Source organism: Haliotis rubra, unplaced genomic scaffold, assembly GCF_003918875.1.
Source record: "Haliotis rubra isolate DU_JTF1 unplaced genomic scaffold, ASM391887v1 Scf377, whole genome shotgun sequence".
NCBI lineage: Eukaryota > Metazoa > Mollusca > Gastropoda > Lepetellida > Haliotidae > Haliotis > Haliotis rubra.
The window spans coordinates 903,475-975,563 of NW_025767054.1; the positions used below are offsets into that span (position 1 = coordinate 903,475).

General features: G+C 40.1%; 3 protein-coding genes and 1 long non-coding RNA gene across 4 annotated transcripts in view; all 4 read left to right on the forward strand.

Annotated features, from left to right (window-relative positions):
* LOC124286172 overlaps window positions 1-5,373 on the forward strand; it is an 8,691-nt gene extending 3,318 nt beyond the window's left edge. The window contains exons 5-10 of the mRNA XM_046722521.1: window positions 34-165; window positions 1,353-1,526; window positions 2,543-2,692; window positions 4,316-4,435; window positions 4,777-4,855; window positions 5,160-5,373. Of these exons, the coding sequence (XP_046578477.1) occupies window positions 34-165; window positions 1,353-1,526; window positions 2,543-2,692; window positions 4,316-4,435; window positions 4,777-4,855; window positions 5,160-5,373 (869 nt within the window). The remainder of the gene's footprint in view (window positions 1-33; window positions 166-1,352; window positions 1,527-2,542; window positions 2,693-4,315; window positions 4,436-4,776; window positions 4,856-5,159) is intronic.
* Window positions 5,374-28,245: 22,872 nt separating this feature from the next.
* On the forward strand, window positions 28,246-28,756 carry LOC124286140. Its single transcript, XR_006900955.1, has 2 exons — window positions 28,246-28,348; window positions 28,680-28,756. It is a non-coding gene; the product is annotated as an uncharacterized LOC124286140 (long non-coding RNA).
* Window positions 28,757-42,035: 13,279 nt separating this feature from the next.
* Window positions 42,036-59,645, forward strand: LOC124286137. Its single transcript, XM_046722484.1, has 6 exons — window positions 42,036-42,270; window positions 51,273-51,458; window positions 51,701-51,842; window positions 52,410-52,536; window positions 57,902-57,977; window positions 58,262-59,645. Exons 2-6 carry the CDS (start codon window positions 51,451-51,453, stop codon window positions 58,875-58,877), a joined length of 969 nt encoding a protein of 322 aa, XP_046578440.1. The 5' UTR covers window positions 42,036-42,270; window positions 51,273-51,450; the 3' UTR covers window positions 58,878-59,645.
* Window positions 59,646-68,751: 9,106 nt separating this feature from the next.
* LOC124286138 overlaps window positions 68,752-72,089 on the forward strand; it is a 4,006-nt gene continuing 668 nt past the window's right edge. Inside the window, exons 1-4 of the mRNA XM_046722485.1 lie at window positions 68,752-68,757; window positions 69,380-69,384; window positions 70,343-70,418; window positions 71,572-72,089. The exon at window positions 71,572-72,089 is cut by the window's right edge and continues 668 nt beyond it. Of these exons, the coding sequence (XP_046578441.1) occupies window positions 71,615-72,089 (475 nt within the window). The 5' untranslated portion in view covers window positions 68,752-68,757; window positions 69,380-69,384; window positions 70,343-70,418; window positions 71,572-71,614. The remainder of the gene's footprint in view (window positions 68,758-69,379; window positions 69,385-70,342; window positions 70,419-71,571) is intronic.

Sequence of the window (72,089 nt, forward strand, 5' to 3'; positions counted from 1 at the left end):
TTTGAACTGATATTATGTCTTTACTGTTTTTAGAAAACATGATATTTAATCAAGAGGAACACACGTACTGTGCTTATGCGGATGACACGGACCTTTCCATCCATACCAGAACTTATGACGATTGCAAAAACTTCAAGGATTGTTACGCCTGCTTTACTTTATCTGGCAAGTTGCATTACGTTTCATCCAAAATAACATAAATCTCCCTTGATATTTATATCTAATTTTAAGAAACTTTAAGTTTAGTCCTAAAGATCATTGTCCTAATTACGACCACCATTAATACCTTACAATGTATTACAATTTCCACTTTCATGAAGACACGGTATGTTTTACAAATAACACTACACTGAATACAGGATATTATATACGACTAACTCTAGCATGAAGACATAACATGACTCTAAAACCTGACGACACAACAATTTCTCTTCTGCACAAGATTCCAAAACTCAGTCAATTTCATGCAAAAAGAAGAGATGCATATAGACACATTCACGGTCAATTGCCAGTCTAGGGAGATAACCTGTAATCGTTGTTATAATCAAGGACGGACTTACACAAGAAAAGAAAATGGGACAGATAAAATAAATACAATGTGGACTGTGAAAAAACCCCTGAGAATGTGTTTACATTTTTGAACTCCCCGAAATAATATCGAACAAAATTTTATTCTCGAAAACATTCGATTTTCCAAATTTGTACCCCACTTTTATTCACAACAAATATAGGGATGGCTAACAAATTTTATTGAGACGTTCGTGATAACCCCTGTGTGAAACTGAGGCATAGGACAATTAGGCAAGAAGTAAGCATGGTTGCCACATTTGATCTTCTCCTTGTTACATATAATGCGGAAAGCATACGCTGCTGCACGCGCACCACTTTAGTTTGCATAAACACGTTAACGCGTGTTTGTTGTCAGACGCTGCAGAACAGTACTTACACCTTCACGTCTAATCATGCGCCTTCAGATGATGGTTTATTATTTTATAGTTTAAGGTTTATAAAGGAGTATATTGCACACAGTCGTTAAATGCAGCGAACTAGAGACGTGTCTTCTGTCAATCCAGCAAATCTGCTCAGAGCAAAATAGTGGTGAAAATATATGAATGTATAAATGAAAGCCAGTCATGACACCAGGTGTTCGCGAAACGGGTTAGCATGGATCTGTTTGTTGGCTGACACAGCATGACTACTGTCATACCTCACAGCATCAAGGCCAGTGTTTCGGCGATATGAGGCCAGTCGGAAATGTGGTTGTAGAAAGTGTTGTCAACAAACATACGTGCCACAGTGTTGACCATGTTTTCTGTGCACGCACCTTTAACAGAGTTTCGTTCATTTTATAGGTGCAACTACAAGTATATCTTGTAGACCTCAGAAGTCATGGTTTGCTGCCCGGAATGCATGTGACTTGGTTAAACTGAATACATCTGCCCGGACCAGTCTTCTTGGAAGTAGCAGTAACACCACCACATACTGGATCGGTTTGTACAAATATCTGCACAGGAGATGGATAAACGGTAAGTAGGGTCATTTTACCATTGATTAATATCTGTTCACAGCACAGATTATATGAATACATACAAAACTTTGAGATGTTAAAATTGATATTTTAAAATAATATTGACAAATACGGGATGGTTAATTAAATTTCTGGAAGTCAAAATTTCAGAAGTCAAAATGCATTCGTGGACCTCAATTGTGATAATAACAGGAATTGCGAGATTCCAACAGCTATCAGAGTTTCGTGTCTATGTTATGGAAACCGATGACTTCGTCAATGGGTTTCGAGTTTCGAATGTGTATTACAATAATGTCTATGCGTTTTGTTGCACTATTCTTTAGTCAGGTCCACTTGGAATTTGGATTGGGAACCATTGTTGTATGTTCTTCGTTTTATATCTAACATATTGTCTCAGCTATACTCGCATATTTGATCGCTAGTTCTCTTATTCAGGTTCAGACAATACAGCGACATACTTGAGAACTGCAAAAAATATCAGGTTCATTTATGTCACGTTTTATATGTTGCATGGCTCGGTCCATACTGACTGAGTTGCATTATCGTCAAAATAATCTCAACAAGGTTTTCAGCATGGTTAATGTACATGTGAAGATCCGAATTAGATTTTGTCTTCAGCAAGCGATGCTTGTCATAAGAGGCGAGGTGGTCAGACTCAATCACCTGGTTGATACATGTCATCGTAGCTCATAATGTTAGACACTGGATTGTGTAGACCAGACTCGGTTGTCATATAGATGGAATCATTTCTGGATTACTTTTCTTTTAATGCCTTAGTCCTGACAAATAGTAATTTGTCTCCATGTATATTTATTTAAAGCGAATACTAAATGTCTCGATAGAATGGTAAATGATGACATACCTGAAACCTGAAGAACATTTCGTTTGAAAAGAGAAAATCAAGAGTACGATACTATACATTTTCACCTGTGACACTGAGTTTACAGAAAGTACAATGTATCTGAAAGGCTATGTTATAACATTTGTGTATATCCTGTTCAATGTTTTTCTTAGGGGAGACGGCTTTGAAATACGACGGGCGCCGCGGTGCTTTGTCTTCACACACTATAGCTAGGTGTCTCAGTGTGTACAAGCAGAGGAATGGAGGAAAGCGTTTATACTGGAGGCCATGTTCAGAAAACAGAAAGTTCCTTTGTGAAGATGGTATGGCTCTTAGTTCACTTCCTCACTTCAGTCATCCTGGCGCTGAAACCAGACAGGCATACAGTAGCTTGTGTCTTCCAGAAACCAGTTGAACTAATCTGTACCATTTTTGTAAATCGCAACTGAAATAAGTTCATTTCCAGACTTTTAAATAGCTATTCTTAATCATATATCTAACAAATGTAAAACAGATCGGAAAAGTAGGGCACATGTGTGACCAAGTCATTTTAGGCATCAGAATTCGCTGAGCAGAGTCGCAAAATGTTTGCAAAATATCATGATCGGAGACACGATTCACCCTGATTTGTATACTCGGTTTGTCAACACCATTATCGTGCTCTTTGGCTTTATGCTAACATGTACAATCAGATCTTAGGCTGATGCGCATTGTGTTTCTGATTAATAGTGATAAGAGCAACGTAAACCGCATCTCCCTCCCCCCTTCACATATACCGTTATACGAGCTGGGTAATGTGTTGAATCATTATATTTGACTCGAGATGTAATGTCCAGACATGGACATAAAATAAAATGCAATTCTGTTTTTTTTTCTAAGGAATCAAACATTCAAATCCTACAAACACATGATATTATAGTGTACTTATGTGTGTTTATGAAGTACATGCATTTTACATCAAAGGTCAATTTTTTACTCTCTAAATAATGTTCGTGACATCCAAAGAAATGTATAGTGAAGGTGGACGAAATTTGGTAGGGTCAAGGTCAATAAGGAAGAAGTGCATATTATTTTTCGTATGAAAGCACGCTTGTGACATGAGACGCAATGTATTCCCCTTCACAGGAAGTGATTTGAACTGATGATATTGACATTCTTACATTCTTCTAGCTGGAGACATAGGACTTACTGTTAAAAATTGTATTTAATTTGGCACATGGTGGTATGTAATGATATATGGAGTCCAGTTATATGTTTTATTTCTCAAACACATTTCAAGTTTGTGAAATAAAACATATAAATGTTTTATTCCTATCTCAATATCTCATTAACACTTCATAATACAGGACTAATTGATTCTCAGTATTTCTATATGGTTGAGAAATTGCGATGTCCCTCAGCTCACTCTTCTCATTATCGATTCTTTTATTTCCGTCAGTACTTGCTGACTCGCTGTCAACTGTTACTTGTGTTTGCGTATTATGTAAAATAGGGGACAGTGGGGTGGCTTAATTATTGTTTTGTCAAATGTTGGGGTTCGATCCTACCCTTGAAGATCCGGGTTAGACTTGGTCTTCAGCAACTCATGCTTGTCGTAAGAGGCGACTAACGGGTCGGGTGGTCAGGCTCGCTGAGCTGGTTCACTCATGTCATCGTATGGTAACTACGTTGATCGATGCTCATGATGTTGATCACTGGATTGTCTTTTCCACACTTGATTATTTACTGGCCGCCGCCATATAGCCGGAGTATTGCTGAGTTTGGCGTTATACAAGCAAACACTTGCTTTCCATCCTGCCAATGGTTAAAATACACGAATGTCAATTGTTGTATCCCTCCGCCGTAATGCATATGTAGTGATGCTAACGTCAGCTTTCATAACAACTCCCTTGAAATTATACACTGATTCGTTAAATATTAATCATTCATTGTGATCACTCCATCAGGAACACAATTACAACCGTCAGGAGATGGTGCCACAACTGACAACATCAACTTTACCGATGTTGAAACACCCATAACAGGACCGAATGATGCGATGAAACCTTCGAAAAATCCCGTGATAGGTGTGTGTCGAACACAATCATGCACGAGTTCCACCGACATCAATAATATGATATAATCGAAATTGACACATTTTAAATATTCCCTTATACGAACTGCTTAATAGAATTAAACTGACAAAATATGGAATTATATGCAGTTCTGGAAATAGATGTGTTTGAACACATTAAAATATTTCTGTTCCACTTTGACATCTAAGAACATACCAACGTCAGGATCTTCATGTGTAAAAACTTTGCCCTTCCTGCTGTTACATGTATCCTTTTTAATGTAATCTTGGTAATAACTACCAAATTTGATGATAGTACAATGTATAGTTGGTGTATACATGTTTTACTTTCAGAAGGAGGCTTCATTGGACTAGGTGTAGGATGCGTGACGCTTGTTCTGACAGTCAGCATGGCAGTGTATTTCTTATCAAGGTAAGAAAAGACACTTTTATATCCAGGATGAGTAGCTTTTCATTTTAAGGTTACGAAATATTATCATACATTTCAGGCAATCCAAACTACATTCATCTCAAATCTATCTTTGGTCTCCCCCCCAAAAACCCCAAACAAAACAAAACAACAACAAACAAACAAACAAAAACCCACAAAAAAGAAAACAAAGAAGCAAAACAAGAAAAAAAACCCAAACCTATCAGCAATAACGTCAATACACATTATTGCTGAAGGAAACGTGTTTTCAGCAAGAGTGGATTTCATGTACTCTTCGGTGTTTCAGGCAAAAGAAACTGTGTTTTGCGACCAACTGCGAGAATCAACCGGTTCACTTCAATACAGATTCAGTAAATACCTACTGCAGTTTAGCCTTCCCAACACAAACAGAAAATGGAACATATGATGTCATACCACCTCCTCGCACAACAGAAGAAGGAACGACATCCATAGTCAGGGCCAGTCCTCACAGTGACAACATCTACATCAACACCTCATAGATTAATACTGAGGATGAGAACGACGACACAATCAAGACACCGACTTACAATAACTTATCAAGACCTTGTTCCACGAAACAACCTTAGCGCTGGGTTGATCATATGCCGTACGATTTAAATTACAGACCATCAATGAGATGCTACCTCTTCACTGTAAACAGCCCTAATGTAACAGTAGACACCTCTTTATATGGGTCGGTGAGGTAGCACAGTAGTTAAAGCGTTCGCTCATTCAGGGAAAGGTCAGGGTATAATGTGTTCAGTTCTGGTGTTCCTCACTGTGATATTGCTGGAATGTTGCTAAAAACGGCGTAAAACCAAACTCTTGATAATATGTGCAAAATGTTTTCATACAAATTGAAGGGAAGTTACAATGTGGTGTAACTGAGCGATAACCGTTAACCGCATATATTCATAAGAACTGCACTTTTGGTCAAATCCCTTGTCAGAATTAAATTGTGACGTGTTCTGTGTAAATATCGAAACCTTTCGCAAGTGAATCCTGAACCGTCGCGTTTGAACAGGATATCAAATAACGGTTTCGGTAGAGGATATTATTCAGCCCTGACGTGAAACATAGGTAACGACCTCCTCCATCCCACTGGAGCCTAGGTTGTTAATGGATGAGGCACCTATACCTATACACAGCAAACTAGTAGGCTGAAGAGCACATACTCGACTGTCGGACGTGTCGAACATTTGCTTCACACATTGTACTCTTTACTAAGAATTCATCCTAAATAATTGGTGTAAATGTATCTCCGTTGGTACAACATATTGAGTGTTTCTGTTTCTTTATGATATACATGTATATGTTCCTGTAAGGTACCTTGTTATACTGTACGATCTATAATTGATAGAATATAGTTACATTTGTACAGATTCCTTTTACATTCCAATCTATCAAAAACATTTCGGTTTTATAATCATGTTTTTTATATCGAAATATGTTTCATGTTTAATTTGATATTTATCACTTAAAAACAATGTTCAGGTTGAGTTTCGAAATGAATGATCAGCTTATTTGCACAGTTCACACCTTATAGGCTTAGCAAGATGTACATAGTTACTTGTTCTTGCATGACGCTTCAGCTGAAATGCTACATATATATGAATAAAGTCATCACAAACTGTTACACGTGGTCAAGCAATGTTTCCATCAACACGCAATAATTGTTTTCTACAGTTCTCGGTGTACAGAAAGTCTTCATAGACAATGTATGGCTGTCTTGAAACGTTTTCCTTTACAACTAGTCATTTTCGGTAGCACGCCCGATTCATTTCATTTTTTATATGCAAAACACAATATCGATAAATCTGAAGTTCCAATCTCTAGTTAACACTATATTCTAAAGATTGTCATTCGACGCTTACCAAAACATTTGTGTAATCAGGGTTATAGCATTTCAGGACTAACTAAGGGTTTCAAAAGGTACTATTTAGACACCTGGATAGTATTTCCAGATTAGAAGCATCAGTAGCCACAGTGATCCCCGATGCAATTCCTTATATGTACCATATGTTCCTTAGTTAGTTCAGATGAAAATCACTCATAAATAGTGATTGATATGGTTATGATGTAGTACAATGTGATATTGTTTAAATTATTGAAATGGTTTTCTCGGTTTTATTGAAAATGCAGTGACGAGATATTATTAAGTCATCATAACATAGTTTTAGGGAACATCCCGTGGGAACTCAACAAGGAGAATTGTGTTTCGTTCTCCAACATAGTACAGGTCACGATGGCGAATTACAACGGACAATTTATTATGCCCAAACAAACTTTTGTTACATTTTCAAGCGAATCCAATCAATAATTCAGACCGAAATGTTTGTAACACTTTATCATTATTTAGGAAATACATACAAAACGATTATGTTTTCCTTTATACCGAACTGATAATATTTGAAGATGAAGGTTGTACATCCAGCTTGGCAGTCAGCGGACTTCTGTAGACTATTCGACAGAAAGTTTAAGCCAACATGATGTTCTTCGAAAAGAATACTCTGGGAGAACTATGGAAGAACTGTAACTTTCCTGTCCAAATTATGATTATTGTCATGGACATACTGTGGTATATTTGTTATCACATTAAAAACATACTTATCTCCCTTTGATCTGCATTCGCTTAGTGTTAGAGTTTTAGGCGAATTAACTTCTGGCGAGTATACTCTCCATTCGCTGGTAACAAACGCATTACATAATGTCACTATTTGAAAATAGCGCAGAATTCAAGAATTCCTTCACCATCTGTATGACATCTGTTGATATTGCATTGTACACAGTGCAGCGTCGGCCAACACTTACTTTTTGAGGTAAGTCATGTGAATGGTGAGCCCAGCTGGTAGGACAGGACGTGCTTTCCGCACCTGATGAACACCTGATCTCGTCACTGATTTTCGGAGGTCAGTTGATATAATGTCGTCAGCTTTTTTGCCCTTTACACTGAATGGAATCGGTATTTGAAAACAATCAAGACTGGGTATTTTTTTGCACTGACTTTGTATGTTTACAAACATTGAATACCGTTTTATTTATATATTGAATATATTTACAAGAAACACAGAATATTCCCATGCATAGATGAGGTGTCTCTTTTACATCCCCTGAATACACTTAAGTATGAATTAATAATACATACCCACTCGGCCCCTTATAGCCTCTGGCAATTGTTCGTCTTTACATCATTATGGTGTGATATAAAACGCAATATACCAACATTGTGTCGACCAATTCCATTTTAGCTTCTTAATACCCAACGCGAAGAGAAGTGAGTGAGATTTAATGTTGCAACAAAGATGGCGAGAGAAGCGCCCTACAATACACTTAAGTAGTGAATTGATAACACATACCCACTCGGCCCCTTATAACCTCTGGCAATTGTTCGTCTTTACATCATTATGGTGTGGTATAAAACGCAACTTTGTGTCGACCAATTCCATTTTAGCTTCTAAATACCCAACGCGAAGAGAAGTGAGTGAGATTTAATGTTGCAACAAAGATGGCGAGAGAAGCGCCCTACAATTTCTTTGTCACCGACAAGGCTTTGCGTTTCGTCATATTACAGTCCTGAATTATTTCGGTGCAATATTGTTTTAAATGGAATTCGTAGTGATTGCAGGGCAAACTGTGTGAATACAAGACCTATGTGTCCTGGCACAAACACGAAGTGAGTTGGGTAAAATCGCTGCTTTGAAAACGTATTTTAGTTATAACATGGCGTGGTTGATTAAGATGTGAGGAAAGTGAGGTTGTTGACGTTATGCACTTTGGTTACAATAACGTCCTAGAAGAGCATGGATCACAATCAATACGACGCACTTAAACCACAGGGAGACAACTCTGGTATCACGTAACACCCATCCAAACATTAATGCAGTGTTTCAGACACCTGGGCCAACCCAAGCCTTATGATGCAGATCATGTGTCAAAACGAGTCATCGATCAGCGGATCCTGGTGGGATATAACTCTGTAGAACGAACTGGTACGTCTTAAACCACCATACTTTTCTCACACTACAGTCAGCCCAAAGAACAGAAGTATGTCTAACACTGATCATGACTGAGATAAACGTGCCTCGTGTTACAGCCGTGATGCAACTGGTAGTTTGGCGGCGATACTGATTGTCCTGTCACAGGACACGTACGTTCACCAATGTGCTGTTATTGCTGATCAACACCTCCCTAGCAGAGACTGAATATGCCTACAGATGATAACCGTAAAACAAAGCACACTCACTCACTCACTCACAATTTAATTGATACAAGGATGAAACTTGGTGCATAACCACATGTACTGATTATCTTGTCACACGACACGTACGTTCACCAGTGTGCTGTTATCGCTGTTCACCGCCTCCCAAGCAGAGACTGAATATGCCTACAGATGATTACCAGGAGAACATTGGTGGCGTTATAGAATGTTCGACGTACCGATTTGTTGTCTTATTTCCCAGAACCACCCAGACAGATCACGTGTAATCACACTTCCGGCACTTAAACGGTAGACCTGTGGAACTGCAGGTCGGGGAAAACATGCATGTATGGTGTTTCCCCATCGCATACATTGTCGTCGATGTAATCGTCAGAATACAGGAACTAGTACCAATCGTCTGTGTCTAAATCCCACCTCATGGAGACGATTGTTGATTGGTTGGTCTGATATCCTCCTCAAACCAGGCACATGCCATACAGTTTCGGTGGCACCAGCATGTCCATAGTGTACATGAGAAACCCGGATGTAGCGAACTTGTATAGTTTTGGTTACACTTGTTGAACTGTTGCGAGTAATCCGATACCTTAAACGAGGTAAAGTGCTTTGGTGTACGGTGAAATAACGGGTAACTGCAGATTGGGGTTTTCCCGTCTCAAGAAGTCATATTCCGAAGTTGCGATATTGTAGCATTCAGTCTCGACATTTTACCATTTCCACTTAATGGACAAAGGTAGAACTAAATGTTGATTGACGTTACACCTGCTTTCATTTCATGTTTTTAAATGATCGTCACAACTTGCAGGTGTATTCTTTTTGTAATGTCCTTTCTATGACGTGTTCATGTAGTCTTGCCTGATAAAGCTACAAGACATATAACGGTTGCGGTTTATGCATTAAACCAGTTAACATGTACGTAATATCGTTTAAAAATATGGCATTTGTATTACATGTTTCATGAATAAACAAAGTCACCATTCTAATCATCGCCTGTGTTTTTCTGAAGAGTGTTTTCGTGTCCCTGTCTACATTGTTAGAAAACATTCAACTCTGACTGACGTCATTCGTGATGGCACAGATAGGTTTCATTCAGTTGTAAAGCTGCGTTATCATCATCTAACATTTTCCTGTGTTTTCCTGGTTTATCTTTTTTTATATCTGTTCCTGGTCAAGTCACTCCGTGTTGAGTCTTGGAAAGAAACAGCTTACATTAGCCACCTATACCGAGTCTTCCATTAAAACATTTGACAGACGGACATTAATTAATAAATTTACATCCGATGAACGCTTCCATACTTGACCAGTTTTATCCAAACAAGTAGTACATGTATATAGATCAGGGGTACGAGATCACTTTTGTCAAAGGCCTCTGTAAAGTTCTATTTCATAGATAAAGCCTTTATCAGGCCCCGATCTCTTCCACTAGTGTATATGCCACTCAACCAACTTCCTGGTCACTATGACCACGAGCCAACACTTTCCTGGTCACGTGACCCTATTGTAACGTGAAGTAAAATCAATATAGGCTTCCTCGGGCACTGTCACGGTTATGTTGATATCAGGGTAACATATACAATGTCGACTTTCGAAGTCGTTATCGTGTGCAACCTAACCTTCATCTCACTGTGTTTCGTGTGTATCGGGTGTTATATTATTAGAATTAAAAATCGCTTGTTACATTATAGGATGGTGTGCAACGACCTGCTCGAACAACTGTTGGTGGAGGGTGATAAGCGAGAGGAACTGGTGGACGACGACAAGCGAAAGAAACTGGTAGCGCTGGCGGTGGGTGGGAAGGGGAAACAATACTTTGGTGGGGACTATACCCCTGATAAAATCCAGAAACTACCCGCCGATGAGGTCGATAAGCTGTACACGAGATACGAAACCCGGCTCGGGCCGAGATGACGAAAACTATAGGGTCGACCATGACGCAGATCTACACCGGTTTGGCGTCGTACTTCCTCCCCATTCCCCCGGAACGCCGACTTGACCTGTGGGAGGATCTCGAGAAAGACCCGCTCATCGAACACGCTTTGGGCGCTGTCAGTTGCATGTTGTACCACAAATACGGTATGTTTTTAGCCCCTGTGATGGCGGCGATCATCATGGCAAAGCATTGTCAATTTAAAGAGGGGAAAAATAATAACAATAGTATTCAAGATGGATCAGCGAGTGACTCCGACCTCAGAGGAGGAGGAAACCCCGACACAAGTCATTAGTGAGTGAGTGAGTTTGGTTTTACGCCGCTTTTAGCAATATTGCAGCAATATCACGGCAGGTGACACCAGAAATGAGCTTCACACATTGTACCCATGTGGGGAATCGAACCCGGGTCTTCGGCGTGACGAGCGAACGCCTTAACCACCAGGCTACCCCATCGCCCCCACAAGTCATTAAGCAGAAGAACCCTACGATAGTCGCCGCCGGTAGAAAAGGTGGCCTAGCCAAGCACCATAAGAGTAACTATACTCTGTGGATAGCTGTAGGCGCAACTGCTGCTGCTGCTGCTCTCTCATTATTCATGCTACATCGTAAATTCCCAAAGCCAACCCCACCCCCACCCCCACAGACACGAGTAGAGGTCAACCCCCATATTATGTTATAATTAAATATATATTTCTATATCAAATATACATCATGTCTGAGGGGAAAACGTTCGTTAACGAAGCATACCACGCCACCGTGGTCGCCACCGTGGCCTAGCCGTAGTATACGCTCGGTTGACCAAGATGGTCCTCAAACAACCGACTATCAAGCTCGATTTCGGCCTGCAGGATATGGGCATGCTCATCATGAACCTGGGTATGGCGATGGCCACGAAGGACATCCTCATGAAACAAGGGATCATACCGGGGAATATTTTGAAGTAAATATAGGTATATATAGGATGGCTACGATCGCTATGATGGTTGGGGGGTTAGTCAACGCCCTGGCATTTTCTGGGAGCAATTACCTCTTCTTGAAACTACGGGAGTCGAACGCAGCGTAGAAGCGAAACGAAAACGTCACGACATAGCCGTGGAGAAACTACAAGCCCTGCAAGCCGATTACGTGAAGAAAGTATGCAGAGACTCGATTACATTAACGATCAACTTGAGTGTGAAAACCATGCCATTCGAACGTTCAAGGACATCGACGACGGCGCGAAAGAATACTACCTGCTGACCGGCAAACAGCTCGAACCCCTCCATGAACCCACTCTCTCCCAGTACTACGCACCCTCCCCCGGGGCAAAGCAATTAAACTAGGTAACCATATGAGTATACCAAAGATGAAACCTGCCCCGTATCGATGCCAGTACGTGCTTATGGGGAAAACCGAGACCTGCTGTAGGAGATGCAGGACTGAGGGGTACTGCTGTTTTCATAGGAGGTGTTTCATGAACTACACGTACTCCGTGTGCGGCATCGGAGTGAAATGCCACTACTGCCTTTGTAAAGCCCACGGGGCAAACGTAGTTCGACACCAGCTTATCTACGAGAAGGAAAAGGACTACATAAACGAACGTAGGCGATGGAAGTGTAAGGGCCCTCCCTTGCCGGAGGCCCAATTAAAAAAGTGTGTACACCTAGGTATAATGATGCCTGCGTTCGTGCGAACTACCATAACCACGAAAGGTTACCTGAGAAGCTGGCAGATGAATATAGCCGAGAGCATACCCCTCACCGCCATCAAACCTCTGATCATCGGTATATTCGAAGAGGAACTGAATGGCCTGGGGCGCCTGAGGTTCATCGACTCAGTTCAGTTCCTGCTGTCATCTCTCGACAGTTTGGTCAAGGCCAACGATACCTTCCACATCACCAACCGATACACCGACACCGAGACTCGGCCCCTGCTGATGAGGAAAGGCGTGTACCCGTACGAGTACATGGATAGCTGGGCCAAGTTCCACGAGACCCGACTGCCCCCCATTGACCGATTTTACAGCAACCTGACCGACTCGTCCATCACCCAGGACGATTCGACCACACCCATAACGCGTGGGAGAAACTGGGCTGTAAGAATCTGGGCGACTACCACGACCTGTACTTGAGAACGGACATACTCCTGCTGGCCAACGTGTTCGAGACGTTCAGGAGGCTGTGTTTCAAGCAGTATCAACTCGATCCCGCATGGTACTACACCAGCCCCGGTCTCTCTTGGGATGCCTTGCTGAAAAAGACCGGAGTCAAACTAGAACTCCTCACCGATCACGACATGCACCTGTTCATTGAGAAAGGCTTGCGAGGTGGTATTTCCATGGCCTCCAAACGCTATGCGAAAGCCAACAACGAGTACGTGAAGGGCTACGACCCTAGCAAGCCCACCAATCATCTCCTCTACCTCGACGCCAACAACCTGTACGTCTGGGCCATGAGCCAGTATCTACCCACCAGGGGGTTCGAGTGGGTGCCTGAGATAGACGTCATGAGTATACCGCCGGATTCGGGTAAGGGTTACATACTCGAAGTGGACTTGGAGTATCCAGCAGCATTACACAAGTCACACAACGGCTACCCCCTGGCTCCCGAACGTTTGACGGTGGACACGGACTGGATGTCTGACTGCCAACAGAACTTGCTGGAGGGTAATAAGCCGACCAACGTTGAAAAACTCGTACCCAACCTGATGGCCAAATCCATGTATATCGTTCACTATCGCAACCTGCAGCTGTACATGTTGCTGGGTATGAGGCTGACCAAAATTCATAGGGTGCTGGCCACCAGTGACTTCGAGAAGAACCTCTACAAGCTCATCAACAACTCGGTGCTCAGTAAGACAATGGAGAACCTGAGGAAATGCATGACCGTGAAGCTGGTCCGTTCGAAAGAGGAAGACAAGCTCAGGAGACTGATAGCCAGCCAGGCATTCAACCAGAGCAAGATATTCACCGACGATCTGGTGGCCCTGCAAATTCAACCGGCCTGTCTACGTGGGGATGAGCAGCCTCGACCTCTCCAAGCACCTGATGTACGACTTTTACTACAACGAGCTCAAGAAGCAGTATGGCAACAGGTGCGAAGTGCTGTACACGGACACGGACTCCCTGCTGATGGAGGACTCTCTCGAACCGAGGACGTGTACGAGAACATGAAGAAACACATGCACCTATACGACACCAGCGACTACCTCAAGGACCATGCCATGCACAGCACGGTTAACAAAAAGGTTCTGGGCAAGATGAAGGACGAGTGCGCCGGCACACTTATCGCCGAGTACATAGGCTTGAGGCCCAAGATGTACTCCATCCTGAAAACCGACAACGGCGAGATCCGAAAGGCGAAGGGTGTCAAGAAGTACGTGGTGAAACAACACATCAGACACGCCAGGTTCGAGGAAGCCCTGTTCAAGACCCTCACCTTTAGGCATCAGATGAACATGCCGAGAAGTGACGGACACAGGATATACGGACTGACAATAAACAAGAAGTCCCTGTCGCCAATGGACACAAAGCATTGGATAGCCATCGACGGGATCAACACGTACGCATACGGGCACGAAAAATTGAACTAAAAATAGACTTATGTATACGATGTCACGACGCCTTGAGGCCATTTACTACAGCCCGCGTGGGTACTGGAAAGGGGCTAGCGCCATACATAAGCTGCCAAAATGGTGAGAGTATCCCCGGACGAGGCCAAAGTGTGGCTTGAAAAACAAGCCCTGTGGCAGATCTACCTACTGGCACCACGCTACGTGCCTAGAAGAAAGTTCGGTGTGCCAACGCCCAATAGCGTCCACCAGGCCGACCTCCTGTTCCTACCCCACGACAGGAGGTACAAGTATGCCCTAACCGTCGTTGACGTGGCTACAATGAAGCCGAGCCCTTCACCGTGAAAGATTCGGCCCAAGTAGCATATACAAGCGTAGTCCGCTGACGTGGCCCACAGAGCTGCAAGTCGACCCTGGACGGGAGTTTATGGGTGCCGTGTCACAACTGCTAACAAAGCACAGCGTCCAAGTCAGGCACGGCGTGGCTGGGGCTCATCGCAGCCAAGCCATAGTCGAGAGATTCAATCGGACTTAGCACTTATTCGGGCATCAGTATGCGAGAGAGATGGCCAAACCGGGGAGACGATCGACGGAATGGGAAGCGCGGCTACCTCAAGTGGTGCCGGCTGCCCCATCGGGTGGGAATAAAGAAACACATACCGTGAGGTACCTCTACCAGCCGGGGGAACACGAAGGAGACACTCGGAAACGAGCCACTGACCCGACATGGTCGGTCAGGACTTACAGCATAGATAAAGTGGACATGAAGGCAGACGACCCGAACTTGTACTACTTGAAAGACGGGCCCCCGAGAGCATTCGTCAGAGAGGAGTTGATGATCGTACCCCACGGCACCATGTTGCCACCAAAAATATAAAGCATTTGCGAAGCATTGCTAAGCACTTGGTAAGCCATGGGTTGGTCGGTCTTGAGCTTAGCATGCTTCGTTTGGCTAGCTGCCTCTTCACCTGTTCCCGTTCTAGTTTGCTCATTACATCGTTCTCTCTCAAGCACTCCTCGAACGAATCCCTGTCCTTGCAGTGAAATATGGCTACCCAACGCGCCTGTTCCCTGAGGTCTTTCAACACCGAGTTGAATTTCTGCATCAGCACCCAGACGCTTTGCTTTGCGTGCCGGCCGGAGAAGTCCAGGTACGATAGCATGTCTCTCTTTTTTGTTATCTCCTTGCTGGCGCTGCAGTCGTCCAGGATGAACAGCGTAGGCTCCTCCCTTGAATTTCGTGTGATAAGCCTTCAGCCAGTCCTGTAGGCATGTGCCCGGGTTGACTTTGTGTATGTCCTGGTCCGTCGTCACCCAAGACCTCTCCGTGTATGTCTTGTTTATGCGCAGAGTAAGGCATATGATAACGATGTTATAGAACACGTCCCGGTAGTACCCCTCCAGCATATCCAGCATGAAAACGGTCTTCCCGCAGCCCGTCTGCCTGCACACTATGGCGCAGTGTGGGTCAATAGATGGCTTGCACGAATCTCCCATTGTCTATATTAACTTGCGCATCCAGAATCACGTACAGATATAATTTCAACTTGCCTGTGGGGTGAGCCTTCTTGGTGATCTGGAGAGTTATCCCCTTGCTGCCGTTGTTGACGCAGCATCCGCTGCCGTGAAGCATCATCTGTGGATCGCATGTCCAACCACAGCGTGTACTTTGTGGTCAGGTATTCCGCAATCTGCACAGAGGATAGATCCAGGTCCTTGATGACGTGTGGGTGCCGGATCGGTAGCTTCGTTATCTCATCCCACTGCTGGTATGCCCGTATACCTTGGCTGAACAGCTGATTGGGCAAGAAGATATCCTTGAATGAGATATTCCGACCCGACAACATACACCTCGTGGGATTGAGGTGCACTCCTGAGAGGTTATCAGAAAAACAGTTGGAAACTATCTTGTGATAGTAGTATAGCAATGACCAGTCGTCGCCCCAACGTCAACGTATTTTAAAGGCGACGTGTACGAGCGGGTGTCGCTGGCAGACTCTAAAGAGCCTAAGTGGTTGATCAACGTGACCCTCACCTCACCTTACATCTCTTTAAGCAAAGATGAATTCGTCCCCGAAATTAGGAACAACTGTATCTTGCTCGGGGCTTTCATTCCGGAATCTTAGAATAAGTGCTCGACTAATACCGGATCACTCGGGTAACATGTTAGTTTCAGACGTGGATTCAGATTTAAGGTACGGCGTACAAGCGTTCGTACTTTTACCCGGGTTGACAATACGCTGGAGCCTCGGCAGTGGCCAACGTTGCCGCATCGTCGTACAACTGGAACCCTCGGGGTTGTTTACTTCCCCCTTATGTATCGGTGATGTTCGTGTATCCGTAGAGTTGCCTATTAGCCTCTCACATATTTTCCTGTATGATAATCTAAGCCTTATAAGCCTCAAGTACACTGGGCAAGAGTTAAGTATCACACAATTAAAAATATCGTATAATATATAATACACAAACACAGTATGGGTCTGTACCCAGCTGTAGAAGAAGTAGCGAAGACACTGGAAACCATAGACGGATTTCGGTTGATGCAGTTATGTGACGTAGAACGCAAACTAGACCAAGATCGCGACATACGGAAAGCATTATGTAAGAAGTACTATAGGGCTTTCAATGTCATAGATGCGGTTGACACCACCCTTATGGCAACCGGCATGGGGTTAGGAGCAGTAGATGCGGGGTTGTTAACCACCATCGTAGCCGCACATATAGTGCTAGGCATTGAAATAACAGCTGGGGTGTCAGGGTTGGTGGGATTGGTGTTTAAGTTTGCATCCCGCAGATTGCATCGTAAAGCGCTGAAACACGACGAGATCAGGGTTCTGGACAAAGCAAAGCTGAACACGGTAAGTGAGCGTATTTCCACGGCACTCACTGACAGTAAAGTCTCTGAGGATGAGTTTCGTTTGGTCCTCTCTGAACTCCCCAAATACCACAAGATGAAACAAGAGATTCTGTCCAAGTGTCGTAAGAGCACTGTCATCAGCGAAGACAAGAAAAAAAGTACATAGAACAAGGGGTACAACAAGCCTGGCAAGCCTTCATTACGAAGACCAAAGAGATCATAGGCGATTCACATTAAATTGTTTCGTCGAGGTCAACATTATATAGGGCGATCACAATAGTGTCACCTGTTGGCTCGCGGTCATAGTGACCAGGAAGTTGGTTGAGTGGTATATACACTAGGGGAAGAGATCGGGGCCTGATAAAGGATAAGCTATGACAGAGAGATAGATAGATACACACTTGTACAATTTCATCTTTCAGCAATCAAACCTAATTACATGTAAACAGCACGATTCACCACACACGTTCTGAGCAACATTTGTTCCTTGTTTAGTAATATAAACGTGAATCAAGGAAGGAAAATATGATTAAAGTACGGGCTCTGGCCTTATTCTCGTGTTCATCTCACCATGGACACTTTGCCAAACACAACTGTACAGAAATTCTACATTAGATAAAGTAATTTCATTTTTATGTTTCTGGCGCTTTAGTTCAGTCTGCTTACTTGTTAACCATCCTTGGGTAATAGACGTAGCCTGCAGAAGGGTCGATTGTAAAATCTTCCCCCAGACAAGGGATGGATTATCTATACTAACGGAAAAAAAGTAATCATGCATAACATAAAATTGCCTAAAATATAAGTTATTTGAAAATTTCTAAAAATAACCCTAAATAACATGTATGAAAACACAATGCACGGAATCTGATGTCACCTATCGCGCGTGGCACGTGCATTTTGGGGACAATGAACTTACTCACTGTTGCATACTTTTTGACACCTGAAGTTCACACACCTGATATTGAAAACAGAAGAATGACTGATTATTCTCTAACCTTTGACTTTTGTGATAAACACGTTAACTTCAACCTAAACTGCGTGCATGTCATGCCACGGCTTACAGAAAATAAGCGTCTCCGCGCCGTGGGGATGATGGAGACTGGAATGGCCCAAAATAAAGTGGTCAGCCATTTTGGTGTCCATCGTAACACGATCTCATCTCTATGGAGACGTTTTCAACATTATGGCAACACGAGAGATTTGCCTCGGACCGGCCATCCACGCGTGACGTCACGTCAGCTAGACAACCACATTAGGCTGACCCATCTAAGGAATCGATTCCAGACTGCCAGTTGACTGCTCGGACCATTCCTGGCTTACGTCCAATCACTTCCAGGACTGAACGGAAGCGATTGAGGGAGCACAACGTCCAATTTTGTTCCAACATCACCGACAGGCACGTGATGCAGGATTGGGATGGTGTTTTGTTCACTGACGAGTCGAGATTTCTTCTGGACAGCTGTTCCTGGACTCCCCTTGCCAGCTGTTTCTCAGGACCCGTTCCCTATTGAGCATGCTTGGGATGAAATGGAGCAACGTTTACGTCAAACCCAGAATCAGCTACTGACTAAGCTTAATTGGAACAAGCGTTGGATCAGACATGGAACATCATTCCTCAAGCTTTCTTCAATCTCTTAGTGTCGTCTATGCGTCGTCGTTGTAAAACCTGCATCAACACCAATGGTGGACACACACGATGCTGAATTTGTCAACTGACTTTTGACACCACATCTCTTCAAGGGCGTGTCACGATGCCTAGTGTCAAATCATACAAATTTTGATCTCATCCTGTCAACAGTTAAACAGTGATGAAGGAAAACACTAATGTTGGGAATTGGTTGAAATCTCATATGATGATTGTTTCATTACAGCCGATCAATCATCGAAAAAAATTGGTTAGCATCATTTTTCAGATTTTTCTAGTCAGGTTGTTATTGCAGATAAGTATAACATGATGCAAGTTGCTACTTTAATTTGATAACTGATATATCATGAAGAAGATCTTCCTGGAGTCTTCAAGACATATTCAGTCATGACTTTTAAGTTAGTCAAGTGAGTTTTCTAACAATTAAACACATTTTCAGGCCCTGAAAAACAACAACTTTGATACACGTTGTTCCTGTAATGAATCAAAGCCTTACCAGTTTTGAGTCCCTACTGAATAAGGTGCCTTACGGATGTTTTTTGTCTGTTGTAAATGAATGAGTGAGAATATATTAACGCCGCTTCCGGCAATATTCCAGTAACATGATGCCTGCGGACAACATAAATGGACTTCACAATAGTACCCATTTGTGGAATCGAGCCCGAACCTTCGCCATGACAGCCAGACATTTTAACCGCAAGGCTTTCTCATCGCCTTTATACAGCAAATTAGGCAAATATCGACCTTATTTAGAAAAATACTCCACAAACAACTTGGGAAAGGAAACACAAAATATATGTATAAGTTGGTATGATAGTTAGTTTTATCATCACCGACGTTGTATTTACAAACCCCACTTGATTTGCCTCGATCAAAAAGCCAAGGTTTATGGAGACCTATCTTTGGATGTGAGAGGGGAGTCTTTAACAATAGGAGAGTAATTAGATCCAGATTGTTATCTAAGTATTCTGATAGTTCCTTCTATTCTAGAGTAAATATTTACCCGTATTCGCTTATCACGTCACATGTTTGCCTATAATGAATCAAATGCTTGGAAACATACAATCATTACTTTCATGACTTTTGTACATGTAGCAACACTTGAAGACGTCCCAAAATTGTTATTGTGGAATGGTTGTGAGCGAAGAGAAAACATGCATTGTAATGGCCCGAATATCCAAGCCGCAAATGCTGCCACAAAGCCTTCTTTTAAGCTATACTGCACTAATTTTACCCAAACAACACCTATAAGTTTATACTGTCTACGTAATGATACGTCCAGGCATAGTCTACAGTGTCTGGTTGTCTATGTGCAGTATTCCGCTGATTCATGTGTTACATGCAGATATAAACACACTTTATTTTGTTTATTCTGCCTGGCTTTGTTGACTGTCCTAATGAGTGTGAATTACACTTCCCTGTGGGCGACAGAGTCCTGTTTTCAGTCACTTCATCTACTCAGTGGATGTCGGACATGTTGTTTACATGTCTGTTGGTCTGTTTGGGTGCTGTCTTGTGTCAGGGTATAGGTAGGTTCACACATCTTGTGTCCGCAGGCAGGTACTCGGTTGTTTTAGGGTGCTGTTATCCTGCTGCTACAAGCATTAATTTCCACTTTTTCAATCTGTATGCTTCCTGTATATCTTCCGAGAGATTAATCAGTAAGTATTTCTGAGGTTGGTGTAGACTATTGTAACTCTGAAGTTCTCACAGCCTTCGGATACTGATCTGTGTTGAAACTGGATATGATATTGTGTCCTCAGTCACGTACTCGGTTGTTTTAGGGTGCTGTTATCCTGCTGCTATAAGCATAAATATCCACAATGACGGTTACTGCTGTGTCGCTAGATCAGTAACTAATCATTTCACAGATTGAGTATTGTAGCCCACTGATTTAAGCATGAGTGTATAAGAGACAGGAACCCGGAAATCAATATGTTGCATAGACTAGGGTTCACTCTAGTGACGTTAGTATATCACGTGTGTATTCTTTATCCTCATGGGGCGGTGGGGTAGCCTAGTGGTTAAAGCGTTCGCTCGTCACGCCGAAGACCCGGGTTCGATTCCCTACATGGGTACAATGTGCGAAGCCCATTTCTGGTGTCCCCCGCCGTGATATTGCTGGAATATTGCTAAAAGCGGCGTAAAACTAAACTCACTCACTCTTTATCCTCATACAATATACAGTCATGAGTCATCACCCGGTCTCGGTCACATGTGTATTGCCAGGTATTTGCGTTTTGTTTAGGCGCATTCAGCAATATTCAAGCTATATGGCGGCGGTCCGCGGTCCAGACAATCCATTGATTAACATCATAAGAATCGATCTCAGCAAATGGTATACGATGTGTCAACCAAGTCAGCCAACCTGACCAACAGATCCCGTTAGTCGCCTCTTACGACAGGCATATGGGCTACTGAAGACTGGTTCTAACCTTTTTAATTCTTCACGGGTGTGTGAATACTGACAATATTAGTATGACGTCATGAATGTGATAGTGTACTGACAGTATACTGATGAGTGTGATAGTGTACTGACAGTATACTGATGAGTGTGATAGTGTACTGACAGTATACTGATGAGTGTGATAGTGTACTGACAGTATAGATGTGATAGTGTACTGACAGTACATGTGATAGTGATGAGTATAGTGATGAGTGTGATAGTGTACTGACAGTATACTGATGAGTGTGAACGGCAAGAAACAACAGTTGGACGGGAGGTACTCACTCTGGTTTCACATTTCATGATGGAGACATAACTGATTCAATCTATGTAAATCCGATACATTATTTATTCATGTGGAAACGACACAGAACAGAGAATAGTGCTTGTTAAAAAAGATGACCGTGTTTTGCCTTAAATCAGTTGCTGAAATCGGTTTGTAGAAACTTCTCGGATACAAATTATCAATGAACGAGACAACTGGTGGGAGGCCCAAAGCCGATGTAAAGTCAACGGAGGCAAGTTGTACACACCAGGCACAGATGACAGCCCAGCAGAGCTTGTGGAGAATCTACAGTCCGAAACCTACTACTGGATAGGTGCCATGAGCTACAGGGCCTGGAAATGGACAGGTACAATGAGAGCTGCTAGATATTTATGTCTACTGGCCACACTTTTTTTTGTGAGAATAAGATTCAAAGTCAGTCACTCACTTTACTTACCCTAAATTTAAACATAACCGTTTCACAAGAAGTTATACAAGCATCAGGAATACGGCACGTAGCATATCAATAGACGTAAAGAAGCTAGAGTACAGTTTTCCTCTAATATATTACCTTCAATTGTCCAAATACAATAGATGACAGTCCCCTGTTCACCTATGCTGGCTTCCTTCCTCTGGGCAGTGTGACAGTAGAACCAAAGGGAACATATATTGATAACTCGGTATGGAAGTGCCATCTTCACTGCAGTCCAGCATATTCAGTAGGCATGAAGGTGAGTTGTATATATCCTAAGTTCATCACTTGAAATAGATGCAGCAAACTGTATGGCAGTTACATTTACACTCACATACTACTTATACAGACTGGAATGTTGATAAATTCAAAGTTAATTATTTCCTTGAAGCACGTAGCGTCGTCATGTGAAATCTGAATTATCACTGTTGGATTCAAATCCGATATAGTGGTTAAAGTGTGTGAAGACCCGGAATCAATTCCCCACATGGGTACAATGAGAGAAGCCCTTTTCTGGTATCCTCTGCCGTGATATTGCTGGAATATTGTTGAAAGCGGCGTTAAACTAAACTCTAGCCTCATTATGATGTCTTATTTGTCTGAGGGGCGGTGGGGTAGCCTAGTGGTTAAAGCGTTCGCTCGTCACGCCGAAAACCCGGGGTCGATTCCCCACATGGACACAATGTGTGAAGCCCATTTATGGTTTCCCCCGCCATGATATTGCTGGAATATTGCTAAAAGAGGCGTAAAACCAAACTCACTCACTCTTATTTGTCTGGGTTTCATCAAAGTGGAGAACGTGAGAAACCTTCCTCTTCATGAAGCTGACACAATATATCACCAAACTCACTCACTCATTTAATGGATACACCACCACATTCCATACATATTGTATGATTGTGAAACATGCTTTAAAACTGTTACGTCCTCAAGGACAACAGCAGTCCAATTCCTTAGAAGATATGGCAGTTTCTAAAGGTCAGAGGTTCACACTCAGAATACAATTAACTGACAACAATTGGTTTGTTTGTCAGCTGTAGTATACTTAGAGTCATGTTTAATGAACTGCTCAAAACTCCATCGCGCACAGTACGTTCAGGGCATAGTTTTGTTAACGCTCATGTTACCACATAGCATTATGTCTGTCTTTGTGTGCATACACAGGGAACCACGTGCTATTGTTTGAAAGAAGGCTATAACACTACGAAGTCGATGCTATCCGAGAACACGTGTCCCGGAAACTTGGAGGAAGGGTGTGGCAACATCCAGGGGGTGTCAGTATACAAGATAGGTACGTCTACGTTAATTTCATCCTTACATACCATAAAATATTTCTATGACACTGATTAATTTTACTTGATGAGTGGATCGATGCCTGACAGGAACAACGTATTTGGGTTATTATTTATTCAGCCTTGCTGCCATTTAACTACATAAGAGACGAATTTTAGATCTGCTTAAATGTGAGGCTATAAAATTTCTTTTAGCAGTATTTTGCTAACTATTTATTCATCCTTGTTTTGAAAATTTCCCTTCCCACTGAGCGAACCATTTCTACGATGTATTAGAATTAATCTGTATGAAGCTAATTGGACTCTTTAGAAAACTCAGCCAATACACCTATAAGCTATATTACAGCCATACGGTCGTTGTAGGGCTCTGGTGGTATTGTGGCACAAGGCACAGGGCTGTTTTGGACTATGTTGTTGTTCATAGTTACCACACTTCAGTTACACGGTCACAAAAGGCGAGTGGTCAGAGCCTACAAGGTTAAATTCGATTATCGTTAAAATAGTCGTTCTCTCAGTTTTAGTAGTATCATAGTAGCATGGTAAATGGTACATCTTGAAAGTGTAGATCATTCAGGTAATCTTTGAATGTTTGAACTGATATTATGTCTTTATTGTTTTTAGAAAACATGATATTTAATCAAGAGGAAGACACGTACTGTGCTTATGCGGATGACACGGACCTTTCCACCCATACCAGAACTTATGACGATTGCAAAAACTTCAAGGATTGTTACGCCTGCTTTACTTTATCTGGCAAGTTGCATCACGTTTCATCCAAAATAACATAAATCTCCCTTGATATTTATATCTAATTTTAAGAAACTTTAAGTTTAGTCCTAAAGATCATTTTCCTAATTACGACCACCATTAATTCCTTACAATGTATTACAATTACCACTTTCATGAAGACACGGTATGTTTTACAAATAACACTACACTGAATACAGGATACTATATACGACTAACTCTAGCATGAAGACATAACATGACTCTAAAACCTAACGATACAACAATTTCTCTTCTGCACAAGATTCCAAAACTCAGTAAATTTCATGCAAAAAGAAGAGATGCATATAGACACATTCACGGTCAATTGCCAGTCTAGGGAGATAACCTGTAATCGTTGTTATAATCAAGGACGGACTTACCTCATATTCAGGAAAAGGAAATGGGACAGATAAAATAAATACAATGTGGACAGTGAAAAAAACCCTGAGAATGCGTTTACATTTTTGAACTCCCCAAAATATTATCAAAGAAATTCTATTCTCGAAAACATTCGATTTTCCATATTTGTACCCCACTGTTATTCACAAAAATATAGGGATGGAAATGGAAATGGGTTGTAGAAAGTGTTGTCAACAACCATACGTGCCACAGTGTTGACCATGTTTTCTGTGAACGCACCTTTAACAGATTTTCGTTCATTTTATAGGTGCAACTACAAGGATATCTTGTAGACCTCAGAAGTCATGGCGTGCTGCCAGGAAGGCATGTGACTTGGTTAAACTGAATACATCTGCCTGGACCAGTCTTCTTGGAAGCAGCAGTAACACCACCACATACTGGATCGGTTTGTACAAATATCTGCACAGGAGATGGATAAACGGTAAGTAGGGCTATTTTACCATTGATATATATCTGTTTACAGCACAGATTATATGAATACATACAAAACTTAGAGGTGTTAACATTGATATTTTAAAATAATATTGACAAAAAAGGGGTGGTTAATTAAATTTCTGGAAGTCAAATTTTCAGAAGTCAAAATGCATTCGTGGACCTTAATTGTGATAATTACAGGAATTGCAAGATTCCAACAGCTATCACAGTTTCGTGTCTATGTTATGGAAAACGATGACTTCGTCAATGGGTTTCCGAGTTTCGAATGTGTGTACAATAATCTCTATGCGTTTGCACCATTCTTTAGTCAGGTCCACTTGGAAATTGGTTTGGGAACCATTGTTGTATGTTCTTCGCTTTATATCTAACATATTGTCTCAGCTATATTCGCAAATTTGATCCATAGTTGTCTTATGCAGGTTAGGACAATACAACGACATACTTGAGAACTGCAAAAATTATCAGGTTCATTTATGTCCCCTTTTATATGTTACATGGCTCGGTCAATACTGACTGAGTTGCATTATCATCAAAATAATTTCAACAAGGTTTTCAGCATGGTTAATGTACATGTGAAGATCAGAATTAGATTTGGTCTTCAGCAACCGATGCTTGTCATAAGAGGCGAGTTACGAAATCAGGTGGTCAGACTCAATGATCTGGTTGATACATGACATCGTAGCTCATAATGTTAGTCACTAGATTGTCTAGTCCAGACTCGGTTGTCATGTAGATGGAATCATTTCTGGATTAGTTTTCTTTTAATGCGTTAGTCCTGACAAATGGTAATTGCCTCCATGTATATCTATTTAAAGCGAAGACTAAATGTCTCGACAGAATGGTGAATGATGACGTACCTGAAAGTTGAAGAACATTTCGTTTTAAAAGAGAAAATCAAGAGTACGATACTATACATTTTCACCTGTGACACTGACTTTACAGAAAGTACAATTTACCTGAAAGGCTATGTTATAACATTTGTGTATATCCTGTTCAATGTTTTACTTAGGGGAGACGGCTTTGAAATACAACGGGCGCCGCGGTGCTTTGTCTTCACACACTATAGCTAGGTGTCTCAGTGTGTATAAGCAGAGGAATGGAGGAAAGCGTTTATACTGGAGGCCATGTTCAGAAAACAGAACATTCCTTTGTGAAGATGGTATGGTTCTTAATTCACTTCCTCACTTCAGTCATCCTGGCGCTGAAACCAGACAAGCATACAGTAGCTTGTGTCTTCCAGAAACCAGTTGAACTAATCTGTACCATTTTTTAAATTGCAACTGAAATAAGTTTATTTCCAGACCTTTAAATAGCTATTCTCAATCATATATCTAACAAATGTAAAACAGATCTTAGGCATCACAAGTCGCTGAGCATAGTCGCAAAATGTTTGCAAAATATCATGATCGGACACACGATTCACCCTGATTTGTATACTCGGTTTGTCAACACCGTTATCGTGCACTTTGGCTTTATGCTAACATGTACAATCACATCTTAAGCTGATACTCATTGTATTTCTGAAATAGTGACAAGAGCAACGTAAACCGCATCTCACTCACCCTTTACATATACCGTTATACGAGCCGTGACCAAGTTGTCTCAGGCATCACAAGTCGCTGAGCAGAGTCGCAACCCTTAGCCTTTGCAACATCTTATATCGGAAATAAGATTCACCCCGATTTGTATACTCGGTTTGTCTGCCGAGGTGACGTTAAATATTAACTCACTTACTCACTACTCGGTTTGTCAACACCATTTTCCCACTTTACATATACCGTTATATGAGCTTGTAATGTCCAGACATGGACATATAATTAAATGTAATTCTGTTTTTTCTAGCAAATTATAACATTCAAATGCTACAAACACATGATATTATAGCGTGTCTATTTGTGTTCATGAAGTACATGCATCTTACATTAAAGGTCATTTTTTACTCTCTGTTCGTGACATCCAAAGAAATGTATAGTGAAGGTAAAAGAAATTTGGTAGGTCAATAAGAAACAGGTGCTTATTACTTTTCGTATGAATGAAGCGTGTGGCATGGGACCCAATGTATTTCCCTTCACAGGAAGTGATGAGCATCGATGATATTGACATTCTTACATTCTTCTAGCTGGAGACATAGGACTTACTGTTTAAATGTACTTTATTTGGCACATGGTGCATGGTGGTATGTAATGATATCTAGGCTCCATTCAAATGTTTTTGTCACGTTTGAAGTTACTTGGTGTCCCTGGCCATAATTTAACTGTCTAGTATTGGTTGTTGAATTGGGTTAAATGCTGGTTTGAACAATATTGAAACTCTATCAGGGGGTCCGAGTTTAGTTAAGGGGAAAAGCCGGCAATTCACTATATGGTAAACCCTGCATATTATTTCATACCTCATTGTCAACATCCTGGGAAATCAGTTGTTTGCTTGTTCTTTTTACAGTGTAAAGGGAAACTGTGAAAATGTCATGCTGGCTTAGAAATACACTTTTACCGTAGACGAATGATGGAGATATAGGTCTCATATCTCATCAACACATCACTCCGTAACTCAGGATAAATTAATTCTCAGTATCTCTATATGGTTGAGAAAGACCAATATGATTATATGAAGCTCACTCTTCTCACTATCGATTATTTTATTTCTGTCATAACTTATTGACTCACTCTTAACTGTAATGTTGTGTTTGCGTATTATTTAAAATAAGGGGACGAAGGGATGGCGTAACGGTTGTTTCTTCAAATGTTGGGGTTTGATCCTTCCTTTGAAGATGCGCGTTAGAATTGGTCTTCAGCAACTCATGCATGTCGAAAGAGGCGACTAAAGGGATCGGGTGGTCAGGCTCGCTGAGATGGTTAACTCATGTTATCGTATCCAAACTCCGTAGATCGATGCTCATGATGTTGACCACTGGATTGTCTTTTCCACGCTCGATTATTTACAGAACGCCGCTATATGGTTGGAGTATTGCTGAGTGCGGCGTTAAACAAGCAAAAATAGGGTTCGATTCTGGTTAAAAAACACGAATGTCAGTTTTATCCCTCTGTCGTAATATATCTGTAATAATGTTAACAGCAACTTTCAGGATGCGTTGCTACAACTGACAGCATCAACTTTACCGAGGTTGAGACACCAACAGCAGGAAGGAAAGATGCGAGGAAACCGTCGATCAATCCTGCGGCCGGTACGTATCAAACAAAGACATTCATGCATACGTTTTATCTGAATTGACACATGCCCACAATTGATGTTCCAAGTTAAACTTTGACAACAATTCTGATCTAAGAGGCCTACGAAATGTCATAACAATCAGCGACAAGTAGGGGTATTTGTATGTAACATTTACATCATAGATCGTGCCAGTGTCACTTCAGTGGTCCTGATGTAAAACGTGCTATCCCTTCTTGTATTATTTTACATTTTAATCATTCTTGTAATTACTTGCAAGCATATATTTGATTTGATGCTAATATAATGTATATTTGGTATGTACATTTATAACTGTTTTCCTGAAGGAGGCTTCATTGGACTAGGTGTTGGATGTTTGCTGCTTGTTCTGACAGTCCTCATTGTGGTGTGTCTCTTGAGCAGGTACGAAGATACTTTATATCGATAACATATACTTAATCAGTATAATATCCAGTACTAAAACAAAAACCGGAAGATAGGTTTTTAGTCTATGAAATATTATTATGAACTAAAGTGATTCCAAACTACATTCGTTTCAAACGAAGTGCTTGCATATGATCTTTTGTTCCCATCAAATGACATCAGAATGACTCCACTGTAACACATTGTTAGTAAAGGAAACAAGAATACCAGAATATATTGTATTTCCTCCAGACTGAATTTCATGTTGACACATCGGGTTTCAGGCACAAGAAACTGTGTTTTGAAAAAAGAGATGTGAATCAGCCAATACACTTCACTTCAGCCGCCGAAAACATCACCTATGGTTTAGCCTCTCACGCACACACAGAGAGTGAAGCATATGCTGTCATCTCACTTCCTGACACAACAGATGCAACATCGGCGTCATCAACGGTTCCAACGGCGATAGTCCGACCCAGTGACAACATCAACATCAACAACGCTCAGGTTAATGATGAGAATGAGTACAACGTGCTGTCAACATCCAACAACTCCAAGGTGCCCGTGTCACATGGGAATCCTTACAATCATCTATCAGGACTTGACGGAGGTAACAAGTACAAGGGAGACTACGACACAGCAAACTTTGTTTCACAGACAGAAGAAGTGACCACAGGGCTGAAGAACACTGTCACACACCCACGACTGCCGGACGTATCGAATGGTCAGGAGGAGGAGGAGCATTACAATGTGCTCGGTCATCACGACAACGAAGTTGATGCTGCCGCTGGGGTATATGACCACGTTGCTACGGACGAGGGGGACTATGACACTGCAGGGTGGGGAAAGAATGTCAGCGAGGTGGATGATTCTTACAGTCATATACAGAGGACAACTAAACCATGTAAAGAAGATACGTATGATGTCGCAAGTCAAGGGCAGCCGGAACGATGTGCCGACGACACCTACAACCATGACGTTGTGGTTGAAGACGGTAGAGGAGACACAACCGAGTACTACAACACAATGCGTCTTCACCGACACAACGGGAATCTTGACGGACATGTAGAAGGTGATGCTGAGTCTGACAGAAGGGATCAGGAAAACGTCTACAGTCTTGCCAAGGACATCTCTGATGCCTGAATGTATTCCGAGGGCGTATACACATTGTTGCATTATGTTTACCTTTCTTTACTAACAATCAGTTCATTTTGGTGCCATCTCTGTTCGTACAACCTATTATGTGTAATTATGTTCCTGTTTCTTTCTGATGTTCTTGTTCCTGGCTCTGCATCATGTTATGTTATGGTATGTTGTTCATACCTCATGGTTTGGTCATGAGATTTGTCAATTAATGGATGATTTAATATGGATACGCATCACATGAATGTTCTTCTGTACATTTCTACTTACATTTCATTACATTCAATATATTTCATATTTGTGTATAAATAAACGTATGCTTGATTTCTGTTTTTTAAATTAATTTTATACATTTGATTGAATATATTTTCTTCCTAATACTTGCAGGGCAAGATTTCCTTCTACGTTTCATTGTATTCTCTATATTACATTTTCCAAATGTACATATATGTCTTTATAAAAAGGAATAATGTCATGTTTTGTATCTTTTTACTTTTAGAAAGAAGGATTGTGTTCATGGTCATTTTCTGAATACCATAATGAATTTCTAACACGTTCATGAACTACTGGACATCTTTGTGTATTGTTTCAGTTTATCTCAGCAGCTGTGGCCAAGTCCGCTGGACAGGGGAGAGCCATACCCTGCACACGGTGATCTGATTTGGTGGTGGTTCATGGGAATCTGGCAGCAAGTCAGTACATTGACCAAATTCTTCACTTCTTCCATTATCAACCGACAGATGGGTTTATTTCGACCTAACAACACTACACCACAAACAACGAACTCTCTGTTGACTTCCTTCATGATTGTTTGTAATGGGGTTTTGTATGCCATGTTGAAACAAATCCCTGCTCTTCACGTGACCACACGCCCGCTGTCGAACGCGCTTTGGTGTTAACGTTCATTTCTACGTTGGTACACACGCAGTTAGAGAACGAATCGTGATTCGTCACCGATCCACACTCGCCACCAGTTCCCTAGCGTCCATGCCTGAACGGCATTGCTCCATCGAATACGTTGTCGTCGATGCAAACATCCCAATACAGGGACAAAGGCCGACCTACCGAAGCCACGTCCTGCAGTTTCGGTTCCATTAGCTTGTGGATGGCGCAGAGGAAAGATCCATTATGGTGCAGGGGCGATGATTTTTGGCCTACCACTTCTCGGGTTGGTTGGTTGATGTTTAACGCCGCTCTCAGCAATATTCCCGTTTATATTCTGCAATATATGGCGGTGGTCTGTAAATAAATCGAGACTGGATCAGACAATCCAGTAATCAACAGCATGAATATTAGTCTACACAATTAGGATACAATGACATATGTCAACCAGGTCAGCGAGCCTGACCACTCGATCCCGTTAGTTGCTCTTACGACAAGCATGTGTTACTGAAGACCAATTCTAACCCGGATCTCCACGGGTTCCCACTTCTGGTGAGACTGTTGCTGGTATACTGTTCCTATGTGTCTCGACATTTCAAAAACAAACAACACATGTAATCCAAAAGTCCTGTCAGCTTTGTTTTCATTACCATGACATTATCGCGCAAGAAATTGCTACTTCAGATACAAAAGTTCAAAAATAGTCCAGTTGTACGGAATTTTCTTTTAATAAACAAAACAAATATTTTCAATATTTTCTATACCTTTCTTTTTAAAAAGCGTTTTATGTTTTTAATTTTTTATTCAGCCATGTTTGTAGCACCAGGGGTTGAATGCTATCATAAAAACACATTGGCGTGATTTAGCCAGCAGTTCCCGTTACCGGATGAACACCACCTACATTAACAATTCATTAAATATACTCTACTTCCTTGTTGCTGAGTCCCTCACAAAGCAACTACACAGTCTCTGTAATACACTGGTGACCAGTTAAATCAGTGACTGATATCGTAGGTCTGCCGATACATTTATAGTATGTGGCAGTATGTAAGCAGTAGACTTGTACTTATTTGGATAACATTGGATCATGTTGGTAAGGGTGAGTAAGTATGATGTCAACAAGAGAAATGTGCCTCACACATTGAACTCATGTGGGGAATCGAAAGCGGGTCGTCAGCGTGACGAGCTAACGCTTTAGCCCCAAGGCGAACCACACCTCCAACACACTGACACAGCAAATGTTAAATAGAAAGTTTAAAACAAAAATCAAAACACTCTCGAAAGTACATGTAAGAGAATTCTTCATTTATTATAATCATTTCTGCATATCAAATTCTCTTGGTCAGTTTTCGGAAGGAATCGATATTGATTTTTGTATGCATCCATACATGGTGTTCATTACACAAAGTGACACGCTACGAGGATCCATTATGTAACCAGGCCCCTTGTCTTTAGCACTTCAACTTCACTTTAGGGTCAACGTGTTGAGCAGAGAAGATGGAAGGACAAACAGAACTGGAAGTGTGAGGCTGGTGACATGGTTTGTTGTCCATTGTGTGCAGTTGATCCACATAGACAGTGAATAGATAGGTACGTCGACGTTTATGGTACTTTAAAACCTAAAGGGACACTGCGTTCCGGAAATTGGCAGTCCTGGCAATGTTCACCCATGTCTTTTAAATACTACCTGTGTCCTGACTCACATTATATTACATGAATAATTCTTACAGTAAGTGGTGATTACTCGTACAGTCAGTATCTATGGTTTACACAAGAAAGAGATTTAAATGTCTACCGCTGAATACTCTTAAAGTCAATGTCTATGGTTTACACAAGAAATAGATTTAAAGGTCTACCGCTGAATACTCTTAAAGTCAGTGTCTATGGTTTAATCAAGAAAGGGCCGTATAGAGAAAGGGGGGTGCCGGGGTAGGGGATGAATCTTATAGTCATAATCAGAATGTTGACCCACATGTATGAGGGAGATCCATCTAACCGTATATAATTACTCCACAAACAACGCCTCCTTTACACAAGGAACTGATTAAAACGTCCAGGTCTATAGAGAAAAAAGCACCACAATTTGGAACATAGTTCCACTTTGATTTGTTATTAGGTACTCATTTACAAGTTGATGATGTTTTATGAATTCGCCATCGTTTCACGGTGTAAATGTCTACAATATTACATATGTAGTTCGATAGTTACCACACTGACTACTGACGGACAACCGAAGGTGCAGGATAGGCTCATATGTTATGCAGACACCTGGCATAACCACTGTTTGATAGTGATCCATAAACACCATGTCACTATATTCTCTATATCAGTGACTCATCCTTCAGCACAGAACCTCGGTCTTCCGGTGCAACCTTCACTGTAAGGAGGACTGCTCGGAGTTTGGTCTCAGTGTATGTATGTAACTGGGATAGCTCTGTCAACAACACAATTCCGCTGAGGCTGTAAGTCCGGATTTCTTGCTGTAGTTTGTGTATACAAGCCTGAAATAATGTATATAAATATATAGTTCTCCATCAAAATACCTACTTCATCACATTCATTTCATTGCACATTGTTTTTAATGATTAACATTTGCAGTACTACCCCTGAACATATAAATAACTCAGAACAAATGGACATCACAAAATTAATGGTTCAGTTACATACTTAGAAGTGCAATTATGGAACACATATGGCATCTTCAAAACAACAATGAACTATCAGCGTGTCTTACCACCTATGGGACAACTTGTATCAAACTGGCCACATGTTGTGAGGCACCAACGTGCACCAACCAAGGACCTAAAATATGTATGCCTTAATCAGCATGGAAAGTAAACGCACAATCTGTTTGGACTCAAACATTACTCTGAATCAATTGTAAGTGAAATTATTGACACCAACAACTTCTAACCATAAGTCAAAGTATAACTTCAACAAATGCATAAATTCAGTTACAATAATTACTGAATTAACCTTTCAACAATTAAACATATTTTTGTAGTGTATTCCTTTTACATAAAACCAAGTGTAACCAACCTGTAATTCACCAATTCACAATTCTCCTTCCATGACTTCAAACCACCTTGCCAGGTGAACAAACTTCACACTTTCCAAATGCATCTAACTTCAACATCCAATCAAAATGTTGCATATCTTCAGCCAATGAAAACCAAGGACAAGACAGCAGACCTGACCTCATTAAGATTTGGCTAATTTACATAGGAACTACATTCGACCCTTGACCCAGTGGTGAATAAAAATATATCATGGACTTGTGAAAATATAAACCTTTCCACTGACAATTGTATTATTGTTTAAGGTGTTATGAATTGATCCCAAACAGGTAAATAAAACAAGACATATTACAATAAATTGACCTCCAGAACATTTTACAATTTGCATATTTTGTACTTGTTTACATGTATGCATTGGAATTTGTGAAAGTATGACAGTACAGAGACGAACATGGACGTGGAAGTGCAAGACACGATATTTAGTAGATAATGAAAATAAAACCGTCTTAGGCATGAGACAGTATTCGTAGTTTAAGTTAGCATTCAGTTAATGATGCTTGTAAAGACGATATTGTATACAGGAACTGATATAGTAATTCTAAATTATTTTATTCCTTTGTTGCGAAGAAAACACTTGGTATTGTCTTAAAGACGTGCCCGAGGATGAATGAACGATAGGTGGTGCTGAAGCCGAGTGTACTGGTAACTGGGATGACAGGTGTGGCAAGGTGGATGGAATATCCCTTCATCTCCTTGGTATGTATAACATCATGTTATGTTTTGCTATTTTACGCCGCACTTGGCAATACTCCAGCTATATGACGGCTGTATATAAATAATCGGGTCTAAACCGGACAGACAGAGTGATTGACATCATGAAGATCTATCTACGAAATTGGGATACAATGACACGAAGCCAGCCTGACCCCTTTATCCCGTTAGTCGCCTCTTAAGACAAGCATGGGTTGCTGAAGGTCCATTCTGACCCAGGCCGTCAGCTGACACCAGCGGTTAACATAGGAAATTGTAGTCAGCTCATGGGAATAAACACATAATGTGATACTTTTGCCAACTAACACTGACGCACAAAAAAACTACACAAAGACTTCAGAGCAAATATAACTAAGCGATGCTCTTATTTCTAACTTCACTCAGAATTTCATTTCCTTACCTTAGATGTCAAATATAAATGCTTAAATGTTTAACGCTTTTTATTGGACATGACAATATTGATGTTCTTTCAGGAGGAACACCGTTGATCCCAAAACCGACCGGGAAATGTACCTATGTTTGTGAAACCTATGCAAAATACATTTACATGACGACAATATCATGTTTAGAACCAAACAGATTCTTATGCTCTTTTACAAGTGAGTGAGTAAGTTAAAACTTAAAAGCGATATCGTGACGAAGAAAGTTGTAGTGAGTGAGTTTAGTTTTACGCCGCACTCAGCAATATTCCAGCTGTATGTCGGCGGTCTGTAAATAATCGAGTCTGTACCAGACAATCCAGTGATCAACAGCATGAGCATCGATCTGCGCAATTGGGAACCGATGACATGTATCAACCAAGTCAGCGAGCCTAATCACCCGATCCCGTTACGACAAGTATGGGTTGCTCAAGACCAATTCTAACCCGGATTTCTACGCTACTGGGACTCATATGGTGCATTAAGGGATATAAGCTTAACTAAGCACTATTCTCTAAAACGTCTATGGCATTTTCCTTCTTTCATGCATATGAGACATATGTCTGCGGACTTATTCTGTCAGAAACATTCATTTTGCACTATTGGAATAATTATGGTAATTCCTATGCAAGGAAGCGATGTAATCAGTGACGCACATACTGATCAAACTGAATCCTCCATCGACCTGCCAACATATAAAAGACAGGTTATCTAATATCATGAGAAACGAGTGGCTGTCATGCTCGAAACCTCAAGGGTTAATTTGCAGTGTTAGTAAGCGTGCTGTTGATCAAACCTGGCAGTCAGCTCAGCTTCTTTTCAAAACTCAAAAACCTCCCAAAAAACAAAAACTCTGCTTCGATTCACAAATGGAAAGCTTAATGTAAGAAATTGAATGAGGGTAGTCATTCTAGTCACCAGCTTGTGTCTTTACTTCAGTTATATGGATAATTTATTTAAAATGTGATAAATAGCGGCTTCACATCACGAGTAATGCATGGTCTATTTTCTATGAAAGGCTTGACGGATAACATCGGAATCACGGGTATCAGTGGAATTGGTGCGTATGTTCTAAAACCGTTCTCTCTTTACCAGAATGGAGTTTAAAGTAAACTCCTGTGACTTTGAAACAGAGCATGTAATGTGACTATATCAGTTCAGATAGAAGCAGGTGCTTCATCAAAGAAACAAGACGTGCAAACAGTGAATGCAGAAAGAATATGACGGTTCAATACCATCGTCGCGATCGTCCTTCAGGATTATTTGTGCTCTCACGTTGTCACTCATTTAAAGGAAAGTAAGTTTATTGTAAACTAGTTCGTTAAAACCGTAGTATGTTGTATTTCGACAAAAACATATAGCAAGTGGCCGGGACAACAACAGTTCGTTATATCCGTCACTTCGTCATGAGCGTGTTTTTATATACGTAGTTTCTATAAATGCCTTCTTCAATATAACTGATAGGTAATTATTCACACCGACATATCATCAAGATATCATGTATTTTAATAACTTTTCTCTTTGTAGGAATGTATATTGGTGTAGGTATTGGGTGTGCATTCATTGTGACTGTCATCTGTGTTCCGATCCTCATGAGAAGGTGAGATATTGAACAAGTGTATATCATTATGCAATGTGTTATACCGTTATCCCCTGACAATGGTGTTGAAACTAAGGGTTAAGGCTACAAGCACTGACATGGATTTGAGGATTTGCCTTTTGTTGTACATCTACTTGTTTTGTACTGGTAAGGTGTATGAACTATCACATATCTGTAACATATAACTGTCGAAGTATGAACTTAAACTCGGAAGCTGCGAGCACAGTATTTATTGATTTTCACTTAAAAACTTCGTGTACTATCGACGATGTGGGACCGAAAAACGACAATAAAACAGGGAAACTCGCTGTGTCAGCATAATGTCAAACATTACACCCTGTGACATTAATAAACACGAGGGGAGCTAGTCTAAATGTTAGAACGTTCACTCGTCACATCATGGCCCGGGTTCGATTCTCCACATGGGATCCCATTTACAGCGCCCCAAGCCGTGATATTGTGATATTGCTGGAATACTGCAAAAAGAGGCGTAAAATATATTAGATATACCGACAACAATTTCGTCTGTTAGGAGGTACTGACGGCAAAGTCGTCCAAGAGCTGCTAGTTTCTTTGCACCATACCCGTGCTTTCTTGTGGGGTATATATTTCACACAGAAAATGCTGTGTTTGACGTTTAACGAAGGGGATCAGCAAGAGCAATTCCACTCAAGAAGGACGACAAACGGTGTGGTTATTGAAAGTCAGCCTGAAAGTTCAGGATATTGTGTCATACGAGGGGCGTTCAAAAAGTAGCCAGCCTCACCTAGAAAATGGTACAAATGCAGCTGTTTTATGTTTTATTTTACTGCATATACCCATGGAAACGAATAAGGGAACACATGAAAGTACAAGTTTTCCTGTATCTATTTCCAGAATTTCAGCCACAGTGCAATACATAGCTTGTGAAGAAACCTGGAAAAGTATAAAGGAATACTTGCACTTTCATGTGTTCCCTTATTCGTTTCCATGAGTATATTTTCTGTCAACCTCAAGCAAATTGGTTTTGCTATTCAAGTCTCACGATCCCCATTTTCTTTTTACGTTTTTTCTTGGTACTCCCCAAAATGCAAAATCTGCAATAAATGAACCACAAACCTCAGGAATCAAAATATGCAAGGAACAAATTTGTGTGTCCGAGATAAGCACAAGTCTGCTAGATTCAAACTTAGATATTAAAGTGCATGAAAAAGAAATTTGAAACTACAATCGGTCATTAAAGTGACCCTCCCCCTTCATGTTTACTTAAAGAGCTTGTTTTGGAGACACTTAACCCCCCCCCTTCTTACAGATGACGTAATCATGAGGACATAACTTATTCTAATGTTTTCACTTATTCATACAAACTGCCAAAGGTTCTAACTAAATACTGAATGATCACACAAGTGTCAGCTATCAACATATTGTAAAAAGTACCAGCTTGAATATCTGGACACAATGTGTTTGCAAGATTAAAATGGAGTATCCTTAAACAATGCCCCCGTCTTAATCTAAATATTTGAGGGCATACCAGTATCCAAGAGGACCACATGACATATCGTTTTTCATTTTCTGCAATTATTTTACAAATATTATATTTCAATTTATTGAGATGACTAATATCTGTTTAACCATATTACCCACATATGTGAAATTTTGAATATGGTTTTGCTAATGATTCCTTCAAAATAAAATGGAAGCTTTTCAAACATTGGACATCGAGAATATAGTTAGGCTCACTACTTTTTGATAGCCCCTCGTATCCACACATACAAACCAAATAGAAAAAAACACAACTTCATTTGCTGTGTTTGGGTAAAATGCATGTGTAACAAAACTTAAAGGAAGCCAGACACAATAATACAATACAATAATTGTGTACTTTGCAGGCTTCATTTGTTGACGCTTTCCTCTAAGCCCTTGTGTTGTTATTATGTCTGGCTTCTTAATCCCCATTGTACTGTACAAACATCTGCGCCAACTTGTATATATGCTCCTTCATCCTTATGCTGTTCATCACTTGGTTGATAAGGGTGTTAGGACCTACACCAAAACGTCGCTCTCACAGCAATAAAGCAGTTGTTCATCCATATATTGTTATCCTTCCTTAAGGTGAACACAGTCATCTCCTGGATATTCGGGAGAGGTGAGGTGAAATTGGGTTTTACGTCGTGCTTGATAATATTTCGCTCATATGACGACGTGCATGCGTATGTATGTGTATGTGCGGCTGCTTGTACTAGCCCAGACTTAAGCTGGTTTTATAGTGCTAGCCCACTGAGATACCATGCCGCAGTGAAGCATGAATACCCCACTCAGACACAGTATACTGACTCCGAGCCGACCAGTCCTTGTTGTACCCATTAATGCCGAGCGCCAGGCAGGGACCAACAAGTACCCTATTTTAACGTCTTTTGGTATGACGCGGTCGGGGATCGAACCCGCGACCTTCCGCTCTCCGGGCGGACGCTCTAACCAATACACCATGGAGGCAGTCTGCATATTCAGGAGTTTGAGGAAGATCGGTAAAACATCCTCGGCAAGCACGTCTCTTCACGAGAGGGTTGTATTCACGCTGGTGTGTACGACCGCATAGGTACAGAGAAGGGACATTAAGGCATAACGTTGTACGTAAAGAAAGCTATAAGAACCGACTCGAACAGTCACATTAGTAGTCCTTTCATGTGTTTGGAGGACGGGCAATACGATGATGTCGTAAATGCAAGACAAACTGAGAACACACACGGAGATACCTATCGGAACATTGTTTAGGATTATACCAACATACAGAAAATATATGTTTACGATTAAAAAGATATCTTGTTGACTTCGACTTAGATCTTGATTGTAATGTTGCACGTCACATATTTAATGAAGACAAGACGGAAGGAAACATTTAAAGTATTCTAAAGGGACTTAGTGTATGCAGTGAAATGTTAAAATATTGAAAACCTTACCTAACCTCAAATATTATGCCATTACAGCCAGTAATAATTCTGATAATATTATTCATTTACACAGGTTTTCAGAAAACAAATGAAATTGTTTAGCTCTGTTTTTTCCTTTTACAACAGTAAATAAATCATATGAGCTTATTTTTTTGTCAGGAGGCATTTCATTTTCAAACAGCACAATGTATATTACTACTTCATGGTGTTACATGCGAATAATTTTGAGGCGACTTTTCAAGTCCTAGGGATACAGTTCTGGCAATGTTTGTTTGTTTGTTGTTTAAAATCAGCAATATTCCAGTTATATGACGGCGGTCTGTAAATACTCGGGTCTGGACCAGACAACCCAGTGATTCACATAATGATGATCGATCTACGCAATTGGGATACGATGACATGTGTTAACCATGACAGCGAGCCTGACTAGCCGACCCCGTTAGTCGCCTCTTATGACAAGCATGGGTTACTGAAGACCAATTCTATCCCGGATCTTCAACGTAAATTAAGATACACATCTTTTTATTACTTATACACATGTTTAGTAGTATCTACTATGGCACATTGCATACTGTCCTTCATTCAAACACTGAACCAAATGAAATACTTTGTGCGGCTAGATGTTGATAATATAATCTTCTTTCTGGAGAGAATTGTGTCGCTTGTCTTTACACAATAGGTGGGGACAAGTGTGGTACTGGGTCCACTAGGTGAAAATCATTGACTGATCATGATGGACAGTAACGTTTTTACACAGAAGGACGTTTACACACGGCGACGTCTACACAGGGAACGTTTCCAGAGAGGGACGTTTACACAGAGATGACGTTTCCACAGAGGATCGTTTACATAAGGAACGTTTACACGCAGGAACGTTTGTAAACAGAAGGAACGTTTACACACAGGGATGTTTGCAGAAGGAACGTTCACACGCAGGAACGTTTACAGAACGAACGTTTAAACACAGGGACGTTTACAGAACGAACGTTTACACACAGAGGACGTTTGCACAGAGGTATAAGATCGAGAAGTGTCATTGTTCCTGGTATATGTCACAGGAGATGAGGCGATGATATTCTGATATACTGTGAGGTTAAAAGATCACTGCGTAATCACCATACAAATAAAGCGCCACTTTGTTGAGACCAGTGTTATAATATATTTGTATATAGCAAGTAATATAAGCGAGTTGAGCCGTTGGAAGCTATTTGCGAATTTCTATACTAAACAACAACGCAAAACACCTCACATCACCCAGACTGACTGAATTCACCCAGACTAGATTCATACAGTTTACACATCGGGTTTATGGTTCAAATCTAAATGAACCCAATAAAAAACACATACTCTGTCAGTCAATCCTTAAATTATGTCGTCAGATTCAGAGAATTTATATTGTTAATGGAAAGGATGTTGTCGCTTTTCCGAAGAGAACTTATACAAGTGCAACAAATCCTATAAAGGGGCTGAATGAAATTCAGAAACAGAACCATATAAACTGAGATTAAATATATTTTTATTTAGCAATATTAAATACACTCAAAAGATACTTTTGATACTTAAGTTGACTTTAAAATACATAAAAATGCACACTACACAACTGTTGTGGGGTATGTTAGACGTCTTACAAATTTACATTTACAAATTGTACAATGCCCGAGTTTAATGATCCATTTTCACAGTACTTTTCCCTTTTACCCCCATTGAAAACCATTTCGACAGATAACCGGGTGTGGTTATACCCTGGCGTTGGTTAATGTACATCCTTGCTATCTATACATTCAGCCCTTTATCCCATATCTGCGTTGTATATCCTGGCTGGAGATAAAAAAGCTTGCTGGTGTTGAAAAGCAGAAGCCGACATGAGGCCTACTGTCACTCTAGTGTGTAATGCCATTATATTGACTTTGGGGCATTTTGTATTGATTTGTGAACATAGTTAATTATACAAGTGTTAATTGCAAAATATTTCTTCAGAGTCTGTTTCACGCTGCCTTGTTATCTTGTGTTCTTGGTTACCTTACTATTTCAATTTATAAGATACTGTAAAACTTTTCAAAGCTGGTACATGCTTGAAACCGTTGATAGGCATCGATGTAGGCATTGCTTAAGCAGTTGCCTTCTGTGACCAATGGAATCGTTTTCAGTGCACTGATTACTCCCTATTGACGATTTATCTTTATGTCAAAATATATCCGTACGTTCAACATGTTATTATTTTTATAATCACATCTACAGCTGGCATATAATATACGTTTAATACCTATAGCTACGTATAGAATATGAACCAAATTATTGTATGACTTTGGACATCGACCAGTAACATATGAATCAAAATTGCTGAGTATATCAACTGCTTAGGTTGATGAGAATTGACTTAATGAACATTGCCTATGAACCTGGTTTGGGGAAGAGAGATCTATGGGCCTAGTACATGGCGAATGTGGTTAATCGGACCCAATGCGAGAAAATAGAAGGAAAAAGTACACCAGGCGGAAAATTAAACACCCTTATCATGTGACAGAAAGACTGAAAGTGGATACGACTCGTTCTCTGACGTGCTGTATGTTGACAATACAGTGTATACAGGCTATGTTATGTAAACACACAACCTCTCGTAATGTACTCTTTTTACCTGCATGCTTCATGTGAATTTAACTTCCTGGTTGGTATAAACATGGCGTGCTGTGCACACTGGGTGAGAGAGACGTCGATCGTGTTGTTTGTAGTTTGTTCTCTGCAGTCCGGATACACCAGTAAGTAACATGCTACATATTAATGTAATATTTGTGATATATCATTCGATAACCTACAGAAGTGACACATTCATGATAATGTTCAGAGGTATGCTTGCCTCGTTGGGATTGTTTTGACATGACTGTTGAAAATCACGTTTTACACAACTTAATATCAGTTTTCGTGTCGCGCAAGACTATCTGTCTTTATTCCTCACAAAAATATTATTCCATTTTTAGATAATTATAATCCTGATGACCTAATGTGACAAATGTTTGAAAAAAAGCCGTCTCATATCAGTTGCATGGGTTAATGATAAATTCGGCATTCAGCAAATCGAATTGTAACAAACTCATAACACAAAATTGATTCATTTTATGTTATTGCCTTAGACACTAGTTAAACAGAACCTATTTAACACAAGGAATGTATCATATTTCGTTTTCAAATGATATACTTTATGTAGTACGAGGGGGGCGATCTCAACTTCTTCATATTGGCCAAACTTTAAATGTACAACTTCTTTAAGTGGCATTTAGAATATGGTGTGATGAACACAGGGCATACTACTATGGAGTAACAGTTACATCTTCAAGAAACTTGCTTGATAACAGTGGTGTTAACATCAACACCGAAACGTCGCATATATTGTAATAAGGAAGCTGTATATCCATAGAACTATCCACAAAAATGTACACAAATACCAGCAGTTGTCTTTTGTACAAAGATATAATCTGAGATATTCTCTGTGATGGTTTAAATGGAGCTTTCTAAATAGCAGTTATATGTACCAACAAATACAAATCTCGAAATGTCTGTCTTGAGGTCGAGGAAAGCAGTCTATTTCTCCGGAGAATGTTAATGCAAAAATCAAACGTAAACTTCCGAGACCAAACAGCCTAGGATATCTGCTGAAAAAACCCATTCCAAATTATGGGGATGGGTCACTGAAAGTCTCTGTCTACACCAAGTGTTCACGAAAAGGGGAAAGCATTCCATTCAGTGCCAGCACTCTCACGCGTGTCAGTCAGTAATATACCATGACAAAATCACAGGATAGGTAGAACTGTGTACTATGATAACAAGTCTATTTCCTTTTAATGACTAACAGCTGGTATCATCACTACTTCGTGGTGCTGTCATCGTATAACATGGTGACAGTCACTGGATTGTCTGGTCCAGACTAGATTTGTTTACAAACAACATCATACAGCTGTTATGCTCCTGAAACATATATGTGCTCCTGATATAGTCACAATTATGCAATGGACTCTGCTTCCAGCAGAGATGACTTATTAATGTGGAAAGGGTTTTGTCGTTTCTATCTACTATAACATTCCAAAATAGACGTTCTATACATAGAGAAAGCCTACAGGAGCTCTAGCGTTTGAAGTCTGAAGTAAACCATTTTGGTGCTATAAGCTACAATTATTGCTCAAAAGTGAATTGATCGGGGTTTCAATATTCAATACCTAAGCCAGCATTCGAAAAGAAGAAGTTTATAACAAACATCTGGAGGACGTTTCCTAATTCGATGCATCAATGACCAAAATGATGTCCGATGCCATAGTTTGACGACTACCATAGGTTCTCTATATCTGGTGAACACCTGCCTTTGCATTATTGATAGAGTGATAATGCATCTATGCTCACGATGTAGTCGCAATCCTACAGTCAGCTTTACTTTGGGTTGTCTGTTCTTTATGATTAAGGTAATGTTTTCGTCACATTCAGTCACCTCATGAGTTATGGTTCTGAGTTACGTCCGCTGTGTACAGAAGCCTTAGATAAAAAAGTTCCTTTACTGTTTTGATATTGAAATATTTATCCCTTATGATGGAGAATTCAACACAGTCAAGCAGGACATTCTTGACCATGGTTCTCTCATCACAAGGGATACAAAACGGAGGATCCTCACCCTTCAATACTGACTGACTGAGTTTAGTTTTACGCCGCCTTTAGCAATATTCCAGCAATATCACGGCGGGGACACCAGAAATGGGCTTAACACATTGTGCCCATGTGGAGAATCGAACCTGGCCTTCGGCGTGACGAGCCAACGCTTTAACCACTAGGCTACCCCACCGCCCCTCACCCTTCAATAGGTATGCATGAGTATATCTTGTGTGGTAATACGACATCGTCGCATAATGACATCCCAAATCTGGACTGACAACCCAAGTAGATGTAACCAATATAAGGTTTAATTTCATGCAATTTATTGATACCTACTTGGGTGTCCTGACTTCTTCTGCATCAGATCACGGATGTAAGCTCTAATGCAAGATTTGTAATCAGAGTAAGGAAGAAGAAGTGGTGTCACAGACTTCTTTGAGTGCTGCCTTGGCAGCAAGATCAGCCATTGTGTTCGCAGAAATGCCAACATGGCTCGGTAACCAACAGAGGACGATGTCGTATTGGTCAGTAGCAAGATCATTATACAATTCAATTATTGGATGTTTTAGAAGAGATTTTTTATAGCCCGAAGGCAAGAACGAGAATCTGAAAATATAATTTTTGTTAATATTTTGGGTATCTATTAATATATTTAAGAGCTGTTAGTATTGCGTTTTCTGCTGTGAAAATCGAGCTCTTATCCGGCAATCGAGAAGATATTGTTCTGGATCCAATGACAGTGGCACAAGCTACTGCGCCACCATACTTGGACCCATCTGTAAATAAGGATTTGTATGTATTATATGTATTTCTTAACTGACTAAATTCTTGTTTAGACTGTAATTCATTAGTTTCGGATTTTTTAAATGTGGTCAATGTTAGGTCAACTTGGGGCCTAAATAACTTGCCAAGGAGGAGAAGAAAGAAGACGTGAAGGAGATATATTGTCCAGCTCAATGCCTGCAGCAGAAATGAAAGGTTTAATTCTGAACCCAAGAGGCGGAGCAAGAGAAGGTTTCTTATTGTATAAATCCTCATAGAGTGGATCGAAGAAGACACAATTAAATGCAGGGTTAGATTTGTTAGAGTATAGTTTTGTAGTATATTATAAAGATAATTTTATACGTGTCGTTGTGTAAGAGATGGTTCGTCTGCTTCGACGTAGAAACTGTCAACAGGAGAAGTTCTAAAGATCCGAGACAAAGTCTGGGACCTTGGTGATGGATAGAATCTAACATTTTCAGGTTGCTTTTACAGGCTCCACCATACAATGGAGCCATAATCAAGTTTGGAGCGAATGAGTGATCTGTATAAGTGAAGTAGGGTAGTTTGATCCCTCCATATTTTAATTGGAAACAACTTTTAACAAGTCGAGTGCCTTCAGACATTTAGCCGTAAGTGATTTAATATGTGGCAAAAACGTCAAGTGGGAATCGAAAATAAGACCCAGAAACTTGGCCTCCTTTACAACTTTGATAGGTGTGCCGTTTAGAAATAGTTCAGGGTCTTTATGTGGTTTGTATTTACGGCAAAAATGTATACAATTAGTTTTGGACTTAGAAAAGCCGTTTTCTAGACACCATTTATTTATTTTGTTTAGACATAACTGCATTTGCTGTTCAATAGTATGCATATTTTTACCACGACAAGAAATATTAAAATCATCCACAAGAAGGGATCCATCAATTGAATCATTTAAAACCTTTGATAAACTGTTGATTGTGACACTAAATAAAGTCACAGACAAAATACTACCTTGTGGGACACCTTGATCCTGATTGTAATGATCAAACAGGGTAGAACCCACCCGAACTTGAAATTGCCTGTCAGTTAAAAAGTTGGATATAAATTGAGGCAAAACGGTCTCTCAATCCAAAATCGCGTTAATCTCTTAAAATACCATGTTTCCATGTTGTGTCATATGCTTTTTCTAAATCGAAAAAGATCAACACTGCATGTTGTTTTTGAATAATGGCATTTTTTACAAAGGATTCTAAACGCACTAAATGAACGATGGTACTTCTGTTTTTACGGAAACCACATTGAATAGCTGTTATAAGGTTATTAGTTTCCAAGTACCACCCAAGTCGATTATTTATTATGCGTTCCATGGTTTTGCAAACGCAGCTAGTTAGTGAGATCGGCCGATAATTCGAAGGATCAGTATGATCACGCCCAGGTTTAGGGATGGGTACAATAATAGCATCGCGCCATGAAGAAGGAAACTCTCCAGGTGTCATCGAAAATATTCAAAAGGGTCTCTAAACATGATTCCGGTAAAGGCTTCAGAAGTTGATAATGGATGTTATCAGCTTCTGTAGCAGTATCATGGGCCTGGTCAGGAGCAGTATAGAGCTCATGAGTCGAAAATAACTCGTTGTAATCTTCCCCATTATCTGAAGTAAAATTGAGAGATTTCTTTTCTTGCTGTTTTTGATACTAATTTAAATTTGTTTAAATTGTGGACCATAAGATGACGACGGAAATAATCTTCAGCTTTTTACCGTGCCTTCCTAGCCTGTTTGCAATCAGCATTTAACCATGGTTTCCGTATGTGTGGAATTGTAGAGGACTTTGGGATACACTTATCAACTATGGTCCTTAATATGTCAGAGAAATCTTTTATAGCATAAGGAACATTAAGAAAATGTTCAGGTTTAAGTTTGTCAGTACAGAGTTTTTCATATAAAGGCCAGTTGGCCTTTTTAAACTTCCATCTTGACGATCGAGGAACATCAGTTGGGTTCACGGAATTTAATATTGTTGGGAAATGGTTACTTCCACACAGGTCATCGTGGACTGATCAGTCGAATTCACTCAATAGGTTGGAGTCACTAATAGACAACTCAAGAGCTGAATATGTTCCTGTGCCAGGATGTAAATATGTCTTGGAACTGTTATTATAAATGCATAGATCATTATTTGAGATGAAATCCTCCAGTAACTTACCTTTGGTGTTGGTATAAGTACCACCTCAGAGTGGGTTGTGGCCATTTAAATAACCCACGATCAAACAGGGTTTAGGTAGTTGGATCATAGAGAGCTTGTAGATCAGTTAACTGGATAGCAGATCAAGGTGGAAGATACAATGAACAGAGAGTAAATGCTACTTGTAATGTAAGTCGCACTGCCACGGCTTGAGATTTGTTTTGAGTGTGACTAGGCTATGGATAACATTATTCCTCACCAGGATAGATGATCCACCAGTAGCTCTGTCACCCGGGGGAGAAAAATAGTGGTATGCATTAAACTGACGTAGGTCAAAATGATCTGTCTGCTCTAGATAGGTTTCTTGAATGCAGAATACTGACGGCTTTAGATCTTGGACTAATAGCTGTAAGTCGTTAAAATTAGTTCTGAGTCCTCTACAATTCCATTGAATTATTGGAGAAGACATTATTTCTTCCGCGGAGGGTGTACGGGGAGATCTACCCCTCGCTTTCCTTATATATGTGCATGAATTTATCCCATGACAAACTTTTTGACATTTAAAACACCTCAACGGATTAGGAATATACAGTTCAACTTGAAGATTACAATATCCTGCTTTTATTGATCTTGGTGCCGATAGAGACACAAATGAGAACAGGTACGTGTTGGTTGGAACCACTTCTGAGTTCTGACGTCTCGTAAATCGTTCCACGTACGTGACACCTTGATCCTTGAGTTTTTAGCATGATATCAAGTTCTGTCATTGTGTCCTCTAAAAAATGATCTCTATCTCTGACAATGCCTTTACTAGAATTGAGGGTCCGATGGATTGACACTGAAACAGGGAATCCATCCAATGTATCAATTAACTGCAGGTTAGACGCTTGTTGTCGTTTGTTATATTCTATGAGTAACGATCCAGATCTCATTCGTTTGATATTTTTGACGTCACCTGCTATACCGTACACTGCTTTAGAAACAGCAAACGGGTTGAGTTTAACTGGTTTCTTATCTGGAGATTCTATCACTAGAAATCTTGGCCAGTATTCTACTTGCTTAGATGGTCTACAACTATCAGGTTTACTTTCATCAGTATCAAGCTGACGTTTCTTTTTCAAGGGGGTTTCAGGATTCATGTTAATGTATATAGATTCATCATCCCAGCTCCCCACCCACCACGGAGTATCACAAGGACAATGCTAAAAACAAGTGGACCTCCTACTTGCAGCACCAAGGATACTGGGATGATATACTCAAGCAGAATAATATAAAGTAATTATTCTACCATATTGGCCCATGAGCCACCGCCTTCTGGGCATACGATTGTAGGCAAATTACAAAATTGAGGTTTTTGAAATTCAAAGATAATAATCATAAGCCAATGCATCTAACAGAAATTTTACAGCAAAATAGACATGCACAAGGCTTGGCATGACCAGCCGATTGGTTGAACCGGGCCTATTTAACCACTCGTCTAGGTGAAGTAAGCGGCGAAGTGGTGTGTTGGGCAAAGGAACACTGTTCCTGGAACCAGTGCCTTCAACCACCAGACTCCCGTCCTCCACCGACACAGGGGCGCAACCCACGGCAAACAGGTTGGTGGACCAAATATACCCACGGGTCCACAACGGGGGTTGAAGAGCTCTTAGCGTTACCCAGCACCCACCACGAGGAGGTGGCTCTTCTCGGGTGCCACTGATAGTGTACTGACAGTATACTGATGAATGTGATAGTGTACTGACAGTATACTGATGAATGTGATAGTGTACTGACAGTATATTGATGAATGTGATAGCAGTATACTGATGAATGTGATAGTTTACTGACAGTATACTGATGAATGTGATAGTGTACTGACAGTATACTGATGAATGTGATAGTGTACTGACAGCATACTGATGAATGTGATAGTGTACTGACAGTATACTGATGAATGTGATAGTGTACTGACAGCATACTGATGAATGTGATAGTGTACTGACAGTATACCGATGAATGTGATAGTGTACCGACAGTATAATTGATGAATGTGATAGTGTACTGACAGTATACTGATGAATGTGATAGTGTACCGACAGCATACTGATGAATGTGATAGTGTACCGACAGTATAATGATGAATGTGATAGTGTACTGACAGTATACCGATGAATGTGATAGTACCGACAGTATACTGATGAATGTGATAGCAGTATACTGATGAATGTGATAGTGTACCGCCAGTATACTGATGAATGTGATAGTGTACTGATAGTGTACCGACAGTATATTGATGAATGTGATAGTGTACCGCCAGCATACCCCATTGATGAATGTGGTAGTGTAACTGGTAGTGTACCGACAGCATATTGATGAGCGTGATAGTGTGCCGACAGTATAATGATGAATGTGATAGTGTACCGCCAGTATACTGATGAATGTGATAGTGTACTGATAGTGTACTTATGACAGTATATTGATGAGCGTGATAGTGTACCGACAGTATAATCGATGAATGTGATAGTGTACTGACAGCATACAGATGAATGTGATGAAGTGTACCGCCAGTATACCTTGATGAACGTGATAGTGTACTGACAGCATAATGATGAATGTGATAGTGTACTGATAGTGTACTGATGAATGTGATAGTGTACCAACAGTATAATGATGAATGTGATAGTGTACCGCCAGTATAACTGATGGATGAATGTGATAGTGTACCGCCAGTATACTGATGAATGTGATAGTGTACTGATAGTGCACTGACAGTATATTGATGAATGTGATAGTGTACCGCCAGTATAACTGATGAAAGTGATAGTGTACTGACAGTATACTGATGAATGTGATAGTGTACTGACAGTATATTGATGAGCGTGATAGTGTACCGACAGTATAATGATGAATGTGATAGTGTACTGACAGTATACCGATGAATGTGATAGTGTACTGACAGTATACCGATGAATGTGATAGTGCACCGACAGTATAATGATGAATGTGATAGCAGTACTGATAGTGTACTGACAGTATATTGATGAATGTGATAGTGTACTGTGCCAGTATACTGATGAATGTGATAGTGTACTGACAGCATACCGATGAATGTGATAGTGTACTGACAGTATATTCATGAGCGTGATAGTGTACCGACAGTATAATGATGAATGTGATAGTGTACTGACAGTATACTGATGAATGTGATAGTGTACTGACAGTATACTGATGAATGTGATAGTGTACCGACAGTATAATGATGAATGTGATAGTGTACCGACAGTATACCGATGAATGTGATAGTGTACTGACATTATACTGATGAGTGTGATAGTGTACTGACAGCATAACTGATGAATGTGATAGTGTACGTGACAGCATACTGATGAGTGTGATAGTGTAAATTGACAGTATACTGATGAGGTGTGATAGTGTACTGACAGCATACTGATGAATGTGATAGTGTACTGACAGTATACTGATGAATGTGATAGTTTACTGCCAGTATACTGATGAATGTGATAGTGTACTGCCAGTATACTGATGAATGTGATAGTGTACTGCCAGTATACTGATGAATGTGATAGTGTACTGACAGCATACTGATGAATGTGATAGTGTACTGACAGTATACTGATAAATGTGATAGTGTATTGACAGTATACTGATGAGTGTGATAGTGTACTGACAGTATACTGATGAATGTGATAGTGTACTGACAGTATACTGATGAATGTGATAGTGTACTGCCAGTATACTGATGAATGTGATAGTGTACTGACAGTATACTGATGAATGTGATAGTGTAATGACAGTATACTGATGAATGTGATAGTGTACTGACAGTATACTGATGAATGTGATAGTGTACTGACATTATACTGATGAATGTGATAGTGTACTGACAGTATACTGATGAATGTGATAGCAGTATACTGATGAATGTGATAGTGTACTGCCAGTATACTGATGAATGTGATAGTGTACTGATAGTGTACTGACAGTATATTGATGAATGTGAACGGCAGGAAACAACAGTTGGACGCGAGGTACCCACTCTGGTTTCACATTTCATGATGGAGACATCACTGATTCATTCTATGTAAATCCAATCTTTTATTTATTTATGTGGAAACGACACAGAATAGAGTGGTGTGCTTGTGAAAAAGATGACCGTGTTTTGCCTTAAATCAGTTGCTTGAAATCCGTTTTCTAGAAACTCGGATACAAATTATCAATGAACTAGACAACTGGTGGGAGGCTGAAAGACGATGTAAAGACAACGGAAACAAGTTGTACACACCAGGCACAGATGACATCCCAGAAGAGCTCGTGGAGAATCTACAGCCGGCAACATTCTACTGGATAGGTGCCATGAGCTACAGGGCCTGGCTATGGACAGGTACAGTGAGAGCTGCTAGATATTTATCTCAACTGGCCACACTTTTATTGTGAGAATGAGATTCAATATCAGTCACTCACTTTATGGTCATTTTGTAACTTTACCCTAAATTTAAACATAACCGTCTCACAAAGAAATTATACAAGATGTATCATGAATACGGTACGTGTCTTATCAATAGACCTAAAGATGCTAGAATACAGTTTTTCTCTAATATATTACCTTCAATTGTCCAAATACAGCAGATTTCAGCCCCTGTTCACTGCCTATGCTGGTTTACTTCCCCTGGGGAGTGTGGCAATAGAATCAAAGGCAACATATCTTGATAACTCGGTATGGAAGTGCAATCTTCACTGCAGTCCAGCATATTCAGTAGGCATGAAGGTGAGTTGTATATATCACTTGAAATAGATGCAATAGATAGTGGTTAAATGTGTGAAGACCAGGAATCGATTCCAAACATGGGCACAATGTGAAGCCCATTTGTGGTGTCCCCCGCCGTGATATTGCTGCAATATTGCAAAAAGCGGAGTAAAACGAAACTCACTCACTCTTATTTGTCTGGGTTTCATCAAAGTTGAGAACGCGAGAGACCTTCCTCTTCATGAAGCTGACACAAAATATCACCAAACTCACTCACTCTTTCAATGGATACACCACCACATTCCATACACATTGTCTGATTGTCAAACATGCTTTAAAACTGTTACGTCCTCAAGGACAACAGCAGTCCAATTCCTTAGAAGATTTGGTAATTTCTACAGGTCAGATTTCACACTCAGAATACAATTAACTGACAACAATTGGTTTGTTTTTCAACTGTATAATATGTTTAGAGACATGGTCAATGAACTGTTCAAAACTCCATTGCGCACATTACATTTAGGGCCCAGTTTTGTTAACTCTCATGTTACCACATAGCATTATATCTATTTATGTGTGCATACACAGGGAACCACGTGCTATTGTTTGAAAGAAGGATATAACACTACGAAGTCGATGCTATCCGAGAACACGTGTCCCGGAAACTTGGAGGAAAGGTGTGGCAACATCCAGGGGATGTCAGTATACAAGCTAGGTACGTCTACGATAATTTCATCCCTACATAACATAAAATATTTCTATGACACTGATTAATTTTACTGGATCAGTGGATCGATGCCTGACAGGAACAACGTAATTTGGTTATTATTTATTCAGCCTTGCTGCCATTTAACTACATCTGACACGAATTTGAGATCTGCTTAAATGTGAGGCTTCAAAATTTCTTTTAGCAGTATTTTGCTTACTATTTATTCATCCTTGTTTCGAAAATTTGCCTTCGCACTGAGCGAACCAGTTCTACGATGTATTAGAATTAATCTGTATGAAGCTAATTGGACTCTTTAGAAAACTCAGCCAATACACCTATAAGCTACATTACACCCATACGGTCGTTGTAGGGCTCTGATGGTATAGTGGCACAAGGCACAGGGCTGTTTTGGACTAGGTCGTTGTTCATAGTTACCACACTTCAGTTCCACGGTCACAAAAGGCGAGTGGTCTGAGCCTACAAGATTATATTCCGATTATTGTTAAAGTAGTGTTTCTCTCAGTTTTAGTAGTATCATAGTAGCTTGGTAAATGGTACATCTTTAAAGTGTAGATCATTCAGGTAAACTTTGAATGTTTGAACTGATATTATGTCTTTATTGTTTTTAGAAAACATGATATTTAATCAAGAGGATGACACGTACTGTGCTTATGTGGATGACACGGACCTTTCCATCCATATCAGAACTTATGACGATTGCGAAAAGTTCGAGGATTGTTACGCCTGCTTTACTTTGTTTGGTAAGTTGTATCATGTTTCATCCACAATAAGTCTCCGCTGATATTTACGTTTAATTTTAAGAAACTTTAAGCTGTGTAATGTGTGTCATTTTCGGGATCATAACACATAAATGTATTAAAGACCATTGTCCTAATTACCACCACCGTTAATACATGATCATGTATTACAATTACCACTTTCATAAAGACATGTTACGTTTTACAAATAACACTACACTGAATACAGGATACTATATACAACTAACTCGACCATGAAGACATAACATGACTCTAAAACCTGAAGATACAACAATTTCTCTTCTGCACAAGATTCCAAAACTCGATAAATTTCATACAAAAAGAAGAGATGAATATCGACACATTCCCAGTTACTTCCCAGTCCAGAAAGATAACTTGTAATCGTTGTTATAATCCAGGTCGGACTTACCTCATATTCAGGAAATGAAAATGGGACAGATAAAATATACAATATAGACTGTGAAAACCCCCTGAGAATGTGTTTACATTTTTGAACTCCCCGAAATAATATGAAACAAAATTCTGTTCTCGAAAACATTCGATTTTCCAAATTTGTACCCCACTTTTATTGACAACAAAATATAGGGATGGCTAACAAATTTTATTCAGACTTTCGTCATAACTCCTGTGTGAAACTGAGGCATAGGACAATTAGGCAAGACGTAAGCGTGGTTGCCACATTTGATCTTCTCTTTGTTACATACATATGCGGAAAGCATACGCTGCTGCACGCGCACCACTTCAGTTTGAATAAACACGTTAACGCTTGTTTGTTGTCTGACGCTACAGAACAGGACTTACACCATCACGTCTTATCACGCGCCCTCAGAAGATGGTTTTGTTATTTTATAGGTACACGTTTATATAGGAGTATATTGTACACAGTCGTTATATGCAGCGAACTAGAGACGTGTCTTCTGTAAATCCAGTAATCTGTTCAGAGCAAAATGGTGGTGAAAATATATGAATGGATAAATGGAAGCCAGTCATGACACCAGGTGTTAGCGCAAAGGGTTCTGTTTGTTGGCTAACACAGCATGACTACTGTCATACCTCACAGAATCAAGGCCAGTGTTTCGGCGGTATGAGGCCAGTCTTGACCATGTCTCCATGCACTCGCCTTTAACAGTTTTTCTTTCATTTTATAGGTGCAAATACAAGTATATCTTGTGGACGTCAGAAGTCATGGTATGATGCCTGGAAGGTATGTTATTTGGTTAAACTGAATGCATCTGCTCGGACCAGTCTTCTTGGAAGCAGCAGTAACAGCACAACATACTGGATCGGTTTGTACAAATATCTGCACAGGAGATGGATAAACGGTAAGTAGGGCTATTTTAAAATTGATTTATATCTGTTCACAGAATAAATCATATGAACACATACAAAAATTTGAGGTGAAAAAAATGATATTTTAAAATAATATTGACAAATACGGGATGGTTAATTAAATTTCTTGAAGTCAAAATTTCAGAAGTCAAAATGCATTCGTGGACCTTAATTATGATAATAACAGGAATGGCGAGATTCCAACAGCTATCATAGTTTCGTGTCTATGTTATGGAAACCAATGACTTCGTCAATGGATTTCCGAGTTTCGAATGTGTGTACAATAATCTCTATGCGTTCTTGTTGCACTATTCTTTAGTCAGATCCACTTGGAAATTTGGTTGGGAACCATTGTTGTATGTTCTTCGTTTTATATCTAACATATTGTCTCAGCTATACTCGCATATTTGATCGCTAGTTGTCTTATTCAGGTTCAGACAATACAACGACATACTTGAGAACTGCACAAATTATCAGGTTCATTTATGTCCCTTTTTATATGTTGCATGGCTCGGTCCATACTGACTGAGTTGCATTATCGTCAAAATAATCACAGGTTTTCAGCATGGTTAATGTACATGTGAAGATCCGAATTTGGTCTTCAGCAACCGATGCTTGTCATAAGAGGCGAGTTACGAGATCAGGTGGTCAGACTCAATGACGTGGTTGATACATGACATCGTAGCTCATGTATATTGATTTAAAGCGAAGACTTAATGTCTCGATAGAATGGTAATTGATGACGTACCTGAAATTTGAAGAACATTTCGTTTTAAAAGAGAAAATCAAGAGTACGATACTATACATTTTCACCTGTGACACTGACTTTACAGAAAGTACAATTTATCTGAAAGGCTATGCTATAACATGTGTGTATATCCTGTTCAATGTTTTCTTAGGTGAGACGGCTTTGAAATACAACTGGTACCTCGGTTACTCAGACACCATGTGTCTCAGTGTATACAAGCAGAGGAATCGAGGAAAGCGTTTATACTGGAGGCCATGTTCAGGAAGAATAAAGGTCCTTTGAGAAGATGGTATGGTGCTTAGTTCACTTCTTCACTCCAGTCATCCTGGCGCTGAAACCAGACAAGCATACAGTAGCTTGTGTCTTCCAGAAACCAGTTGAACTAATCTGTACCATTTTTGTAAATCACAACTGAAATAAGTTCATTTCCAGACCTTTAAATAGCTATTCTTAATCATATATCTAACAAATGTAAAACAGATCGGAAAAGTAGGGCACATGTGTGACCAAGTAGTTTTAGGCATCAGAATTCGCTGAGCAGAGTCGCAAAATGTTTGCAAAATATCATGATCGGATACACGATTCACCCTGGATTTGTATACTCGGTTTGTCAACACCATTATCGTGCTTCTTTGGCTTTGTGCTAACATGTGCAATCACATCTTAGGCTGATGCGCATTGTGTTTCTGATTAATAGTGATAAGAGCAACGTAAAACGCATCTCACTCCCCTTTACATATACCGTTGTACCAGCTGGGTAATGTATTGAATCATTATATTTGACTCGAGATGTAGTGTCCAGACATGGACATATAATAAAATGCAATTCTGTTTTTTCTAACAAATCAAACATTCAAATGCTACAACTGACTGAGTTTGGTTTTACGCCGCTTTTTGCAATATTCCAGCAACATCACGGCGGTTCAAATGCTACAAACACATGATATTATAGTGTATATATGTGCTGGATAGCCTTTTAAAATAACCATGAAGTACATGCATTTTACATCAAAGGTCAAGATTTACTCTAAATAATGTTCGTGACATCCAAAGAAATGTATAAAGTGAAGGTGGACGAAATTGGGTAGGCGCAAGGTCAATAAGAAAGATGCATGTTACTTTTCGCATGAATGAAACGTATGGCATGGGACGCAATGTATTTTCCTCTTCACAGGAAGTGATGTGCACCGATGATATTGACATTCTTACATTCTTCAAGCTGGAGACATAGGACTTACTGTTAAAATGTACTTAATTTGGCATATGGTGCATGATGGTATGTAATGATATCTGGACTCCATTCAAATGTTTTGCTACTTGTGTCCCTGGCCATAATTTAACTGTCTAGTATTGGTTGTTGAATTGGGTTAAATGCTGGTTTGAACAATACTGAAACTCTATCAGGTGGTCCGAGTTTAGTTAAGGGGAAAACCGGCAATTCACTTTATGTTAAACCCTGCATATTATTTCATACCTCATTGTCAACATCCTGGGAAATCAGTTGTTTGCTTGTTCTTTTTACAGTGTAAAGGGAAACTGTGAAAATGTCATGCTGGCTTAGAAATACACTATTAGCGTAGACAAATGATGGAGACATAGGTCTCATATCTCATCAACACATCACTCCGTAACTCAGGATAAATTAATTCTCAGTATCACTATATGGTTGAGAAAGACCAATATGATTATATGAAGCGTATTATTTAAAATAATGGGACGGAAGGATGGCGTAACGATTGTTTCTTCAAATGTTGGGGTTTGATCCTTCCTTTGAAGATGCGCGTTAGAATTGATCTTCAGCAACTCATGCATGTCGAAAGAGGCGACTAAAGGGATCGGGTGGTCAGGCTCGCTGAGATGGTTAACTCATGTTATCGTATCCAAACTCCGTAGATCGATGCTCATGATGTTGACCACTGGATTGTCTTTTCCACGCTCGATTATTTACAGACCGCCGCTATATGGTTGGAGTATTGCTGAGTGCGGCGTTAAACAAGCAAAAATGGGGTTCGATTCTGGTTAAAATACACGAATGTCAGTTTTATCCCTCTGTCGTAATATATCTGTAATAATGTTAACAGCAACTTTCAGGATGCGTTGCTACAACTGACAGCATCAACTTTACCGATGTTGAGACAGCAACTGCAGGAAGGAAAGATGTGAGGAAACCGTCGATCAATCCTGCGGCCGGTACGTATCAAACAAAGACATTCATGCATACGTTTTATCTGAATTGACATATGTCCACAATTGATGTTCGAAGTTAAACTTTGACAACAAATCTGATCTAAAAAGCCTACGAAATGCCATAACAATCAGCGACTGGTAGGGGTATTTGTATGTAACAATTACATCATAGATCATGCCAGTGTCACCTTCACTGTTCCTGATGTAAAAACGTGCAATCTTTTCTTGTATTATTTTACATATTAATCATTTTCGTAATTACATACGAACTTATTTTTGATTTGATGTTAATATGATTATATGTACATGTATAACTGTTTTCCTGAAGGAGGCTTCATTGGACTAGGTGTAGGATGTTTGCTGCTTGTTCTGACAGTCCTCATTGTGGTGTGTCTCTTGAGAAGGTATGAAGATACTTAATATCGCTAACATATACTTAATCAGTATAATATCCAGTACTAAAACAAATACCGGAAGATAGGTTTTTAGTCTGTGAAATATTATTATGAACTAAAGCGATTCCAAACTACATTCGTTTCAAACGCAGTGCTTGCATATGATCTTTTCTTCCCATCAAATGACATCAGAATGACTCCACTGCAACAAATTGTTAGTAAAGGAAACAAGAATACCAGAATATATTGCATTTCTTCCAGACTGAATTTCATGTTGACACATCGGGTTTCAGGCACAAGAAACTGTGTTTTGAAAAAAGAGATGTGAATCAGCCATTACACTTCACTTCAGCCGCCGAAAACATCACCTATGGTTTAGCCTCTCACGCACACACAGAGAGTGAAGCCGATGCTGTCATCTCACTTCCTGACACAACAGATGCAACATCGGCGTCATCAACGGTTCCAACGGCGATAGTCCGACCCAGTGTCCACAGTGACAACATCAACATCAACAATGCTCAGGTTAATGATGAGAATGAGTACAACTTGCTGTCAACATCCAACAACTCCAAGGTGCCAATGACACATGGGAATCCTTACAATCATCTATCAGGATTTGACGGAGATAACAAATACAAGGGAGACTACGACACGGCAAACTTTGTTCCACAGACAGAAGAAGTGACCACAGGGCTGAAGAACACAGTCACACACCCACGACTGCCGGACGTATCGAGTGGTCAGGAGGAGGAGCAGTACAATGTGCTCGGTCAGCACGACTCTCCCAGAAAAGTTGATGCTGCCGCTGGGGTGTATGACCACGTTGCTACGGACGAGGGAGACTATGACACTGTAGGGTGGGGAAAGAATGTCAGCGAGGTGGATGATTCTTACAGTCATATATAGAGGACAACTAAACCATGTAAAGAAGATACGTATGATGTCGCAAGTCAAGGGCAGCCGGAACGATGTGCAGACGACACCTACAACCATGACGTTGTGATTGAAGACGGTAGAGGAGACACAACCGACTACTACAACACAAGGCGCGTTCTTCGCGACAATGGGAATCTAGAAGGACATGTGGAAGGTAATGATGAGTCTGACAGAAAGGATCAGGAGAACGTCTACAGTCTTGCCAAGGACATTTCTGATGCATGAATGTATTCAGAGGGCGTATACATATTGTTGCATAATGCATACTTTTCACTAAGAATCAGTTCAGCCTAATCGACTGGTGTCGTCTCATCTCTGCCCGTACAACCTGTTATGTGTAAATTATGTTCCTGTTTCTTTCTGATGTTCTTGTTCCTGGTTCTGCATCATGTTATGTTATGGTATGTTGTTCATACCTCATGGTTTGGTCATGAGATTTGAGAATTAATGGATGATTTAATATGGATATGCATCACATCAATTTTCTTCTTTACTTTTATATTATGTTTCATTACATTCAATATATTTTATATTTGCGCATAAATACACGTATGCTTGATTTCAGTTTATTACGATGACAACATTCAAGGTACACCATTTGTAATTGTATACATTTGATTGAATATATTTTCTTCCTAACACTTGCACGGCAAGATTTCCTTCTACGTTTCATTATATTCACTATATTACATTTTCCAAGTGTACATATATAAGTCTTTATAAAAGGTAATAATGTTATGTTTTGTTTCTTTTATTATTAGAAAAAAGCATTGTGTTCATGGTGATTTTCTGAATACCATTATGGATTTCTCACGCGTTCATGAACTACTGGACATCTTTGTGTATTGAATCAGTTTACCTCAGTAGGTGTGGTCAAGTGCACTCGACAGCGAAAGTGTGATGATGTGGGGAGCCATACCCTGCACACGGTGATCTAACGTAGTGGTGGTTCATGGGAATCTGGCAGCAAGTCAGTACATATACCAAATTCTTCACTTCTTCCATTATCAACCGACAGATGGTTTTTTTTCGACCTAACAACACTACACCACAAACGACGAAGACTCTGTTGACTTCCTTCATGATTGTTTGTGATGGGGTTTTGTATGCCATGTTGAAACAAATCCCTGATCTCCACGTGACCACACGTTCTCTGTCGAACGCGCTTTTGTGTTAACGTTCATTTCTACGTTGGTACACACGCAGTTAGAGAACGAATCGTTATTCGTCACCGATCCACACTCGCCACCAGTTCTTTAGCGTCCATGCCTGAATGGCGTTGCTCCATCGTATACGTTGTCGTCAATGCAAACATCCCAATACAGGGACAAAGACCCACATATCGAAGCCATTCCTGATTGTTTGGCCCGATACCTTGCACGTCCTGCAGTTTCCGTGACATTAGCTTGTGGATGGCGCAGAAGAAAGATCCGTTATGGTGCAGGAGCGATGATTTTTGGCTTACCACTTCTTGTTGGTTGATGTTTAACGCCGCACTCAGCAATATTCCCGTTTATATTCTGTAATATATGGCGGTGGTCTGTAAATAATCAAGACTGGACCAGACAATCCAGTGATCAACAGCGTGAACATTAGTCTACACAATTAGGATACGATGTGGCAACCCTGTCCGTGTCCTGTTCCACTTCCTTGTTAGGGTCAACGTGTTGAGCAGAGAAGATGGAAGGACAGACAGAACTGGAAGTTTGAGGCTGGTGACATGGTTTGTTGTCCTTTGTGTGCAGCTGATTCACATAGACAGTGAATAGATAGGTACGTCGACGTTTATGGTACTTTAAAACCTAAAGGGACACTGCGTTCCGGAAATTGGCAGTCCTGAAAATGTTCACCCATGTCTTTCAAATACTACCTGTGTCCTCACTCACTGTGTTTTACAGTAAGTGATGATTACTCGTACAATCAGTGTCTATGGTTTACAGAAGAAAGAGATTTAAAGGTTTACCGCTGAATACTCTTAAAGTCAGTGTCTATGGTTTACACAAGAAAGGGCCTTATAAAAGGGGGTGCCGGGGTAGGGGATGAATTCTATAGTCACAATCAGAATGTTGACCCACATGTATGAGGGGGGTTTATCTTACAATACATAACTACTCCATAAACAACGCCTCCTTTACACAAGGAACTGAATAAAACGTCAAGGCCTATAGTAAAAAAGCACTACAATTTGGAGCATAGTTCCACTTTGATTTGTTACTCATTTACAAGTTTATGATGTTTTATGAATTCGCCATCGTTTCACAGTTTAAATTTCTACAATATTACATATGTAGTTCGATAGTTACCACACTGACTACTGACGGACAACCGAAGGTGCAGGATAGGCTCATATGTTATGCAGACACCTGGTATAACCACTGTTTGATAGTGATCCATCAACACCATGTCACTATATTCTCTGTATTAGTGACTCATCCTTCAGGATAGAACCTCGGGTCGGGCAATGTTCATTTCCTTGCCTTAGATGTCAAATATACATGCTTAAATGTTTTAGAAATTTTTATTGGACATGACTATATTGATGTTCTTTCAGGAGGAACACCGTTCATCCCAAAACCGACCGGGAAATGTACCTATGTTTGTGAAAACTATGCAGGAGACATTTACATGAGGACAGCATGAAGTTTAGAACCAAATCGATTCTTATGCTCTTTACAAGTAAGAGACCAAAACGACACCTTTCATGTATTTCGACATATGTTTTTTAGAATCGCCAATACGCTTGTTTTTTCCTTGATGTGGATGAGATTGTTGTTGATTGGCGATTTTACATTCTTGTTTTAAGTGGGTCATTTAAAAACACGTGTTTCAGTTATGCCTTTCCTTCATACAGAAGTCTACCTTAGTCACAGTCGAATGGTAGCTGCAATCTGCACGCATTAACAACTAGGACATTTCCAAACCCTTACACGACTGTAATCACAACCATTGAACCAGTGGATCGGTTTGCTTATGGTAACGTCGATGAGTTGGCTGAATGACAATTCTTCAGGCGACATATGTGTCTGCATTTACACCTTACCACAATGTCATGTTTGCGTTAAAGGATGTATCATTTTCAGTTCTGATACCATTAAGGATTTCATGTCAATTTTAAAGGAAAGAACATTTTCAATTCAGATGATACTCAAGCTTCATGTCAATTTTATGTCCGATCAAGATCATTGCAATAAATGAAAACAGCATCAACATTATTTGCGAACAGTTAAATCTTACCACATTGCTTGTAATTGGTTGGTTGGTTGGTTGGTTTGTATGTTTCTTTTACGTCGCACCCAGCAATATTCCAGCTACATGGCGTTGGTCTGTAAATAATCGAGTCTGGACCAGACAATCCAGTGATCAACAGCATGAGCATCGATCTACCAGAAACATTTTATTTATCGGCAACAATTACGGTTATTTCGATGTTTGCTTTGTGTCTTCTTGAAGGGGGCGATGTAGTCAGTGCCACACATGCAGATGAAACTGAATCCTCCAGGGACCTGTCAACATGTCAGGCGGTTATCAAAAACCGGTTATCTAATACATGATCTCAGGATGCATGTATTGATGGATTTGAATAGTGGGTCTCTGTTATCAGGCATTTGATGAAATCCAAAACTCATATTTTCAGCCTGACTAGTTAACTGACAGGGAAGTAGGATCTAGGAAAACATGGGTCGCTATATATCCCCGCTAACATATCAACATGTAATTGTATATAACGCTGAAGTGTGGTTGTCAGAAATGTCCTTAAACGGACAATGCCGACTGCATCTATTATGATAAAGGGACGTAACATCCGTACGCGTTACTTGTCCACAACAAACACGATTAACAAAGGAAAATGTGTGTACATATGAGTGATCACGTACCTGTAATATGAACTGAACTTCCTGAATGAAGCAAACATTGCGTCGTAGAGCGGAGCTCGATGTACACACAAGGGATGTCAATGATGTGGTTGTTTGCCTGCTACCTACTATTTAGGTGTACAGCTTCTATGAACATATGTAAGTAGAACGATACATATCAGTTCTTTTCACGAAGAACATGACCTTGGCACATACATGTACAGGTCGGATAACCGTTTTCCGTTTCGTAACCATTGTGTAGAGTTCATTGTATCTGTGATCATATCCTCACTTTTGAAAATAATGTACTATGCATGCACATGTTAGTTCAACCGTTTCATCGGCACGAAAGTCTTTTTTAACACATACATACATACATACATGCGTACGTACGTACGTACGTACATACATACATACATACATACATACATGCGTGCATGCGTGCATCCATGCATGAATGCATGCATTCACACACACACACACGCACACTCATATATATATATATATAAGAAGAAGTTTCTGAAATAATCACACGACACGGATACATACACAACAAACACGATTAACAAAGGAAAATGTGTGTACATATGAGTGATCACGTCCCTGTAATATGAACTGAACTTCCTGAATGAAGCAAACATGTCGTCGAAGAGCGGAGAACGGTTGAACGGAGAAGATCCGTGTCGTGTGATTATTTCAGAAACTTCTGCTTATATATGTACTACTGTACGCTCGGTATTCTCATCACTTTCTTTATATATATATTGGACATGCTTTCCAGGCAGAGTTAAATGATCATGTGCGCAACATGTGCATATGTGCATACATCTAGAAGCATAAGCGTCTATTTACGTGTATTTCCATGTGGGAAATGCTCATATATTGCTTACATTTTCTGTCAGTCTCTCTCCCAAATACTCATTTATGTTATATGATATACACAAATGTCAAAAGTAGATGTTGCATGGAGCATCGTCAAACAGCATGGGTGATGTGGCATATGCACAACAAAATCACTGAACCTAACCAACACGGAGGACACCTATTCTAACATGGAAGTAATAAGAAAGCAATGCATGATAACCACACCACAAGAGAAAAGCCCCATGCTATTGTCGTAAAATGTTGAAATATATTGTATTGGTGATTTTGACTTTTGGAAATATGCAGAGGTAGATATGCGTACTTGAAAGTGTATGACATTGTTTGATACATCTGATACATTGTTCACTTTATTACCTACGAGGGCCAAAATATCGGAGTTCATATTTTTCATACAAAGCCCTAGGGCAAATTAAAATATCACTTTGTCATGGTGACGCGACGTCATGAACAATGGTATGAGGTCACTTTTCTTGTATGACGATGCGTTCTACATGCGGCGACGGCGGGTAGCCAGCCTATGTTTGAAAGTAGAATTGGGTTTATTTTCCTCAATTTGACGAATTCGGTAATAAATAGAATATCATATTCTTGCCAATATCATACTATGTTTACGACACGAGTGACTAAATGTTGGAATTTCCCGAGCGAGAGCGAGAGATATACCGATATTTAGGTACGAGTGTCTATATATGTTCACTTAGGAGATAAACATCCTGCATTGGCCAATTTCCGGGTGTTATTGAGTATTTGAAGCACGGGGAATTCATTTGAAACCTACGGTGTTGACAATTTTACAACAGCCCAGCTAACAATTTCACGTTGTCACAACGTTATGCTTTCGTTGTTACAACGTTATTCTGTGGACTTCCATTTGTGGCCTGATGTGGTGATTGGTCATATTTAAATCGCCACAAAGTTATTTGATGCTAATGTATGTTACGTTGTCTTAAGGGTCTATTTAACGTATAGTTTATAAGTTATCCCAGTAGTGAACAGTACAGAAGAAACAAAGCAGAAATTCACTTTAATGTTTATTCGTTGTGTGTTTTCTGAAGCTGTAGCTGAATAGGGAAGAAAGAATCTCAAAATGAAAAGTTGTACAGAAAACTCTATGGTGACAACAAGTTATAAGAAAGGCTGTTATAGCGTTGTGAGGAGCCCAAAGCATAACGTTTCATCAGCGTAAATTTAGCGGCGTTGTTTAGTAAGGTTGTTATAACGTTGTGACATAACGTTATAAAATGACGTTGTGACAACGTTCTGTCATGCATTACCGATCTACAACCTTCCAACAACGTTGTGTGTTAGCTAGCAGCTGCGCGGTGGATCCTTTATAGGTATGACAAAGCCAGACCCCAAACTGCCTGAATTGCACAGAACTTCCTTGCAGCCAACAAGGTCAAAGTGGATGTCGTGTATCGTCGTGTTCCACGGCGACCACATCCTCCAGCCAACCCACATAAACTGATCCACGCCTTTCATATTGAATGGCTAAGTCTCATCGTGACGTTATCAGACGGGTGACGTTTTCTGTGTCATAGTTTTTGAAGTAGGGATCTTCAAACACGTTATTAATATTATAAATATAATTGAACTTGAGTGATTTTTATATGCCTGACCAATGTCCATTACGTTGACAGCTTGTCAACCTCAATTCAGGCAACTGTCATTATCGGTTGTTCAATGTCTGTCGTTTAAAATATAGATTTCGTTGCAACTTTGTACTGCATGCATATATCTTTTGTGGTTTTTAAACCAGACTGATTTGAATAATGTTACCGTTTGTTTTCCAGCCACTGAAAAGAAATACATATTTGTTGACGACAACGAAAACAACTGGTGGAAAGCCCGGGATTCCTGTAAGAAGACATTTAGAGGAGACTTGCTTGTACAGGCAGCAGATCCAGTCCCTGAAGAATTGTTCTGGTCTCTAGACAGGGGTACACGTTGCTGGTTGGGAGCCATGAGGTATTCAACATGGATGTGGACAGGTAAACCAAACCTACGTTTAAATATAGTTTCACGCAGAAATATATGTTAGCTGTATTGTCGTTTGGAATATTTTGTTCTTATAGAAGACGGCACTCCAATGTACAGTTATACTGGCTACATGCTACTGCCTGACAATAACGGAAAGTCCATACCTGGTAATTGTGGAACCAGTTGTCATCGTGAATGTGGAGGAAAGGCTCCTTTTGGCATGAGCGTAAGATATTTGCTTCATAACTTGTTAAACTAACAATGTTTTCAAACTGTTATCTAATAGATAAAAACCCGTTCATTTATCCTCCAGACAATATTAATTTATCATTGCTTGACTTTATAAGCATAAACATTATTGATTAAATAGTTGAGTGGTGTAGTGAATTCTGTACTTGTAGAAAGACAGGTGTTATTGTCTTGACGAGAACTATGAAGCTGAAGCTGCAAATACACAAGGAAATCCATGTCCAGGGAACTTTGATGAGTTATGTGGTGACGCCAAGGGGATGTCGGTCTATACTTTTGGTATGCATATCAATTATGTCAACCATAATAGGAAGAAGTAAAAGCAAAATCTTCTATAGCCTCACATCTAAGGAATCTCTTCCAAAAGCCGAGTCGTTTGTATGATTGGACTTTATAATGAGTTTGTCTCTCATTATCAAATAGTGATGACTTTAGGTGTAAGCGACAAATGCCGACCCCTGTCCCGTTTCACCCACCTGATATAGAATCAAAAGAGACTGTGAGCGCTTCGTGTTCAGATGACGCCCTTTCTAGGAAACGAACGCTATCAACTGTATGCCGTGGCTTGCAGTGAGAGGAGATTTGAATCCACGGGAATTTACTGGACATTCTGGAAGGTCGGCTGCAGTCGATGGGTCCGTCCGTGCATGATGTGACATCGTAAGCGGCAACACTGAATCGCGTTTGGCAGCAATTACCACTTGAAAGTACTGGACGATTCTCTGGGCGAAGTAGATGGGTAGAGGATCTCATCCGGGCTCTTGGTGGTCACAGTCACTTCTGGTTTTAAGGATTTGTGTTGTTTTTCTTGTCTTTACAGGGAACATTTTGCGACAGCAATGATACTTTATACACGTTAATGGATCTTTCAAGATGCATAGTTATTGTGGCCCTCAAATTTTGTCTCCATTTCGAATTGCTTAATTTAAAATATTGAATCATTAAATATTGTCATCACCATATGTATTTAACTTTGTCAAGGTCATCATCAACTATCCCTTGAGTTACAATATTCATGGCCTTCAGGAAGCTTAAAAAGTTTAAAAGCGTTTGAACAATGGATTTACCTGTGTTTGTGACGGCTACCAGCAGTGGGACAGGGTTAGCTCAGTTTTCCGCAAACATTTTGTATCATTACCATTCCCTGATGATTATTAAAAACATGCTTATGATATCGTCGGAACCGTATAATGGACGCTTTAGTAGAGATCTCTTCTGCTTATGGACATGAATTGTCGGATTTTGATGGCAAATAATCATACACGGTCTAGCTTCACTGGATCCACATTTCACTTGTAGCATATATGACGAAGCTTTCCTAAAGTAAACGCCATAATGGAACTAATGTGTGTGTATATCAATTGGAACATAATAGCTAAACTATAGAATCAGTATATATTTCAGAAATACCTGTTGGCAGTGTTAAAAGATAAATCAAATAATAATGTTTTTATCCAAGGAAAAACATGTCTGCCATGTATATAAATAGTACTTGAGGCGTATCTGATCATGTGCAATATAATCCGATAAAACTTCATCTAAATTAAGACTAGCATATTGATTTTGTATCATGAGAAATATCAGCGATTTTGTTTCTGGTGTTGCATTTATTGGTAACACTTCCTACACCCCAGACTCACTTTGTTAAAAAAACCCAGTTATTCTGCAGTTTTCATCCAAGCGTAATCTATATAACCATCAGTGATACTGTCATAAGTATGTGAAATATATAACATTTAATGTATATTGAATTGATAAACATTTCTTTTTCATGTCTTTTGCATATTTTAGAGTTTCCATTTAAATCGGAAGAAAATGGGGCGTGTGCTTACGCGAAAAGAGGTAATGATTTATCCATATCGGTCAGAAGTTCTGGAGATTGTGGAACGAAAGAAAGATATGTATGTTGCGCCTACGGTGAGTATAATACATTTACGGTGTTAATAATTGAATAATTAGAAGTAACTTTAACCACCCTAGTCTTAATGCTGTTCATTTGGTGTGACAAAAGGGAAAAATATGAAGTCAAACTTAAAATCAAATACAAATATACTTAGGATTCGCCATCACGAATAAGCGCCACTTAGCATTAATGATTGTTGTGAGTGTTTGTCTTGTAGATACCAACTGGATCACTGACAGCCGCGATGGGAGTGTATGTAAAAAACCCAAAATGACATGGATGCAGGCTTATCACACCTGTCGGCCGGTGAAATTAAACAGTTCTATTGCGAAAGATATCGTGAACATTATGGGTTCAAAGGAAACATGTTGGATTGGTCTGTTTAATGATCTGACAATAAGGTGGATAAATGGTAGGTCCTTCACAGTGAATAGTGAATGGCATTTCAGTATAAACAGCAGTACGGATGACTGTTTCTTTACCTACTCATAAGTGAGTGTGATTGTAATCATAGAGAACAAACTTTGCCCGGTACAGTTCAACATCACAAATGGCAGTGTCGTTTATAACCGTTGACGTGATGAGAATCTATTACAGACAACGTCGACAATTACTAGTATCTCTATAAGGTGTTATTAATGTGTACATTAGTATAATGAACATGTCTAATCTTGAAACATTAAAAAATCGTTTTCTTGTATCGCTTTCTAGGAGATGTAGATGCATACTACTACGAATTTGATTTGAACGGTCCACCGCTCCCTCACTGTCTTACTGTATCGATGCTCCATGGAACCAAGTATCTGTCATGGAAGCCATGTTCTGAAGAATATGCGTCAATATGTGAAGTTTGTGAGTACGCGTTGAAAGTTTGGCACTTCATTCCTTTACACCTTCATTACCTAAATATTTGTCATAATGACGAGAAGGGTCAGTCACAGGTCGAATTAACGTGTAGGTTATATTTTCAAAAGAACAAGTAAACACGCTATTGTGTTAATGAAATTTCTTTTCAAGACTCGATTGCAAACATGAGACAGTGCCCTCGGGAGATCAGGGATCCTTACCCTGTTTTATCACATATTTTCAGTAATCCATTTATACATCATCACTATACCTGCAGTTAATCGAGGATGATTATGCTCCAGCGCTGATGGTTTCTATTTAATTCCTGTTTATACAAACATAAATAATATCTAGAATCATTTCAGTTAATAAAAGATTGGCCTAATTAAGGCTATTATTATTTCAAACTGGCACATTGATTGGCTTTTTCTGGTCATCAGTGGTTGAACAGAGCATGTGAAGTTTCATTTTGTTTATCAAGAAGTTTCAAAGAGAGACATCGAACCTCTCCACGAAGTTTAGCTCAAGGTACACATTGTTGTGAGTTGTTCTTGTTATTAACGGTTGTTCGTATTAGTAACTGTCATGTTTGTTATTTACCCAGTGAAACCCCATACATCCGATTCACCACAGCCACATCTTTCATCACCAATAATAACTGCAGTCACTAAAACAGATACTTCATCACTTCCGGCGACAACGGATGCATCAGACTCTCCATCTGGGCAAACAGGTTCAAGTTCAGGAACTACCAGGACTGGTGTGTTTCTATTGCGTTCAAATTCACACATGTTATTTTCTGCACATAGTTCACATGGGCGATGACCCGGTTAGAATTGGTCTTCAGTAACCTATGCTTGTCCTAAGAGGCGACTAACGGGATCGGGTGGTCAGGCTCGCTGACTTGGTTGACACATGTCATCGCATCCCGATTGCGTAGATCGATGCTCATGCTGTTGATAACTGTATTGTCTAGTTCAGACTCGATTATTTACGGACCGCCGCCATATAGCTGGAATATTGCTGAGTGCGGTGTAAAACTAAACTCACTCACTCACATGGGCGATATTCGTATTTCCTAATGTTTACGAAACTACCTTGACAGTATGGATTCTTCCAGTAATTACTCTTCAACAATTACTTCTTTGTCTTGAGTTGTTTGGTTGACGATGACATACCCCATGTGTAATGATTGATCAATAGGGTTAGCAGGGTTAAACGTCGCTTTGATCATAATTTCAGCAACGTCGGGGCAAGTAAACGTAAATTAGGGAGAAAATCCCAACGACTTAGGGTTGAAATAGGAACTACATGTTTATCGACAATGGCGACAAAATGGTTACGGAATCGGAATCGCCATTTCCGAACACCTGCCTCATGAACTATTCTGAATCGTAGGTAATTATACAATTGTGTAGCAGAGGCAATATGATTTGCAATAGTTTTGTTGCTTAACATTATTGGTTTGTTCACATTTGATAATTGAAGGCTTGAGTCTAAAATTGCTGACTGTGGTGTTACAAACAAACAAACTTATTGTGTGTAATCATTGACTTGAGTTTGACAGAAGATATAATCAGGGCAAATCAGGGTATCGAACTCTTGACCTTCTGATTCTTGCACACCTGTTGGGTGAAACTCAGCACATCGAATGTTTTAGTGTTTTTACGAAATGAATGTATTCTACCTCGTGATTATTATACCTTTTCTATTTCCAGGTGCGTTTATAGGACTTGGCGTAGGTTGTGCAGTGCTTGTACTGACAGTCGTTATTGCAGTAATCCTGGCAAGAAGGTGAGCTATTTCGCCAGAACCACTCCAAGTGGGTTATGTGTTTTCATTAGATCTACGTATGTAAATATTTGATCTTGAACCAGATTCGTCACCTAATGAGGTTCATGGAACTTTCGATTTGAAAACAGGTAAACTGTAGATGCGCTCATTCGTCCATGGTCAGTACCCATGTTCATGTATTAATTTCACAAAGCGAGTAAAGCATACTTTACATAAGAAGTAACTAATTTCGTATAATAATTAGGAGTGTCAGCATTTTGTTTCTTTCTGTGTAATATCTGACGAAATTGTGGTGGTATAAATGATACATATTTATTTCCAAAGAAAGGAACCGGATTGGTAAACAAGCATAAGCTCATATGAATACCGCTCTGGGATATATAGATATGGAAAACAGGTCGTTTTAAGATTGTTGTCAAACAGATTAGACCATATGTCAACGGATGTAAACTGGCATTCAACATGTTTTTTGGTGTAAGGTAGCTACAGAAGTAATGACCTGTATATGGCCTTCGAGACTGAAGGTACATAGGGCTTTGACAGAGGATCATGGCCAAATACAGATGCCAAGTTTCTTCGCTAGGACACATTTCCATGATGGCTTCCAGGCTCGTGTCCAGGACACCGGTCATCTTGCCACAAACGGCGAGACTTAATACCCAATCTGTTATTGTCTTTGCGATGTTGACAGAGAGGGGTGGTGAGGTTGCCTAGTAGTTAAAGCGCTCGCTAGACACACCGAAGACCCGGGTTCGATACCCCACATTGGTACAGTGTGTGAAGCCCATTTCTGGTGTCTCCCGCCGTAATATTGCTGGAATATTGCTAAAAGCGGCGTAAAACTACACTCACTCACTCACTCATTCTGCAAAAGAGACGTAGGAACTGCCTTTCGATCGGTTCTATAGCTTACAGATATACCAAAGTAGAGACAGAACTGTCACGGACGACTGTGCTCTCAGTGCTGGTTCATGGTTGCCATGCAATGCAGAGGTGACACGTTTAAAAAAAACCCCGTTATTTATCAGGTAAGAGGATTTTGACAATATATAGACAAATACAGGTGAAATATGAGACAGTTATATTTATTCAGTTGAATTGTGCACATTACGCATAGCACATCAATAAGCGTTATTGAAACTGTGTGTTTCAGACAAAAGAAATTCTGTTTTGAGAGAAAAGAAAGTAACCAGCCGATGCACATCATCACGGCCACACAAAATACAACATCTGATCTGAAGGTACCTCCACAAACAAATGCCTCAGCATACACTGACATCACACTAGCAGATATGACTGATGTCAAGCCAATGTCTTCCGCCGTTCCTATGGCAACTGTACGACCTAGAGTTCAAAACTACGACAATACCTTTCACTCAGATGGAGATGAGAATGATTACAATGTCCTATCACCGCCTGGAAAACATCACGCTCCGGGGACACCCAGGAAACCGATCAACAACCTCCCAGGGCCTGTCAAAGGGGACTACGACACAGCACAAGCGTGGAGCCAACGGCATGGGTCTACTGGGCTGAACGAGTTGGGACCGTCTGCTGCGACGAGAGCTCCAGAGAATTGCCAGGGAGACAACGACGTAGTCGGACAGCACGACTCCGAAGGAGACCCTGAGGTGTATGACCATTTGAGAGATGGCGAGGGGGATCATGCCA

Coding starts and splice junctions, on each gene's coding strand:
- LOC124286137 (XM_046722484.1), top strand. Junction 52,537..57,901: donor GATGTCAGTATACAAGCTAG/GTACGTCTACGA, acceptor GTTTTCCTGAAG/GAGGCTTCATTGGACTAGGT. Junction 57,978..58,261: donor GTGGTGTGTCTCTTGAGAAG/GTATGAAGATAC, acceptor ATCGGGTTTCAG/GCACAAGAAACTGTGTTTTG.